The sequence below is a fragment of the Anopheles marshallii genome, chromosome 3, assembly GCF_943734725.1.
Source record: "Anopheles marshallii chromosome 3, idAnoMarsDA_429_01, whole genome shotgun sequence".
Lineage (NCBI taxonomy): Eukaryota > Metazoa > Arthropoda > Insecta > Diptera > Culicidae > Anopheles > Anopheles marshallii.
The window spans coordinates 29,427,768-29,499,856 of NC_071327.1; the positions used below are offsets into that span (position 1 = coordinate 29,427,768).

The 72,089-nt window shown below is 41.1% G+C and overlaps 3 protein-coding genes and 2 non-coding genes across 5 annotated transcripts; 3 read left to right on the top strand and 2 right to left on the bottom strand.

Moving 5' to 3' along the window:
* Positions 1-26,743: 26,743 nt before the first annotated feature.
* Positions 26,744-27,587, top strand: LOC128710890 (PRL-1 phosphatase). The gene is made up of 4 exons (XM_053805748.1): positions 26,744-26,866; positions 26,941-27,107; positions 27,211-27,342; positions 27,437-27,587. The coding sequence occupies exons 1-4, from the start codon at positions 26,744-26,746 to the stop codon at positions 27,546-27,548; spliced, it is 534 nt and encodes a 177-aa protein (XP_053661723.1). The 3' UTR covers positions 27,549-27,587.
* A 5,003-nt stretch (positions 27,588-32,590) lies between these two features.
* On the bottom strand, positions 32,591-33,580 carry LOC128714000 (dTTP/UTP pyrophosphatase). Its single transcript, XM_053808875.1, has 4 exons — positions 33,387-33,580; positions 33,029-33,273; positions 32,817-32,963; positions 32,591-32,735 (listed from the first exon to the last, which is right to left on the bottom strand). The coding sequence occupies exons 1-4, from the start codon at positions 33,474-33,476 to the stop codon at positions 32,591-32,593; spliced, it is 627 nt and encodes a 208-aa protein (XP_053664850.1). The 5' UTR covers positions 33,477-33,580.
* Positions 33,581-33,945: 365 nt separating this feature from the next.
* LOC128713707 (protein zwilch) lies at positions 33,946-36,119 on the top strand. Its single transcript, XM_053808570.1, has 5 exons — positions 33,946-34,080; positions 34,150-34,901; positions 34,971-35,137; positions 35,215-35,288; positions 35,355-36,119. The coding sequence occupies exons 1-5, from the start codon at positions 33,946-33,948 to the stop codon at positions 36,117-36,119; spliced, it is 1,893 nt and encodes a 630-aa protein (XP_053664545.1).
* A 4,949-nt stretch (positions 36,120-41,068) lies between these two features.
* Positions 41,069-41,191, bottom strand: LOC128716563 (U5 spliceosomal RNA). The gene has a single exon (XR_008410046.1). It is a non-coding gene; the product is annotated as a U5 spliceosomal RNA (small nuclear RNA).
* A 943-nt stretch (positions 41,192-42,134) lies between these two features.
* Positions 42,135-42,257, top strand: LOC128716564 (U5 spliceosomal RNA). Its single transcript, XR_008410047.1, has one exon. It is a non-coding gene; the product is annotated as a U5 spliceosomal RNA (small nuclear RNA).
* Positions 42,258-72,089: the final 29,832 nt, after the last annotated feature.

Sequence of the window (72,089 nt, forward strand, 5' to 3'; positions counted from 1 at the left end):
CTTAAATGTGTGTTTGAAAAAAGAAAATCGGTAGCAAAACCCACATTTTGCTATGGATTTTTTGCTTCAGTTCTTACGAAACAATCGATTAATTTGTGTAAAATGCCTCTGAAATAGCAGCGACCTCTATCGACGCATCTAAGACACAAACCAAAATTGTTTGTACTCTACTGTTGCAGCCTGTCGACCCTATAAGGTAAACGCTCTGACAACCAACGCCAGATGAGGAAAACCGCACCAACACACCGACCTTCGCTGCATAATACGAACGATCGCTCTACACACTCTCAGAAGAAGAAGTTTTTCCTCTTCGGGTGCGTGCGTCGCGACTGCAAAGAAAATCGTGTTCCAAATCTTTCCGTATCGGAGGGTGTGTGTCATCTCGTGTACCGTGCGCTCGCTTTTCCAAGCGTTTTTGTGAAAACAGGGGGTGAAAATAGCCATTTTCAAACCAACTTCACGAGTCAGTGCAACGCTTTTTGGAAGGGTCGAAATCCACCAAGTCCACGGGTGCACCAGCCAACGGGGCAACATCTTCGTGTTGGAATAGTATTCACGAAAGCAAAACTTCATCCGACCAGACACGGGTTTTTCCTCAACCCTCGGTCAGTTGAAGAGCAGCAGATAAGGAAATCGTGAGTGATAATTTCCAAATTCATAAGAAAGAGTGCTGGACCTAGTACTGCGACAGTTAACCGTTCGGAGAAAGTTCCGATACCATCATTGGCCACCATTGTCGACCATCGAGGAGGGTTGACAATTTTGGGCGTGTATAAATGTGTGTGCGTTGTGTGCCTGTGTATACGCGACACCATTTATCGTTTTTTTGCGGTTTGAGTTTTTTTTTTGTTGCTCCTATCTTGAAGCAGCGAGCTCCTAAAAGGAGCAGTGACAAAGCGAACTACCCATCAAATCGTTCACAAGTAGGCGACGGAAGCGATCACACACGGCGAGAGGTTTCAATTGAAAGCGTTGCGTTAGTGTGCGTAAAGTTGTCGAGTTTCTTCACTCGACCGTCTGCGCTGTTCCTGTGTGTGCGTGTGTATGCGTTGTTCCCTTTGTGTTACCGTCTAGCCGCACAACTTGGCTGCTTTTAGTAAAGTGATCCTCGTGCTCTCGTGTGGTTGTTTCTGGTGTGTAGCGTAGTAATAATTTTCCCGGATCCTTTCGATAGTGCGAAAACGGCAAACATCGTGGCAGTTTATGCAAATTTTCGATTACTTTTTTCTCGTTCGTTTCTAGGCAACCCTTATTCGGCGACATATATTCACGCGTGAAACCCTTCGAGGAAGAAGTGGAAGAAAAATCCAACCCAAAAAAGAAAAAGCTCATCTCGTCTGGGCCGCGTTGTGGGTGCTGTGAAGTTTAAGGTGAAAGTGTGTCTGTTTAGTGGTGCGACGGGCGCAAATTGCGAAACGCAGCAAAAGCGGCGATTTTACTGTCGTCGAGTGCCTCGTGGTGGCCGTGTGTGTGCAATTTGTGATTTAGCGGAGTGTTTTTCGTCGGCCATTGTGTTGTTACAGTGCGTACAGCCGTCACACCTCTGTTGTGGAACAGCGGAAGAAAAGTGGACGGGACAGGGCCTCTTCAACGCCGTGCGTAACCTGTCCGGATATTCGCAGTCCTGGTAGGCGTTTGCCACCACAGTAAAAGTAGTGATCACCACATTCGGGTGTATTTCGACATCAGCTCACGCGGTTCCATCCCGTTGCAATCGCTAATTCAATGTGTATGGCTTTAGTGGTGAGTAGCGTCCCAAAAACCGTACCATTCACATCATCATTCATCGTCCATATTTTTTTAGGATTCTCTTTTTTATTTCCTGGGTAGAATAGAGCGAACAAAAAAAAAAGATGGAGTACATTGTGTGAAACGCACATAGCAATGACGCTTGATAGTTTGCTTTGATCAAAAATCTTGTGAATTGTATCTTGCTACCAACACCAAAAAAAAAAAAAAAAACATCACACTTTGGACCAATTGCTGCGATAATGTTCTTAAAAACCCAAGAACAGTTCACTTCCATTCATTGGCATTGAAGAACATTTTGCACACTTCAAAAACACAAGCTAAGTTTATTGGTGGGTGTGTTGCTGGACCTGTGATAAGCGGAACACACGGTATGTCGCCGGAATTGTTGGGTGGGGAAAGAAGAACTAAGTGGTGGAGGTGGTTTGATTTGTCTTCTTCTTTTACTTCCATAATCAATGACAATCGACTGTGCCCCCGTTCCCGTACGTGGCGGGAACGTTGTGTTTGTGTTCGTGTCGGAGCTTAAAATCATGAGAATTGGTTTTAATTTCATTCCGCGCCTTCGTGGAGTCACATGCCGCCGTCGCATAGTTCGCTGTACTGGCAGCAAAACTTGGCAACCGTTTCAATGTTCGGCAAATTTCAAGGAATTATTGCTATGACAACATAAACTCTAATATAGTTTTAATGAACAGGATCATTCTGAAAGACTAAAGAGGATTTCACACAACTATTGGAAATTGAAAATAGTATAAAAATGTTTGTAAACCAGAATTTTACTTATTAAAATTATGCCTAAGACTGCTACAGGGGTGTTCTATGCGTCATAATACACGGAACCTGCATATTACGGGTGCCCTTTTTACAAGTTTTTTTTTTTGTATAACGAATTACATTTCACAAACATCCCAAAAATAGCAATTTTTTGAAATAGCAAAAATAGCACAATAATTTGGGCTCCTGTTACTCTTTTTTCTTTGTACTGCTCAATGCCAAAGTCGAAACATTACAGGAATTTTGGTCTGATATGAAGTGTTTAAAAGCAGTTTACCCCATCAGTTCAGGATCAAAGATTCGTAGTAAAAGGAAGACCCATTCAAGACCCCATCCGATTAAATCATTGGAACAGAATCTGCAATATCTTTCCGTTTTTTTGCCATCAATATTCCCCGTTTTGACGCTACTTGCCGTAAATCGATGTTGTTAAAATGTTTAATCTTGACTATTAATGTGTTGATATTATTTTACAAAAATATACACAAAAAGCTTGAAAATGATTAAACGAAAAACCCTGTAATAATAGCGCACACCAAACCGGCACGGTCTATTGCTTTTCCAAACCTCCATACTACACACCTGTATGAGTGCGCCAAACTGTATCCTTCTTGCGTGCGGCGTTGTGATGGGCCACAAAAACATTTTCAAACCCCATCAAACCAAGGCCGGTTAGCAACACCACGCGGTACTGTTGGTGGTCTTTCGGATTCTTCTGGGTTGGTCGGAGACTGAATAAATTTGTAATGAGCTTTGTGGGTGTGTCTCGTTTTCGTCTGGACTTTTTTGGATTGGCATTTCCTCTCGACAACGCGCTAGAACTCGTTCTGTTCGGAAACAATTGCTAGCTGCCAAACAAAATCCGTTCTCGGCGGAGTTCTTGTTGAGGCCGAGTGCGTGCGCGCATAATCCTTTCGCAAAACACGACCGTTGTTACAAACAAGTGACAGTATGACGCACCATTCTGTGGCTTGTGGCGGTTTCAATGTGATGAAAAAAGTTCCCATTTTTCGGGGAAAATTGCGTCAGATTTGATTATATGTCAATCGAGGGTGGAAAAAGTGGATCAATTTCCCGGCGCAACGCAAGTTCTGGGAAGTAATCGTAACCGGTTGGGATTATCGATCTTTCCTGCCGTATTAGAATGGGGGTGAAAGCCCTGAAAAAGGTTTTTTTTGGGGTTGCCTTGAGTGGAAACGTTGAGCGCGTGAGTCAATTTCCCTAATTCGTCGATTGTGGGATAAATGTAAGCCTTTTCGTAAGTTATTTTTGGAACTCATTTAGCGATGAAAAGCCAATGAACTATGTTTCTTTCTGTTTGAGGACCTTCCAAAATATGTTCCAATAAATATATGATTAGAAAGCAATGAAACTCTTTTCCCCTTCCTAGTAAAGCTAGCTCCCTTGGTAAAGTGTTACTTATCTGTTACACTACTAGCAAACTTTAAAGCTTTCTTTAAAAAAAAAACACTATCCCCAAGAACAAAGAGCTACCAACTCGTGAAGAGAAATGCGAAACTCGTCCCCGAGATCAAGATCAAGAAAAGCAGGGGCAGATTGGGAACACTCGTTTGCCTGGTGCTGGAGCTCTGGGAGGTGCAAAACTATCGTACCGTGTCCTACATTTGTGCAACAGAAACTTGCCTGCCATCGGCACTCTTACTACCATCTTTACCCCACCATCGATGCCGGGTGGTGTCCCGGTTTTTCGTTGCGGATAGGTCGAATTTCCAACATAACCTTCCTTCTTCGTGGTTGTTGGCACTTCTTTTCTTAAGAATCCACAGGAGAAAATCCACTTTTCTGATGGTTGATAGGGGTTTGTTTGCGGTACGGCCATAGGGGATGAAAGTTGCCGCGCGGAGAAGCTACTAGGACATGTTGAGGATTGTGGTTTCGTTGCTATGTATCCGCTTTTCAACGAGTTCCACTTTGTATTCCCATTCCGCAGGCATTGATTGATTGCTTAGCATTCGAAAAAATATCGGTTTTCCCCACCCGTCTTGTATTTCAGTTGGAAAAGAGGAAAATGAAGAATAATATTAAAAGCAGACATATTTATAACACATTTTATATTCACTATTCACACTGCAAGAATATAAAACGCTTGTGCAAAAGCAAAGTAACACTGCGGCAATGTTTTAAGCAGTGGTATTTATTGCTGTGCCGTGCAACAGTCGCTCGAGTGATAAACTATTATCACTGTTGTTTCCAACTTGGCAGAACATCGAATTGCTACAAAAATGCTACTTACATGCCATCGCCATTTGTTGGGAAAGTCACGAGTTTGTTTACATTGGATAAACAATCTGTCGCTGGATGGGGTGGGGTCGGGTCATGTCGTTCGGCCATCATAAAATATGATTGCAAGGGCACACGAATAGCATATCGCATAGTGAAAGAATGTGACCATAAATAACTCCATTGCTTGCTGATTTCGTAGATAATAACGAAATTTAAATGAGTTCTTCCACGGATCCTAATGGGTGAATTGGAGTTTGTTTAGTTTCATTGGTTCGATATTATAATAATTATTCCCAATTTTATATCTATATTATACTGGTTTTGCTTGTCTGTTTCTTCGTGCTTGTGGGAACAATTTCTGGTTCGCATATTTCTCTTCTCTACCGGAACCGAACCAGACAAAGCGTATCCCTTTGTAGGTTCCCGTTGGATAAGTTTCCCTGCCTTTTATTTATCTCACGTCGTTCCTTTTTGACTGCCATTGTACAGCGTTCGTTCGTCCTGCTCATCGGATTTCTCTTTTTGGCTTTTCTATTCTCCTTTTTCATCGACGGGGGGTGTTTTTTTTTGCTGTGAAGGTTACACAATTTTTTATCCGTCTAGACAAAATTTCCTCTTCCCCAAGGCTATTCTTCCCCAGGTACGGTCAGGTTTCGGAGGTCATTTGATGCTCCCCTTCGGCCACGCTTTTCTCTGAGTGAGCCCTTTCGAATTCAAAATTCGGAGTACATTCCCCCTTCTAAATTTCTGTGCGAATATGTCGGGCTGTGTCGAATGTATGGTACGCAGACAACATTTGTGCCCCTTTTTTTTCGTCAGTAAAACCAGCAAACTCCAGCAAGTTGGCGGACAGATCGGACGTGCGTTGCATCGACAACAGTGCGTTCCGCGAAAAATCGCACGTTGACGAGGGAAATTAATGTTTTTACGGAAGATATTCACAACATACAATACAAGAATTTATGATCAATCACTAAAATATGACATGTTTTCTAAAGTTACTTGGGTATATCCTAACTTTGTGGTATCATCTAGGGATACATAAAAAATTCTCTTAACTTCATAATTCCATGTCATAAATGCCATAAATCGGCAAATATTTGTAAAAATTATATAACCATTATAACCAATAGCCATTAGAATACCCGACGAAATAGTAAATTATCGGGATATTAATTTGTAATTTTATACAAAACGTTGCTAAAACTTCTTAACTTCGTGAATGGGCAATTTCTATCAAAAAATATAAAAAACCTACCCCGAGATGTCGTTTAATTATGGTTATGAACTGTATTGAAACTCCCGAAAACTTCATTTTATCAGGATTAATTTTCGGCTGTTTTATTCGTCCCTTCCAGACAGATTGTTTTCAGCTGTGCCCATTTTGTTTTCTGGAATTCTTTTCATTATACCAATGCACTGGACGCAATGAATAGAACCCTTGGATTCAAAACGGATACCACTTGTGGTGTTATGAATTCATTTAGGATCGCGTTCTTTACAATTTTCTAATCGTGTGCACAATCCACAAACCTGAAGTAGCGCACGGCAATCCCGATTTGTGTTAGCTATTTTGCATAGAGTATAAGAACCACCAAAGAACTCGCTTGGATCGGTTAGATTACCTTGTATAAAACGCAATAAAACTTACCCCTTTTATTTGATTGCTTAAAATGCGCACAAAGCAGCGAATCCGAACTCCCTTTTGCGAGGAGATTTCTTTTGGTTAATGGGTGGTGCATATACGCGAGGTCTCAGAGACGGCAAACTGTTTGCTGGCCTTGAACCAGGTTATTGCCCTCCTTTTATTCTGCCTCAAACATGTTATGCGTGCAAAACACAACGCTTCCCGTCGAGAGGCAAATGGGAATAATGTGTTGCGTTTTTTTTTTTTCGGCCGCTTCTTCGGATTGTTGATTGATAAAATTTGCAACCATACCTTCAACATTCAATCGAACCACCGTCACAACTTCCATTCCAATCCAGTTTCCAAGCGGAAGTTATATAGTTCACTTATAAGTTCCATTTTGTTATATTTGTTATACAAATCAATGCTTTGTTTTATAAAAATACCTCTAAATGACCGTACCAGAGGCAAAGTCACTTGAGATGAAAATGCATTAATGAAGTACTTATGCTCACCCGGAGTCGGTCGACTTAAAAGCAGCCTGCGGACGTACCGGGAAGTGAGAAGCATAATGTTTTCCGTTCCCCTTTTTCCCCTTACTCTGAAAGTCATTCACCTTTTCGGTCATGTGTTTCTGCAACGTATTCTGCTCCATTTTCCCGAGCACCGTGAAGTACTGTGCAGAATGGCCAAGGAAAGCGATGTGAGTGTACATGGGGACGCACATGGACTAAATAACCACCTATCTTCGCCGGAATGTGTATCACTTTTCTGTTACTCCTTTTGTATGCATCGTGTGGGTGCATCGTACTGCATATTTTATTTTGTTTGTCCGACTTATGTATCAATTCCAGGCGTCGTTTTCATTATAAACCATTATAAACCTTGAGTATTGTGTGTGAAGTCTTTTTCATAATGTCGATTTTAATGCTTATGTACCCTACAAATTGTTAAATTTCATGTGTCAACAATTTGTATTGTTAGTATTAAGTAAGGTTAACATTTAATTAATAAAAAAAATTGCAAAAATTGTTTTTTCCCAATTTTCCCAAAAGTTCACGTGCTATCTTAGAGGGCGTTGAACTTTCGTTCGGTCACGTTATATTGGTACAATGTGGACCCCTTTTCCACGGACAGTTCTGGTTGTACCCAAAAACGGATGACCAAGGCAAAAAAAACTATAGCTACTTTTGTGGAAATGCAAACCGTGGGAATGATGTAAAGAACGTGACAGAGTGAGAGACCAACTGCATAAATGCATCGAAATTATCTTCCAATTCACCTCAGAACGAACTCGTTCGTCATCCGTGCTTCACTGCGCTCATGCAATGCATCTGCAGCCGCCGTACCCTTGTTGACGCGGAGTTCATTTTGCACAGTTTTCGCATTTGTTCGTTCGTTGCCGCGTTCTCCCGCATACCGAGTGGAGTAGCATTTCCTCATTGACGGACAAAGGGTGTGTTTTGGCCCCTTCACTAGCAACAGGAGTGACGCACGAAACGAAACAGCTTACACACGGTGCGGTTTCCGCCGTTTCCTTTACTGCGCTTGGTTTTGGGGCTGTTGCTTGCGAAAAGTTCAACGATCGCACCGCGCACACCCCATCTGATCGGATCTGAGATGGTGCGATTCAAGGGAGGATTGGTGGTTGGGTTCTGGTGATCCTTTATGCTTCTGTTCTCTCTCCTCCCTGGCCAGGAAGGTACCATAATGCGGATGGTACAATGAACTTTCATGCAAAGTCAATACACTTTCGATCGCGTACACGATCAATTTGTGCTAAATACGAGATCTTTACAAGAGCAAGAAGAACAGTAAGCTTTTGCGTAGAAATGGAGATGAGATACTTTGAAGAGTTGACGATTTTGGAACCGTAGCGAAGTCAGTTATCCGGCATCATTCTACGGGAATCTGTTGGATTCTTGCCGGACAAACCGGTTATATTTTAGGCGACTTCAAGGGGACAATGACCACCTATCAGTACATTAACCCAGATACAGGGAATGTTTTAATATTCTGAGTCCTTCCGGATTCGTTCTTTTTGTTGGCTTTATAACCTGGATCTTCGAGACGTATATACTTACCAAGCTGCTCATATTCGTTTATATGTTTACTACCAAATTGTTAGAGTTTGAATAAATATCCCAACAACAAAAAAGTGGATAGATGTTGTTAAGATATTTTGTATTAGATGTATACATCATTGTAATTTAGTGTTTTCGTTCCTTTTTGGTTATCGAAACTGATTCCCAAAATGTCAGGAATTTACGAATGTATTACTTTTCGATTATCAATATGATGCAACCACAAAGATTAAGTAATAATCGTTTGATATTTTGGTGATGCAATTCATGGCTCTTGTAACATTACTAATAATGTTTGTTTACCTTTCCGTTTTATCTCGTTTTAGGTAAGTGTTGACCTGGGGTTTTGGATGATGAAACATTGCACAATGCTGGATCCGTCCAGAAACCACTAATGGAATCCATCACGCACTCATCGATGGTGATAATGTATGCAGCGTGCCAAGAAGGACCAAGCCATGTCATCTATCTTCGTGTGGCTTCCCGTTGCTTCAAGCGCACCATTAAAATAGGTCATTCCATCTCCAATGCCTAGCTGACGAAGGTTTTGTCCTTCCTTCACCGGCGAAAGGATCGTGAAAGGTCAAATGCGCACTCCTTAATGTGGTGGCCCTTTGGTGAGGTTGTAGTCGTGGTTCGCCAGTGAATTGATAAAAATATCATACAGGAAAAAAAAATCGATAATCGGCAGCCGTTTGCGCTGATGGTGTGTCCTTGCGGCCCGGGAGAACGCATAATAACTGTGTACATGGAAGAAAAAACAAGGGGAGATACAGAAAGGAAAACAAAACTAGACAAAATGTGAAGAAAAGCGCAACTGTGAGCCTTTCGTCGTTTTTAGACCATATTTGGTTTGAAAATGATTTCGCATGTCATTTGATATGCGCTGTTGTTACATCATTTGCTAGCTGCTATTCCATAACGTAGAAGGAAAGTACAAGTAATTGCTTCTTGCTGCATTTCTTTCTAACCTCTTAAGGGTTTTTTAAACTAATTGAAAATGTATCATGGAAAATGTATCATGATGGAATGATGGATAGCATGCTGTTTGCATTTGAACGATATTTTAATTACCAACGAATACAGATCATCACAGAACGATAGGTCCTTGTCACTTCCGAATATTTCCTAGAAGAGGAACCTTGCTAGATTGTTTCGGGACAGATAACATCGTATTGCTTTTCGTGTCTTTTTTTTCAACCATCAATACTGACGCACTTTTTTTTTATCTAATGGTCAGATAACAGCTAAAACGTCCCAGAATTATCGTTTATCATTTCCTATGCCGTGTCACGTTTTGGCGTCTGTTTGAAGGCAATGCAAACTTCTTCTCCATTGGTATTCGTTAACCTGACCTTTGTAATGGACGCAGTAACGTGACTTTCCGTTCGGGCCATGGTTATGATGGTCAACATAAAAAGTTATCGTGTTTATAAATACAAGAACCATTCATTCTCGATGGCAACAGACAGGAAACAGCTTTGCACGTGGCACCAGTTTTGTGTGATTGTTTGGCTAAAGTTGTGGACGCTTAGGGATTAGGTGCTCGAGTGAGAAACGATGGATATAGTTGACAAAAATGTGAAATCAGTATTGTTGGACATTTGAATAATTACTTTTAACCAATATTGTGAATTAGACCGAGCATTAAAAGACCTTAAAGTTAATGTAATTGGCAAACGTTTACATTATTTTATTAGTGTAGCAATTTCAATACAGTCGAACATAATTCTATGCCTTTATCTATTGAAGCTTTTCCCAGTCACTTTCTATCCAGCGTACATGTTTATCAATACTTTCAAATCGCGCTTATATAAATAGCAAATTTGCTCATTACGCTCGAGACGTAGAATATCGTAACCTAATTTTTCTTTCTCGCGTCAATGTTGTTTCCTGTTGAAATGTATTGGTTTCCTCTTCTTGGTTTGATTTTCCCTTATCCCTGGGAAAAAAAATGCGCTACAGCCGGTTTGCGTATGTCCTCTGATGTGTCCTTGGACGAGAAATCTCGTTCACAAACATATACACGAAATGATAAAATTAAATGTTGGCCCATTTTTGCGTGAAACAACAATATTTTGGTTTGTTTTGTTTTCTTTGGGGAAATTTGCTCCTAGACAGATCCGCAAGTTGGGTGATATCTGGTGAATGAATTTTTAGATTTTTCGCTCACTCTTTACACACTCAACGGCACAGACTGGGGACCAATAGCAGATATACCCTTTTAATTGGTTTAATGAACCATGAACCTAATGCGTTAGTAATATTTCTTGTACAATTGAAAACATGAGGTAATTTGTGTACTGTTTACGTATTACTCAGTCTAGAGGTAGTTGTATTACCTTACGGTAAAGATTGCATATTCAATGTCTTAACAAAAACAAATATTTACAGATCTCGTTACTGCAGAACACACTTGCCTGGTTATTTTATACCTTAGAGTGCAAATTGATGTCGTTTAGATTGCAAAAACCGTTTTAAATTCTATGTTTTCAGTCACCGGTAAACTAAACAAGTTCCTTGCGTTGCGTATACAGCGCCAGCAGTAAAAATTGTGCTGTTTTTCCCGTATCCAATTAGAGTTTGTATTTTAATGAAGCAAAACATTTGCTAGCACATGTTAACAACTGTGTTTATAGAGTGCAATATAAGTCAATGTTTTGTTTACGGAATTTCACAACATGTTACGCCAACAGCGTGTTCCGTTTAGCGTGTTATTGTTTGAGTAGTTTAGTTGAGTAACTATTTTGTCGAAAGATTAGTCATCAGGTTTTTATCATTGCTTTAAGATAACCATATGCGACAACTGACATAATGATCGTTTAATAACTTGAATGCACCTTTCAATGGTTGTGTCGCAGTACCCGGTGCTTATTTCGTCGTATGATCGACGATCTATATATACTGGCAGCACACGCCAATATTTGTACCGCTCGGATGGCGACCTCCAGGTGACGACGGTTAGCTGCTAATCTTGGCTTGGTCGCGCGTGTCCCGAACCCGCTTCGTAACTCAGAGACCGCGAACTACCTACAGTGTCCTACGCCCTGGGGCAAACGGTATGAGCCTCGTCCGTTGCACGAGCCGCACGAGCCCCGGGAGGAGTGTGATTTATTTTAAGGGTCGCTGTTAAGTTCCGCCAGGATCAGGAAAAGGTTAGAGTGTGCCGGTTCTATTTTTTCACTTCGTTGCTTCGGATCGATCGATTGGGTTACAGCTCGATGGACAGGTTGTGGTTTTTAGAGGAGCCGTTCAATGTCAATTGCTCGACAGACGGTACGGTGTGGAATTGCCATTCTTCCTGCTAGTACTGGTGGCGCATTTAGCCCTTATCCGTTTCTAATGACCATGAAATGGGTATTTATTGCCAATAAAATGTAATAATGCTTTGTGTTTACGTTTTTGGCACTTAAAAACATCATTCGTCTCAGATGGAGTTGTGAAGTACAAATGCAATTTCGACATTCAAAGCGAACAGATAATCTGGAATTATTATAATCTTGTTTTCTTTTATAAAGTTTAATTTCCGTTAAGGGTTTTTAATAATGTCCTTTTGTCCTATATCCCGTATTAGATGTGTTATACAATTTCCTAAAGAAATCGTTCGTTTGACAATGTCGGTAAACGAGGCAAGCCACATGACGAGACACCCGATTCGCTAATGCCGGTACTTCCGTCCATTCGTGTGCATATATCCTATGTGTAATGATCACGTTTATTCACCTGACGTTTGGTATTGCCCGGTGTATTTTTCTGTTTCGTCGTTATGCCCGTGCAGTGTAGACTTGCCACGCTAAAATGGAAGCTCGTGTCCGCGACCTTTACATTACACGAGCAAGGGCGGCATGGACAGTGGTTTTGGAAGTGCGGAGTGGTAGCACGTTGCAAACTGCAACTTTTTGCAGTTATTACGTCTCGCGGTGGGTGGTGGGTTTGTATCATGTTGGGAGGTTAGAAGTATCTGCTTAGGCCAACGTGCGATCCAGTGATTTAATATATGGAAATGTGCCTTTCAAAGACAACCCGCCTGATAAAAGTCGTCATGGTGGTAGGATGGAACTGCAGGCAGAAAATTAAACAGCTTCTAATTAATATGGATCAATTTGTTAAAATCAGTTCATGTTAAAAAAAAAACATTTGCGATCGTAACTGAAGCGTTATTTGCGGAACAAACGGTTTGAATAATTTGAAGGTTCAAAGTCCGTCCTAACGGTTAGCATGTAGGCTTTGGTAACCTAAGACACCAGTGCCGAGTCACGTTACTGTTGTTTTGGCTCGCAAGTCTGAGGCGTCCGGGGTTATATGCCGGGTGGTAATCCGATCGCACCCAGTTTACGATCATTTTCTGTCGTCTCTGCAAATATGCGTCACCTCTAGTCTGGGCGCACTGCGGCCAGCAAAAATTGCCATAGGAAGCATCATATTTTCAGTCTAGGATGAACTGCAATGGCAATGTGTAAATGCAAGCATATGTGCAGCAGGAAATGTGTTGTGTTTACGTTACTTTATTGGCAATTCGTAGTGTTGTCCTTCGCGATTACTCTGCTACAATGTGTCGTGCGCAAGCAATTGTTCCTCTGTTGCGTTTAATTTTAAACAATTATTGCTTGCGCCTTGTACGACCGTCCCGAATCTGCCCGTTTCTGGTTTGTTTCAATCGTCAAAATATTGCATGGTTTCGCGATAAAAAGGCACAAACATTCCTAACCGTTAACGATCTATCTCATCACCGTGTTCGGGTGGGTTTTGGGTTTGTTTACTTACATGTACAGCATGCCTGCAACCCTGGGTCATGTGATGATCAGAGACCGTATCGCCGTTTATCTGACTACACTGATTGCCACGCAAGCGTTCTTTACATTTCTGCAGTGGTGATATCTAACGTTGTGCTCGCATTCCTATATGTGACACTGCACGTTCGTTTGTTTTGTGTTGAAAGCGAAATCATAATAAAACGTTCGTCGCAATCAACGTGGGGGAGACTGATTGTTTGCATCTTACTTTAATAACACCGTTACACCGAGAGCAATCCTAACAAGCGCAAGAAAGTCACGCATGTCACGATACTGCACTAGCGGTTGGACTGCTAAATTGCAAAGAACCCTGATTGATCGTAGCATTTTTTAAAGTGATGTCGCGTCTTGGGATGTGTATGACCGGCATATCCTCTAATCAATCAGCAGTTGACGTTTAACCGCATCACAAAATGACTACGGGTTGGAACACGAGCGCAAATGGAGGAGAACAAGCTGCCAGTTGGCAAGAGGCTGCGATGACCGAGAGAGTAGTGATGAAACACCACAGGAAAGTTTATCCATTTTCTGATGCTGACCGGTCGTATTGAAATAGTTATTAGGTGACAGGTTTTTGGGAGATAAATTTAGATTAGACATCTTGTTTCATCCCGTTCAAATATTTTTTTTTGATGAACTGTACTTTTGTTTCTACAGAGTACTCCCTTCATATCTTTCCAAGAATTCGACCACCTAACACCACCACTTACGGACTTGAAGCTGGTGTTGTTGTTTCGACTTCTGCAGTACGTTTTTGGCTTAGGATCTTTTGGCAATACACGCCACACGTTAGCAAACCGGGTTTGATTTACAACCTCCGTCCAGAGCACCGAGAATGCAATAGCTGATGCTGCAAAAGACAAGCAGCAATCAACCGTTGATGTATTTTCCCGTCATTAGCGCGCGGGACATCCGTGCTCTTGTTATGGGGTGCTTTTACCGCGCTCTCTCCCTGATGGCGAGACCACCACCGGATAATTGACGAATGGAAGCAATCGAACCGATGGGACGACGACGCAAACACTCGGCCTCGGCGAATGTACCATACGGGGCGCCATATGGGAATTGGTTTTTGGGAATTTCTTCTCGCTTCGCCCAACGTGCATGTGATCATCCATCGAGTGCGCACGTCATGCAGGAATGTTCTCGATCGGAGGCGGACCATGTTCGAACTGAATAACACCGAACGTAGCAGCCCTCGGGGCTTTATCACTCGCAGTTGTCTATGTGAGGGGTATTTCACTGTCATAGTTTTTTTTTAAGTGCACATCCGCTATCTGCTTTGCAGCAGCAGCTTGAAGTGAGTAGGAAAATGGTTTTCTGTCACCGCATGCTGATAACGCTTGGTACAACACTCCACATTCCAGTACTATCGATTGGTGATTCGATTGTGGCGGTGTAAGGGACATTCAAGCAGGGAAAGTGGTTGTGATGTCGTGCCGGGTAACATTGCATTGCACTGAAACGTGATCGTTTGCTCTTACACTAGATGTTAGATAAAGGTGTTGACTGCATTTGAAGTTTTGCCAAGCAAAGAAAATGCATGTTCCTCTAGTTTAAAAGCAAAAAGAAACTGATCAAGGGCAATTTTATTCCAAAGTATTTGTATCATTCAATCTGATTGCAGTTGTGTTCAAAGTTATTGAGAATGTCAGCAGTAGATCGTCGAGATATATGCGAAAAGATGTTCAGTAAATGTGCCGCTAGGAACGTGCACGCCGCAGTTCCGTTCACGCTTGATGCGCGAATGCGACTAAGTGCTAATTGGCGTAACATCTCGACTTTATATTCGCGGCCGATTTGCGATAGACGTAGAGAAGAGCAAAAAGAAGAATATTTCAGACGTTTACACAAACATGCGCCTAACGTTTACCAACCCACGGCCTTAGCACGGTCCCTGGCACGTTGTACAAATACGGTCGCGCATACACGCGTTATTCATTTTCTACCGGACCCGCGTTTGTACAACGCGCGCTGTGCCTGTATGTGTTTCGCATTCGCAGCTGTGTGGCGCTCTTGACATCGGGAATCGTCTCGCGGGGTGTGTGCTGCTTAAATTATACCGGAAAGAGCACCCCGTGTATAATCGCACGCTGGTGGGGGATTTGACGTTAACTGTAGAAATAGCTCGCACACACAAGTGACCACCGTATTCAATGCGCGAGTACAGGTTCGGTTGTGTGGAGTGATTGTATGTGTGACTGTGTGTTGGAGCGGTACGGTCTGATCATTACTACAATCATTACGGAGGGATTCTCCCACGCGCCGGGGACTTGAACGAACAGGTTTCATCCACTGTATTGTCAGTCAACGCCGCAAGTTCAAAGTGGTTGAAGGCACCAAGCGACAACTTCTCGCGCTGGTTGATCAATCGGAGATTAGACAGAGCAGGAAGTGACGGCTGATAAAGCATCGCGTGTCTGTGCCGACCAGCAAAACATATTGTGCCTTGGCACTAAGAACATCACGCAGTGCCTGTCCAACTCGTGGACGCGTGGTACTTGCAGAGGTCGTGAAATTTTTGGTTAGATTAGACATTAGTGAGCAATAGGAAATCCCAATTCTTACTCTTGCAAGAGATTGGCGGGTCCGGCTTTAGAATTGTGTGTGGATTTGTGGACGTAGTGATTCAGTTTTTGGCGAATAATAATGTTGAACAAGACAAAGAATAAACGATTCAAAGTTGATCACCTCTTCTATATTCCGATGTGAACAAGCAGAAATATCTTGCGAGTGATATCATTCACGCGTTATTGCGAGAGAAATACAAAACAAACGGCAGATCTGTGAAGAAGGGCAGTGTTTTAGCCGCTGCCTATTACGTATCTTCTCATGAGTCGCATCCTCAACGCAGGTGAAAGAACACGGGCATAATTTGAACCGTGGGAGATAAACATTTGCCAACGCAAAAAGAGAAAAAAAAACCCCAAGTGAACATCAGTAGTGGGTAGCTCTGCTTCCTTTTTTTTACATGATTGACAGTAAGGGGCACTGTCCCAACGACACCAACATCATCATCACCATTGCCGGCGTCGCAGAACCGCGACCACAGCCAAAGTCAAACCGTTTGCACCCGGCGGTGCGAAGCATTATTACCGCACGGTTGCTCGGTGGAAGGTGGAAAGGTTATTGCTGCCCAAAGGTAGTAATTCCGTCCCGGGATCAGGACGCAGCCATTCGTCGGCGGACTGTCAGCGCACAGGAAGCATTCTTCAAGGAGAGCGTTACATGAGATCCTCAACGTGTGTGTGTGTGTTTCCGTGACTCTGGTCCTTTTTGTTGAGCCCTAAAGACTTGTTGAGTGTTGATCGTTACCCTGTGAGACTTGGACGGTTGGTGAGGTTTACGCAGAGGCAAGTGACAAAGTAGTCACCCGTACTGTGGTACCATTCGTCAACGTTGCGCGTAATTAATAGGCGCAAATGAGCGATCATTAAACGATCATTGCCGGGTGTGTGCGTGTTGTGTTTCACAGTAAGTCTTTAACGGATGTTCTATATCAAAGTTCACCCTGTTCTGTTGCCATCATTCTGTTTTTATTGCCTTTATCTCTCTCAACATCGCCACAATCGGTACTGCGAATCCTGCGCAGTGCGAATATTTACACAATCTCAATACTTAAAGTCTACTGCTCGCATCTTTTTTAACATCTGCGACAATGGCGCCTTGGGGTGGAAAGTGAGGGAGATTGTTGGAGCGTTACTCATCATCTTCTTCAAGGTTTGTTGTGTTTGCTTTCGAATTCTTTATCATCCCCACTGCGAACAACAAACAACTTTTGAGAGGGTGAGTTTTGTCATATTGCGGTTGAAATTAAGCGAGTTATCTTGTGCTTGATATATTCTTCACCTGTTGCACCTGACTTTGCGTCGCGCCACCTCGATGGCATCATCTATTAGCATAGCGAAGTGATTTGAGTTTTTTATCACACCATTTGGTGTGAAATCTATCATGTGATAATGTGATGTCTCGCCTCCGGGACTGCCTGATACGATAAGAGTACGTAAAACAGAGATAGTCCGAGAGGCCTGTAACGTTTTTCCAACAGGGCGATGAAATTTCAGTTGATTTATTCTCCAATTGTTTCTCCAACGCGGTATCGTTTCCAATGATCGCACCACCAGCATACGTACACGAACGCCAATAAAAAGATGTAAAAAAAAGCATCCGCGAAAATATCGCACTAACAATATCGTGGAAAGATCGCAAGAAAAAAACAAACAAACAAACGAGTCGGGGATTTTAACTTGTTCCCCCCGGCTGGATGTGGGTTGTGCGATCCTTCGTCTAATGTTTTTGTTTTGTCCGCTTTTTGCGTTTGCGAGCCAGTGTTTTCGCGATCTATTTTCATGTTCGCTACTCACCCACTCCGCGGACTCGCGTTTGACAGCTGGCTACAACGCACAAGCGCAAAGTACTGATCCGCCGACACGGTGATCGAGTGCGCGCGAGCCAGCCTCACGTATCACGTTTCGTGTGGCGAATGAGAACGAACGGGCAATCGTCGTCGCCGTATAGATCATCCGTGGTGTGTGGATCGTATCACACGTAAAGGTGACCTAGTAGTACAGCGCATCTCAGACCAGCACGGGTCCGAACCTGGTGGACGGGCGTTGGTTGAGGAAGTTAAAGGCAACAAATGTAATGGAAAACAACTCCCCTTTGCGGCGAATGCGGTATTGCAGCAGTTGCGCGGGCGGATCGGTCCCTGCTCGTTTCTGTGTGTATGCGCGTCAAATCTCGGTAGTACATTGACACTTAGATAGCGGCACACGCAGAAAACCGGGAACACCGGGAGAAAAAGTCGCCCTCCCCTGGTACGGTTGGCCGTCAAAGTGTTCGAGGAGTAGAGGGTTTTTTTGTTGCTGTTGCTTTGCTCAATATTCTTGATGGTCGTTTGTAACAGCTGAGGGCTATATTTATTTGCCAAAGCGAAACCATCCGTGACTCGATGTTTGATTTAGTGTATGTGCAGTGTGCGTTTTGTGTTCTACCCGTGGATTCTGAGCTGCGCAATAGTAGTAATTGATGCTTGAATGGTTTGAATTGCACCATTGAACGATTGGGAGCGCTGGCAAGCGCAATGAATGTAGATGAACAACTGTGATGGATTATAAACGGCAGTCACGATCATTTGTCTTTGAACCTAAAGATTCAAGGAGTGGTTACAGTTGTAACAAGTTATGTGCTTGTTTGAAATCAATCAACATTTTGATATTTTTTTCTTAATAATAAATAATCGCTCGTAATGTGGAAGCACATTTCTCAAATTGATTAATATAGCACTAACCAGTTTAAGGCACAATGTGGGTTTTTCATTCATAGATTTGGGGTTTGAAGTTGGTTAAAACATTGATACATTTTCTTGGTCTTAAGGCACAATAATTGTATGAAATTTTCATCAAATCACTAAAGAATCGTATATTAAGTTTGGAAGTTTTTGAAACTAAATCAATCATATTTTACGGTAAATGAAAAAGTTGTAGATGCAATACTGCTAATTAAGTTGGATATGCCTCCTTCTGCTCAAAACTATTAAAATTTAGGTATATTGCTCTGTATAGATATTACATCTGACCGTTTGTAATAAATCAAGCCGGTATACTAGACATATTTACATACCATTTGACTAGTTAATTGATGACTAATGCGTTATTACGTTTTTTTTCTAATAAACAAAAGTTATGGTGTATTTAAGTGATAATTGTTTCCCCCTTTAAATTAAAATTGCACAAACGGTTCAAAATCTTCCATGATTTTAATGCGTACGAACCAGGTTACATATTGCAGTTGCTTGTTGGACCGGTTATATAGCGCTAACGCTCAGCTTTTGATCTAATACACCAAATACTATAGTTCAAACCTCATCTTTGACCGTTCGATTTTACTGTAATATAATTGGGTTTTTCTATAGCAATACGACCTTAAACACACACCATATTCGAAATGCGGCATGGAAAAGCAACCAATATGCTTGTTTATGGAAGACTCGTGAAAAACGAATACTTAATTAAAAAGTTAAATTAGTTTGTAATTGGCGCTATTTTGTGGAAGCTAACACTACCAGGAATGAGAGAGGAGGAGGGGTGTTTCCGACCACGTAATGAGCAAACCACGCACTAACTTCAGTATGTGTGAGGGACGATCCGTTTCGCGGTGAATCACCACCATAATCGCTGTCGCCGTTTTGCTTTATGTGGGTTCATCTCGTTTTGCGATATCCCCTCACGCTTTGGACGATTTTTATGGTTCTTCCCATGTCGTCCCCCCTTTCGAGCGGCTTGACTTTGTAGCCCTGTACAGAAACACGACACTAACGTGTACACTCAACCAGGACAGATAGCGAGTGATGATGGCAGTTAACTTTATGGCCAGGGCAGATGCAAATACTACCTCCATTATCCTGTGCCCTGCTTTTGCACCACAAGTGATTATATGCATGACGGTGTGTCCCCCCCTGGCCGTCTCTATTTTCACGCCAACGCGACGTGCAACTGCAGATGAGAGCGAGCGATAAAGGGAGAGCGATGCAATTGGGAGTATTGGTACTATTGCTTCTACTACTACTAGCTCTGGTGAGATGGTTCCGATTTCGTGAGGGTTGCAGACGGGGGAAAAAAAAGAAAGTCGTTACTTGCGTGTGGATTTTCTTGCCGAGATTTTGCCAACGCAAAATCATCGTATGACGTCATGGTGGGGGTAAACATTGTTGCGCGGTGCCAATGTTGCATTTACTCTGGCTGGCGGATGGTAGAAGTGTTGCAAGCTTGGTTACATTGCATTTATCGGTGCTTTTTATTGGATTATCTGTTGAGATGTAACGGAAAGGATTGGATCGTTGTTTGAATCACGGTGGAATTGGGCGATGAAATAGCACAAAACTGTGGCACAACATTTACTTGGGACATGCGATTTGATTTTTTAATCTGATTTAGGGCTGCTACATTGCGTATTATGTAATGGAATGAAACTATGTGTGAGATGCAAAAAAAAATCAATCGAAATGACAAGCTGTTTATTGCGACATTAGGTGATGTGAAATCATTTTCCACTGCAGCTCGTAAGATTCCTTAGAATTCCTGGAAATTTATATAACAAAATTCCACCCACTACTCTCCTCTGTCCTTCCCTTACCTTCCAGCAAAAGCCAATTGATCGGTACGAACGGACACTCCTACGTCTATCCGGAGCTGGTAGGAATTCCTCCACTGCTGGGTACATTTGTAATTGACTTCCCGAGGGACAACAGCCCCCGTACTCACAATCCTTCCTTCCGCAGTGGAATTCGTGACATTGTCCAGTCAGTCGAGATAGTGGAAGGAGCAGCAGCGCAGCGCTTATTTGGCGTCAATAGGGCGTTTATTATAAAGGCGTTCGTTGCGTATGCACACTGTTCAACACGATTTGCGTCACCGGCGTCGACGGCGAGGGGGACAAAATGTATTCGTTCTTTCCATGCTCCAAAACCTTAAGCTTGCTCTCCCCGCCCATTCCTTCTTCGATTTGCTTTGGTGGTGCCTTTGGCGGTTCTCTTTATCGTTGTTTGAAATGCAAACTCTTGGCGAAAATTTTGGTCTTTACAGTACATAGCGACCAACCTCCCACCCCTGTATTTATTTCCTCTGATTTGTCTAATCATCGATTCTGTTAGTCAAATCGTTAGCAACAGGCGTTGTTACAAACGGCGATGTGTACTACGCACACGATCGCATACGTCAAATGATGTGTGCTGGAAGCGTCGTCGTGAGTGTATGATTAGAAATAACCTGCAAAACAACTTGTTCTACAGTTCCCCCTTGCCGTTACCTCCACCACCCAACAATTTCCTTTCATCTCTACCCTGTTGGCGTTTGTTCGATAATTAAAACGGGGCCACTGCGACGACAATGATCGTGTTTGTTTGTGACAATTACGTGCCACCAAGGGCAAACATACAACTAGGAGCCGAAGCAGGCGTTAGTTTTATCCCGCACTACTTACTTGCTTGGAATGCTAGTGTTGCAACTTAAGTGCACAGATTGTGTACAACTTCATCAGAAAACGGAAGTTGGAAGCAAATGGTACTACGCTAACTACGAAATAATCGTCCCCTGGTGAATTTTTGTGTACCTCGGGTATGTGATAATCTACATTCGGTAGGGTGCGGGGAGGAGGGTCCAGTTCTTGTTTTGGAAGAAATACACTCCGTCGCCTATATTGTATGTTCAAATGGTTTTGGGTTCCACATAGCATTTTCACGTAAGCTTATGTACGTAAATAGCAGCACGGGCGATGCGCTTGTGTATACGTGTACGGTGGGGAGGTTTTTGCGCAATCGCTAGTGCAATCCAATGCCGGGCACTTGGGAAGTAAACTGGAGGCGTTGGAGACGACAGTGAGATAAGATAGAATTTGTGGAAAAAAGGTAGACTTCGGCGAGGCAGCAGTACTTTCGATTGGAACTCAGGACCAGAACGTATAAATAGAATGTTATATTCTTGTACAACAACGCTAGAGATGCAATTGACAATCGCGATGAAAATTACTCCAAATAATTGTTCCTTGGTTAAACGAGGTTAAATTGTTCCTTGGTTAAACCAGTTAGAAGACATTCGAATGATGAGTCGACTCTTGCAATATTAATGAATATCTAAGAGATCGTAAATTACCGAAGATTCGGCGAATGTCTGAAGATCTCTGAATAGAAACCCTGAATATCTCTGAACTAAAACTCTGAGGATGTCTGAACTGAAACTCTCAAGATTTTTTTATGTATCTTATATCTATATCTCCAACTTCTAATGTTATGAATTTTTATTTAGAATTGGATTTTAAAACCATAACTCAAATTATTGTAGAAATATTGTTCCAAATTTTTTATGTAACTTAAATCACGATTAGGTTGAGGGGGTTGCGTCACAGTGGAATAATACAGCTAGAAATAATGACTTGTGAAATCTGGGACTAAATTGACTTGCAAAAATGTAGGTCGTTCGTATTTTCCTGACCACTGCTGTGCACTTAACTGCTGTTGTATGGCTACAGAATATACCCCCTCGAGGTGTTCTTTTATGTTTCCATTTTCATACATTTGTTTTGCTTGTGCAAATAGTGTTCTTGATTTTAAGCACCAATAAGAATAACAATATTACATGACAAATGGTTGGGCAAATGATTTTGGAGTTTTTTTTAAACGTTACTACCACCCGACCGTGCTTGGGGCATCAACAAAATACGTAAATGGTGCTTGTGAACGCATATGTGCAGTAAGTATTGCATCATTCGTTAAATTAGCTTTGACCGCAAGCTACAGTCTAGGCGCCAATGTCAAGTTCAGTGTTGGAAAATCTCGACCATATGGATAATGGTTTTGGATTTATTTGTATTAGTGTATATCTCCATAGTTGCTGCATAGTTGTAAAATAATATCTTCCATGTTCGAGTTTTGCTCCCGTAAGATTAAAACAATATGGGTCTGGTCGTCCTTCAAGTAGAATAACATAATCTACTAATGATCTCATGGGAAATTGGCCTGTCCTTGGTACAATTTCGGTCGCAAGGGAGACGGTATCAAGCATTGTATTGTGGGGTTTTTTGTTGCTTTACCTTGAGAAAAAATTGGAGAAATGCCAAACAAATGGTTGAGTTATGACATTGCATCAGTCATGTTTAAGTTTTCACATCTTGATGCAGGAAATACCAGTTTTTAATCCATTTCAAAGATTGTTTTGTAATTATTGGTATTTCACGATGTAAGGTTTGAAGACGTTTCCTAGAAATAGGATGCAATATCATTGCAATTCTGAATGTTTATTGGGTAATTTTGATTTTCTAGATCTACATTATGCATATACACTCGTCGTTTCAATCTCGTTGGTAGTAGAAGGTGTTACTAATGAAAGTTTCTTTCTGTTCTCTTTTCCTTCTCTCATCAGCTGGTGCGGCTAGTTCCAACCTCTATGGAGTTTCAGCTAGACAGCGCGGAATACTGCCAGGCACAACACAAATAAGCGGAAGGCGCGCTTTTTCCCTGCCAATCACCATCAACAAACACCATCGTCGCCCGTGTGGACCTCCCGGAAGGATACCGAATTGGAGAAAGTTGTAGCGTTGATTAGCGCGCGAGAGAGAAAAAGTGTGCTTGTGCGGGAGACAACGACACGCGTGCGAGTGGGGGCAGGAAGCGTGAAACAGTAGAGGACATCATCGAGCGAAAGCGAATGTTGGTGGTTGCTGCGTAAGGAAGGCGATTTCGCGCAACACCTAAGAAGCAGCGGCAGAGCAGAGCTTTTGAATGAGAAGCCCCGAGCTGGAGCGTACATTGGAGAAGAAAGTGCTGCACGTTAGCGAAGCATCGTTCGACAGGAAGCGCACAACGCGAGCGTGGTTTTGTTATTGCCATAGTCCAAGCAGAAGCATAATCAAGCGTACCCGAAATTAAGGTCCTTGTAGAAGAAGATCGGGTGGAATAGATAACGAAGCGAAGACGAAATAGCCCCCCCTTCCATAATCATCCTGAGCATCATAATCGAGAATCGAAGTGTGTGGATAACGTATCGACATCACCGAAACTGATATCCATCTCGCATCCATATCGAACCCTGCGCGAAGATCACCTGTAGCGTCTTTTGTACAAGCGAATTTCAGTTTTGCTTGTCAGTCAATTGTTTGCTTTTTTAATAATTGGTGAGCTTCAATAACCCCATCGTTTCCCTGTGGCGCTTCACTAGTTTGCGCGTGTGGCGTTACGTTTGCAATCGTTCTACAAGAACACGTTGCATACGGTTATCTTCTACAACTGCAAGCAAAACTCGGCGGCAGAAAACAACATGTAGGTATATGTTTAGTTTAAAGCACTATTAAACTGTAGTTTTGCACGAAAAAAAGATATCTAAAAGATCTATTAATTTCTGTTTCGTTTACAGATTGAGACTGATTGTAAAATAGATCTATTAAGAATAGTAACCAAGCAAGTATAACCATCGTCAATCCATTATCACCAGCCGCAAGGACAGGATACAGCCAGACGGAGGCCTCTTAGAGGGGGAGGTAAATTCTGCTGGCCTGGGGGTACACATTCTCCTGCGCTATACACAACGAGCGCTCCTTCCGTGTAGGCAGCATTCTTGCAACCAACTAAATCTAAATAAAAACATACACCAGCATCCCGACCAAGTGTGAATACAAAGCGAAAGATCCCAGAAACCTTTCTGCTGCTAGCCCTTATATCGTTCCCCCCGTTTCCAGAGAAAAGGGTAATCACAGTTCCACCGAATTTTGGCCGATTATTAAGAAGGCGGATATAGTCAAACGAAATAAACAACTGTAGCGTGGTTCGGAGCCGCCATCTAAGTCCCGCAGACAGCAGGGTTTCAGATGAATATAAGTAAGTTTTATAGTATCATGCTATATTTTGATTAATGTAATATAATGTAATGTTACGTTATGTTATGTAAAGTTCTGTAATTTTGGTAATATTAGAATACTTTGGCACCCTGGGCTAACGATTATCCATTTTATGTGAATGGGGCATTATTTTATACTTCTCATCCTTCTGTTGTTTATCGATGTAACAGTAGAACTTGTGGTTTGGTTTGAAATTTATTAGCAAATAATGTTTACTTTTTTGTATTATGGTACGAAGTTCAGTTATTTTAATAGTTATTTTTCAACCAACCTTGAAACCAACAACAACCAATGAACCAACTTTAAAGCTAAGAATCGTCCTTAGAGTAGATTTGTGTTATGCTAGCGAAGCCTTGAGTGGTTGTATATCCGTATCAGCAAGAGGCTTCTGGCATTGACAGCTGTACCAATAAAAAATACACGTTAGAGCGCTAAATGCATACACTGTTGCCTCCGGAACTATCTTACATTGAGTGTTCGGTTTTAATGGTTGAGTGCACTTAGGAAGCGTTGTTTGTTTTAACCCTTTGTTTTCGTTTCGCATTTTCGCTAAAACGTATTTTTGTTATAAGCTTTAAAATGTATATCACGTAACAAAGACATTTATTTATCATTATGATAAGGACATACAATAATTAATATGTATTGTACCTCTTCATTATACATTCCTCCATTCCATTATTTCATAGTTCCTAATATGTTTGGGATAGGCTGTATTCGTGTTAAAAAAACAATTTATTTATATTAATTGCTTCCGGTCATACATTTAACGAATTTATCGCTTAACTAGTTTAATGAAATGCTTCTAACGAAGTGTTTTACATTAAATAAATTTTCGTGTATGCTAATATATTGATTGATACTTATCTATTTTTTTTAATTTTCAGATGTTTCGAACGTAAAATACTTTTAGATACGTGTTTCAAGCTTTACTCTCAAGAAGATAGATTCATCTTTTTGATATCAACGGAAGATAACACCCCCCTCAGAGTGCATCTGTTATTCCATCATCTCTCAAGTCGATCAGGTGCTTTTGGTTTGCGACGCAGTGAACACTTCTAGCGAGCAAATCTGATCAGATAAAAGATAAACGCGTTCGTGTGTGTTCGTACGAACGACGAAGGAGTAAATTAAAACAATTTACCGGCCCTCATTCAGGCAACAGACTCCAGTGTCAGCTTCTACCTGAATCTGCAAAGGTGTTATCAGAGAAAATTAGTCGACGAAAAGATTCAACCTAGGTGTATTTGCTTTGCCATCAACGTCGCACTGAGAGGAGTGTTCATTCCAGTGCTGGAAGAAATATTATAAAAAGGAGGACTACTGTTTTGTGCATCAATTGTTTGTTGCCCACCTGACCTGAGTTATTCGTAGATTTCGCCGATGCTGAATTGCTATAAAAGAAAACAAGATTACTCGATTGTGCATTGAACACCCATTACTTACAACATTAACTGAAAGAGAAGAGAATACCCAGATCATTGCTGCTTGGAAGAAGGCCGTTCTGTGGCAAACAGTTGCATCAAAGGGATATACACGCAAGCTAAACGATTTACTGAAATCTTTGGAGGCTGGTAAAATTTGAGCAGTACCAATATCTCGTTGCAACGTCAACAAACTTGAGGAAGATAGATAGAACCGCGGAGAGAATTGTGATAAGAGAATTTTAAGTTTGCTCTAGTGGTTCTCATCTTTATTGCTTATTGAAGCGATTTTCGTGGCAAAATTTGGTTTCTTCCTCCGCCTTTTAAATATCTTATTTTGTAAATGTGAGGAAAATTGTATCTATTCGGCATTGATAATATTGTATTACCAGCGAATAATAAGTGTAATCGCATCGCGCGCGTGCTTGCTAGGAAGCGATCTACTGAGGAAAAATAGTGCGATTTGTTAACGTCGTTATTTTGTCTGTAAGACTTACGCGGTAACCATAGTCGTGTGATAAAAAGAAAGACTTGCGTGCAGAAGACGCGCTTAGTGTGCAAGTAAAGCTCGTAAAAGCTCAGCACAGAACGAACAGGACAGCAGGAAATCAAACACCGGGTAACTGGATTTGTTTTTAGTCGCGTGAAGGAGTGCTTTTTATGACAACCGTCATCATGCGTCAGAAGGACATCAGACCCGCACCGGCGCGGATCGAGTTCAAGGGAATGAAATTCCTCATTACCGATCGGCCATCGGACGCAAACATACATTCGTATATCGCTGTAAGTTGAGTCGAATGTTGTACCAACTATCTTCCATAATATATGACGATCGCTTATTCTTGTCTCGTCCACAGGAGCTGAAAAAAAATAACGTCTCGATTGTGGTGCGCGTATGCGAGCCAAGCTATAAGATCGAAGAGCTGGCAAACCATGGTATCATCGTGCGCGATTTGGCGTTTGAGGATGGTACCTTCCCGCCGAACGACATCGTAGTGGAATGGTTCGAGATTTTGAAGCAAAAGTAAGTGAATTATCGTTCGATCCAATGGTGGGCCGGTTTGTGGGCGACAAATCAGTCAACCGCAATAAGCGATTCCTCCAATAAATCGTAGCTTTCTGTACAGATTCCAGGAGGATCCGGAAGCGTGTGTGGCGGTACACTGTGTAGCAGGTCTAGGCCGTGCACCAGTGCTTGTGGCCCTTGCTTTGATTGAACTAGGACTTAAGTACGAGGCAGCTGTAGAATTGATTAGAGAGTAAGTATATAACGCTGTTTTCGCTGGTTTCCGTTTCTCAATTTCCTTTTCTTATTTTGTTATTTTCTCTCTTCTCTTCCATTTTTTGCTACAGTAAACGAAGAGGTGCTATTAATGCCAAACAACTATCATACCTAGAAAAGTATAGGCCCAAATCACGGTTAAAGCACAAAAATGGCCACAAGAACTCGTGCTGCGTGCAATAAAACTATCAAAATTCCCACCAGTTAAAGTGTTCATTTTAAGCAAGTGACATCCAGAGATAAAACAATACGATGAAACGATGATGGAAGGAAGCGAAAGAAGAAAAGGGACAAATGTAAATGTTGAAAACAAAAGATGCAGATCCTAAAAAATAGACGTAGGCTTTTTGTTCGCAATTCATACTAACGCAGGTTTTGGGTCGAATGTGAAGATTGGATCTAATGTTTACCTTCGGAACTGCCAGTGCATTAATGATAAATTCTATGTAACAAGAAAATGCATCAAAAGTAAAAACAACAACCAAGAAAGTAAGCAAGATAATTTAACTAGGATAAATGGAAAAGAAAACCGAATATATTATTTACAATCTATCAATGAAGTGCTGGTAACTATAGGTTTATTATGATTCTTAAATTAAATTCAATGTTTGAAGTTAGATGGTCATTCTGACCGTCGAGATTAGATTCCGTGAAATTCTTCATCGTTTATTGAAGTAGTAGCAGTTCAAAACTCAATTCTTCCTTTCAGTTTCACGATCTCGAGCGATGCATTGTAAACAGCCTGATGGATAATCCGGATCCGCAGAGCATGAGACCCACAGACCTAGCAAAGAAATGAGCTGGTACAGAAGGCATTTTAGGTTTTAGAAACGCTAATAATTGAAGCGCAAGCTGAGCTTTACTAGCAGTATATTATCCTTATTTTGCTGTACAACTTCGACAACTCATGCCACATTACACATTCTTAGACAGAGACATATTATGAACGTATCCGATGACGCCCCAGTGTGACCGTAGATCATTATTAATATATTGTAATAAATTAAATAATCGGAAGTGGGGACAGAGTTAGCGAATGCAGTAAAGTGGAACAGATGTTCTTTCTACCGTACGTTCTTTTGGAACACGTGTTAAAGAAGAGAGACGCGACATGGTCCGAAAAAGGACACATCTCTACGGTTTGATAGTTGTCCATACTGTAATGAGATGAACTTGACTTCATATGTTTAGTCGTTGCACGAGAGGACAAACTGATGGATCAAGTTTGTGGGGAATATCCTGCTTCATAGTCGTCGTGTAACACTAGCTAACACAAAGGGCTTGTCGTATCGTGTGAGAACCGTTGTATGATCGAAGGCGTTTACCCAATTCTTGTTTTGTATTTATGAACACTGCGACAAACTGTACTGCAATCAATAATATTGTACAAATCCCGGCTAAAATGCTTGTATATCGTTCAAACCAAAAAAAAAAAAACAAAAAACAATAGCGCAATGTCATGCATTGAAGACAAGGAGACGTACCAGGGCCTAATAATTGTATCCTAAAACATCGCGTTCGTCACAGGCGTTACACAATAGATATGGTATAAACTTTTTTTTTTTATTTGTTGGAGGCATGGTTCTGGCGACTGCCCAATGCTTATTTTTATAGTTTTACACTACACCAAATCAAACATCCTTACATATACGTACTGCTACAGACCAGCAGACGTTTACGAACAATAGCCAATTTAACAGTAATGTTATTCCTTAACGCGTACGTTTATAATAACTTACATGGATCGTGCAATATGGCTGTAGATTAACCGGAGGTCAATGATTTGTTTTTATTTGCAGTAGTCTTAAAAATTGTCGTACCACACCGTAACTTGTGCAGTGGCAAACACAACCATCTACTGCACCACGCGCAAAGAACTCTGCAACGCTGTGATCGTAGCGATATGATCCCATTTTGTTTAGTTAAGGTAAATCGACATATGTCTTCGAGGACTCCGGCTCCTACTCATTAGAATATTAGTTCAATTTTTGTTTTTCCGTAAAATACGTAAACTCTTCCTCCGGTGAAGGACCTTTAAAGGCAATAGCTATTATTTAAAGTCTAGACAGTTCCATTCGACACTTTATCCGCAATCATTGATGGCTGAAGGTTACAATGCGAACCATTGTTTTTATGCTGCTTATGTCGACCATTCCACCAGAGTTTTCGTTAGTTAACATTGTGGAAGAACCATATCAACCGCTACACTATCAATAATTTATTTGTTGTATAGTCACCAATATGCAAACGAAACAACTTTACTTATTTTTTACAATAATGTCTGAACGAAGATCCGTACGTTGCCACCGCCAAAACATAAACTTTAACCAACAGACCGAAACACCTTTGCTGCAATATTGCTGTAGCTATTTTATGTTAATTTCGCCTTCCCTAAAACGCCTGTGATGAACATCCGTGATACTTAAGCTTCTTCAGCATCTCGATCCCGATCGAGCGATCTCTTCCCCGCTTTATGTTCGAAAAAGCAGCTCCCTTCGATGATCGCTATACAAATATCTTTTTACAAATTGTGAACTAAAACATTAACATTTCTCGATGTTAATCATTCATCAATAGGTTCCAAAACAGAAGATACTTATATGTTACGACAAAAAGAGCGTGTTTTGCGTGCCCAAGCGGAATGAACAATCGACAAAGCTGCAAGTTCCATAGAATGTATTGTATACTTTAATTTACGTTATGCTCCACGCCTCACACGTTTCGGGCAGGCGTCGTTTGTTAGCGAAAATGGCGAGTGGTCACTGTCTTATTCGCTTTAATTAATGTCTTCGTTTATCGCTATGCTCTGCACTGTCATACCATGGATGAATGCGTGTATGTGGCCACTTTTTTCTGTGATACTATAAAACAAAAGAGAACGACTACTAACATGAGTGAGAAAAGGGGGAAATAAACAGGAGAGTGAGCGATCGTCGATACGAATGAAGTACCCGGATATGACTACATATTTTTTAACGATCGACAAAATGGTATTTAAGTTACACGCTATTAAATTTTTGGGTAATTACAACCACCTATGAGAAAAGAATGATTGGACGTCTGCTTGGGCACGTAAACGCGAAGGTTACAAAAAACCAGAAAAAACGGATATACATTTTCAAAATCATCGAATGGGGTAAAAGCAAAACAGTATCTTTTGTAGCTCGTTGTGTGCTGTTTCAATACGACAACACTTACTTTGAAGTTTAGTTTCCACTGAAGAACATTGAAAAATGGTGTGGGATTGATGAGAAGATAGACAGCACCGCAAATATACAGCATAAAATAACATAAAAACTCTATTAGCAAAATGAGATGAAGAGAATCGAACCTAGTAGAAAACATGGCGTAAAGAAAAGCATCTACTTATATGTATTGATAAAGCGTCGTAGTCTATATGACGACTTCTATACAGAAACAAGCTAATATTAAACCACGAAACTATACAAAACAAGCACTAAGAAAAGCCAGAAACGCAAATAAATACTATATATAAAATTACCTACGTGGTTCCGGCGGAAGGTTTGGGTCCGCGCGCCGGATGGTGAGAAGATCGTATTCATATTTTATACACCAGTAAACACAACAACAATGGAGGACAACAAAAAGAAAATCTAAATGCTGGAAAAATTCGAGGGTCAACTCAATCAACCGCAACCGATAAAATTATAGACAAAGCACAGTGGAAGAATAGTCGATGGAAATTTGTGACGGAAAGACACGCAAATCAGATATATTATTCACACTAGTTTTTACAAGAGCCTGTGCGGCGGGAGAAGCTTTCGTTGAACGGTGTGTATGTGTGTGGACACGGTCGAAGCAAAATGGCGCTAGCGGCTACTAATAATGATCACTTTAACTGTTGCGGTACTTGGATATATGTAATTTGTTTGTGTGTGTGTGTGTTTTTGTAAGTGTGCATCGATGCAACCATGTGTAGTAGTAGCAAGACACGGGCTCTGTTTGTGGCCACATGACAACAGATAGGGCGTCGAAATGAAAACCTATATAGGGAGGAAAATCGAGCATGTTGGATTGATGAAACAACAACCCAATGTGCGTGCAGATTATCGATCATTATTAGCATCGTCCGCAACTAACACGTACACGAACACAATTGCACACACGAGGCAGGAACATAGTAATTGTGCATATGAAGGCCATATCTCTTCTATACCCCCTTTTAGAGCACGAGGAAATTCGGCACCGAAGCGTGGTTGCATTGTATGTGTAGCACCGCGTCACCCTGCTCTTCGCCGAGAAAAGTGCTTTATTACTCTTTTTTATGGCGGCAGGATGGGAAATTAAAATTTAAAACGAACGAACGTTCCATGGAAGAAACAAAAAGGAAAAACAAGATGTGTGCGAGTCATGCTATAAAACATCGTAAACTTAAACAAAATTGACGATAGTCAACATAAAAAAGAAGCAAAAGTGAAGTAACTGCAAACAAGAAAATCTTAACTGTGAGAAAAAGAGAGAGGACAAAAAACAAGGAATAAAAAGAAAATTTAACCGAAAACACAACACATTAGATCATCAAAAAAAACTTGACAAAAGCAGAACATGGTAAAGAAACTTGCTACAGACAAAAAAAAACAATATTATACTGAATAGATATTGTAATTTTATGGAATGATTTATATCAATGAACATGAGGACTTTTTTGTTTCGTTTTTGGCGCCAGTTATGCATGATGACACGTTTGACCATACGGTACGGATTTCCTACATTTGCGGTGGTGTGCGAAGCGCGAGTGCATAAGTATTGAATAGACCATCCATACGGGATAGATAAAAAGTACCTTAAGGCTGAAGGCTCTGACCATGAAAGAGCCCGCCTGTAGAGTATCAGTTGACAACAACGTTCTACGGGGAGTTAAAGTATAGGTAACAGCCTTGATGTGACCGTAACTTTTGGTCCGCAAGGTACATTGTTAAGGGGCATCGTTCTTACTATAGACTCCACTAGCTCCTACGCCCCAGAAGAGTCAACCATGAACCGAAAATCTGCATATATCGGACTTTGATACGCCCGGTAGTTCGCAAGGCATATCAATGAGGAGAGCAATCCTGGTTAAAGTTTGCTGGAAACGGATTGAATGACCTCCCCCTTTCAGCAAGAAACTCAAAATCAAAAATGATCATTGGATCAGCAATGATGTTGAATCAATTTTGTATGTTAATTTGTATTCAAATAGAGTTAACGTTTTTCAATTAACACTTTCATTCAACGTGATAGTCGAATAATTTACACAATTCAACAGAAAGTCGATACATCGGTAGGCCAACGACAGTAAAATAATCCCCTTCGATCCTTTCTACGAAGTTACCACCTAATCCTTGAATACCGTATCCTCCTGCTTTATCTCTGCAAAGAAAAAAAGCCATTCCATTCGTATTTTTAATAAATGGGACCCCGAAAAGAGAATACCAATATTATACAACTTACAGAGGTTCACCTGTGTCGACATATGCTTTAATCTGGGCATCTGTAGCTTTCCCAAACTGTACCTTGCAGGATTCAGTAAACTTTACCTCCTTTCCATGGTACTTTATTACCACTCCAGTGTACACGATGTGACTATGTCCAATAAGTCTGAGCAAAAATAAATACATTATATTCATGCCAACTGCGATTGCTTACCGTTATCTGTAGCATACTTTTGCAACACTTCAAATGCATGATCCGGTGTTTTCGGTTTTCCATACATCTTTCCATCCATCGTGACCATGGTGTCGGCCCCGATCACAACATCCGCTTTCGTTGCATCATCCTTCGAAAGGCGCTCGTACACTTCACGCACTTTCCCGAGTGCCGTCATGGCTACATAATCGCTGAAGGAATACTGGGTCGGGTCTAGGTTTTCCTCGAACGTAGATGGACAAAGCTGAACGTTGGATATCCCCTGAAAGATATTTCAAAGTAGCGGTCAGATCATATTGATATTTTCATCATGGGTTTTGCTGCGTGCTTTCTGTTATCAGAAATATGATCTCAGGCTGTCAGTATTGATGTTACCAGATTTTGTATCAATTCCTGTCGTCGCGGGGATCCACTGGCCAGTACAACCCGTTTTGTTCCGATTTGATGAAGTATTGGTTGCAGCATGTTGCTTATGCTAGTTGTTAGGAACTAATTCCTGTACGCTGCACGTGGTAGGAATCGTTTCGAAGTGCAAGCAAAATTTGTGGTATTCCGCCTTGCTTGTTGATAAACAAAATCTGACAGTTTGCGAATGCGCCGCAACTTGACAGATAAACGATAAACGAACATGTTGTGATTTTAATTGCTGGTCATTCATGAAAATGCAGAAATGTTGAAAAAATATCCGAAATATCTCAGTCAAATTGTCCCGTTATGGAGTGATATTGTGTTTCATTAGCCAATTTCGCGTTATTTTCGACTCCCACAGAAAAGCCTTTTCGTGCTGTCAAATTTTCCTGTTCGAAATTGATACTTGGGAACGAAACAAATTCTGCGCGCTTGCATTTTTGACGTTTAGTTCGATTTGAATGAAACCGAAGTTGCTGTGCGCGTTTTGTTTGTTTGTAAAAAGTTCTGTGTTTTGTACAATAAAATGAGTGATCTGGCAAATGTTTATCAGCTGTTTCGGAACAAGTTTGAGGAAAATGACTTCCAGTATTACTGTCCACCATCGTATATACACTCGCTAACGCAAAACAGTGATAAGATTATTTTCGCATTTCGGAAGGTATGCATACGCTGTTTGAGATTGTTAAAAGGCTGCCATTTGTACTACAATATGTTAACATCATTGCAGAATCAAAACTTTACGGCAGATACGAACTGGACTGGCTTAAAGACTTCGCCGAAAAGTAATACATCAAAAAACCTAGACCTTACTGGGTCTCCGTTGAAGGACATTAGCTATGAAGAGTACGACTCGATGAATTTTTCAAAAGAATACGATGCAAATACGGTGCAGAATCTTTGGAAACCCGAGGAGGAATCCTACGGACCACTGGTAATTGAAAAGGCTCGCTCACTTCTGCAAAACTTTATCAATCTCGATTGTCGAATCGGGCGTGGCAGCATCTGGACGCTCTGCGACGGTACCGACACCGACCAGACGGTGCTTCTTCAGCTGTCGATCAATTCAGCATCGAACGATCAGCGTCAGTTTACGCGTGGTGTTGTACGCTTTACTGGTTTGCAAGCGAGCAATAGCATTTCTTTGGCCCAGCTCATCGGTATCCATCGGCAGCGTGCCGGCGATGGGATGAAGTTCAACCCGAAGATTCAAGTCCAGCAATGGTGCAAACTGTGCCCACAGATTACGGTTCGCTTAAGCTGGCACACAATGGGCGAATGTGCCACCTTTAGTGTTGAGCGTAATGCGCGCGTTCGGCTGAGCCAGGAGTTTACGATCAATAATGGTGCGTTTAGTCGTAGTTCCATGGCGGAGTACTTCTGGCAGCAACTGCAACGGTTAGCGTTGATGAGGGAAAAAATTATGGACATTCGTGCCAACCGTGAGTCTGGCTATGCACGTAACGATTTCATTGGAGAAGGGTTAGTAGATTAGGCTGCGTAGCGATTAAGGAAGATAGCCATAATGTAGCTTTCGGGTTTCGATTCTAGCGAAATGGATCTGGAGTACGTGAAGCAAAAGGTGAACAATATTCTGTCATCTTTTTTGGCGGTAGAGCCAACCGATTTTAAACCATCCTCTATAGCTGACATGATACAGCAAGTGCAGAAACACGATCCTACGGACGTGATGGAACGGTTGTACGATGCCTTAACACGTATGTTTGAAGTAGCAGTAACCACCTTTACGTTGGTGAAGCCAATTTAATCGCAAAGAATCTGTTTTTTTTTTCAGTATGCACAAACTATGACGATCTTAGGGCAGCTATTGATTATATCTTTCATCTGTCGACGCATTCTAACATTGTGGTAAAACTTCCCCGCCTAGAACATTCGATTGTATACAGTTCTTGTAGCCTTTTTTCCATATTTCAGAACGTTCCAACAAATGGGTCCCGGTTTGCGCAGCTCATTCTAGCAATGATTCAGGACCGTCTTGCCATTCCATCGTTGACCGGATCGGAACCGTACGAGCTGCTACTGGAGTGTGGCCTCAACAAGCTTATGAACGACTATCGGACGATCTTTAGCGAGAGTGGCGTGTACGAGCTGGAGTTTGAGAAACTGTTTCAGCCACAGGTTAGCAACCCACGCAAATCTCGGTACGCGACCGGATCGGGACCACAGCACGATCTGCACCATCATACCACCAAACACAGCGCACTCATGTTTCAAGCTACCGCCGAAGATCGTGGCCGCGAAAAATCGATCCTGGTGAGCAACTTCGACGAGGATGAAGTAAAGATCCGTATTAACCGTCTGGCACAGGTGCATCTACTGTTGGAGCATTTGCTACTGCTCGAAGATGCCGTAAGCATTCCGTCCATTTACGGGCGTGTTTGTGAGCTGTACCTTAGCCAGCAGCCGTACAGCTACGGTGAGGTGTACAACCGCAAAACCGATCTGCTCGAGTTCGATATGGATGAGTTTATGTTGCTGCGCAAAGTGGAACAGCTGCAACCGTGCGCAAGGCGGGTGACAATGTCGTCGGGCAATTTGTTGCAGAAACTGGATACCGTTTTCTATCAGAACGTTAAACCGCTGTTGCCGGAGCGGCTTTATCCACAGTTCGATAGTAAGGAGATTGACAATAAGCACGTGTTCTGTTGCTACGAGTATGATCGAATTGAGCGTCTATGAAGAGCATCCGCGTCAGGTATGAGACTTTGTGCTAGTTCAAAGAAAAAAGGCAAATGATAGTGGCCACACAGGGCGAACAAAGCCAACTTATCGTTATTTTATGTATGTTCGAAAGCTTTTATTAAATAATGCTCATTTTTTTATCATCCCGTGCAAGTAAGGTATTGTTTGCTTATTTCCCCCCATTCGCTTTGCATTTTAAAACATTCACCGATGACAAGTCGTCGTCCTAAAACAGTGTAGCTTTCATGTCTTGTGTTGTGTATAAAATCTTGTTTCGCTCGAACTTTTTAAATCCCACTATCGAACGATTTCGTACAAAAATTATCATTTACTGCCATTTCAGGTTGAATTATTTTTAACTAGATTGGTTTTTAAATGACTTTTCTATCTGTGGCTCGATCGAATCTTCATCTGTTTCATGATCATTGATCACGTTGAGCGTGATGTGCAACGTTTTTAATGAAATCTAAACAATAAACCCATTTTTATACGACAATACATTTCATAATTAAAATCGAATGAAAGAAATCGTCTCCCAGTCATTCAAACAAGCCGTTTTTGAAGCCGTAATACATATTATTTAAACTGAGTAATGTGATGTGTATTAATGTTAAGTACATTTATATTTTCAATTGATTGTTTCTTACTGAGTTTGTTTTCATTATTAAATTACACGCATCTGTTAACGAACTTTTTATTACCAATGGGAGATCTCCACACGAAGATCCTGCAACATGTTAGTTCAGTGCATAGATTAAGGCTCATCTATTCTATTTGGTGGGACCTACTCCATATATTATATTATGAGTCGGTATAATCAAATGCCATTGGAACAACTACAACAGTTCAATATCTTAAGCTAGTGCTTCATTTTAGACAAATATCAACCCCAGAAATCTTGCTCCACTTCACTGTGTTTAAAAGAAAAAGCTCCCTTGGGACTCTCTCGTCTGATTACATATTTTATAATAAAGAAGACTTACTCTACTACAATATTTGCCAATGATTAAAATCAACCTTCATCCCATGTGCTGAAAAAAAAAACAAAACGATATGCAAAACCGGGTGGTAATTGTAGTTCTACCCAGTTCCGACCGGCTGATGTTTGTCCTTTTCTTCGCTTTCACCCAATGCTAAAGACGGAGGGTACAAGCAGTCCTTCGAGCAGCGACAATTGAATGGCTGAAGGGCATTTTGCAACACCCGAACAGCGAGCGGAACTTTCGCGCATGTGAAGTTATGCTCGACCGGAAACATCCGGTAAGCATAATGTGGCCGCAATTAAATGTAGCAACGACACACGGTACCATGACGGCTGGACAACGCGGTACCACCGCAGCTGCCGCTCGATTAGAGGGTGTACTCACATTCAAATTACATCGCGCAACAGATCGTGCAGGTGTGTGTGTGTGTGGGCAGTCGTGGATAGCGTTTCGGTATGCAACGCGTGGGTCACAAGGAGACGGATTTTCATTCATAAAAGTTTACAACCTTCGCCGAGCTGTGACAGGTGTGTGTAGCACATGTAGCAGTCTGGTCGTACGGCTGTGTGGCCTCCTTCGCGGCCGAAACCGGTTGATAGCGTCATGCCCTCATGCGGCAGGTTTCGCGATCAATGATCGCGTGGTTATCGAACGCGGCACGTGAGCATGTGCTGTGGTGCATTGATTGAGGCCTTTCCATTGGCCAGATTGTGTCAATGAACGAACGGAATGGGTGGCGGTTGTTTTAGAGCATGAATTAGGTGCGTGATCTGAAGGTTTTGTGTGGGATCTGCATTGTATGTAGCATTTGTTGGAACTGATGTTAAGAAAATATTGAAATTAGAAGACTGATTCAGATTTAAGCCCCATGAAGCATGCCTGAAAAATAAATATTTACATTGAATCACATTATTTTTCTGTTCTGAAAATACTTTCCTATCGTTTTGGTTTTGCTGTAAACATCGATTTGATACGAATGTTTCTTCGAATTGGATTTTTAAGTTTGCTAAAGTGACTTGCAAAACCCAGCGCGTGCCGATTGTTATGTGTCACGAAACTGTCACCAAAGATTCCCTGTAATTCATTCCGCTGCTGGAGCTGCACCTTAACTTTGTATCCCCGCTGGACCGGTTGTGGCCGGACCTATGCTCCCCACCGCAACGGAATCTGGTTCCAACGTGGCACGTACTTATCCACCTGTGCTGTCGGAACCGTCGGGTAAAACCCAACGCGCATCACGATCGGAATGCAGTGGTATCTCCAGTAGCAGTAGCGCGATTCCAGGGCCAGCCAATGGATTGCTGTTGCCATCTGGTAGCCCATTAGCAGGAGACCGTTGAATAAATACATACGGATACGAGGAATTGAGTATGCGTTTTTTTTTATGTCATGTTTCGCGCACGCGTCACCCATTGCCACGGTGATTTGTGGTCCAATTGTGGCGGAATCGCGAGGACGTTCTCAATGGTGAAGTACCCAAGCGTTTATCCATGAAGAAGTTGGGGCTAAAAAAAGGGAAGAAGAGCATTGTTTTATCGAAAGACAGCTACTTAGTAGAGGCAGAGAGGAAAAAATATTAAGTTCAATATCTAAACCGTTCAGGTTCTGGGGTTCTTCTGTGGAAGTCATGTAGTTAGCTGCCTCCAAATTGTTAATTCAAGAATGCTTCTCTGTATTACAAGCTGTTGAGGTTGATTGAAGTACTGTTCGATTTCTTTGGAGATAAAGAAAATTAGCAAATAATAGTGATTTTTTATAGCTTAGCAGTAATGTGAGAACTTCATCCCCTGTTAATTCTTATCTCGGACACGTGGAGATCCTCTTGATGTGCTTTATTGCGTCAGAGAATAATCGTCACTGGGCACTTAGAGTGTTTTTGTTCTTCATGGCCCAATGATGATCTCCTGCATCATGACCATGTCTGTGTTCTACATCATTATCATCTAGAGCGTCTTCTAGATCATGATCAGGATTTTTGTTAGAAATTCTGGTTCTATTCTTCAATTCATTTTATATCCAGTTTCGATTTAGTGTTTCCATCGAAATCTTTGAAGACTATCCCTAGTGGTGGATTCTCTTTTGAGATCTGCAGTGATTGCATCACCATATCAAATTTCTCTTTTTTGGAGCCAATAGTTAATCGTGACTTTGTAACGGCTTCGTCAAATTTTATTTGTTATGAAGAAACAGTCCAGATGAGATAAAGCATCACTCATATCACCTTACTATCTGGTCGCCTCTTGTACGAACCAAACTCCTTCAGCGTACTGAATAATCGAATAATGAACACATTTAGATATTCAATCTTTTTCAGTTGACTTTTTCCATCGCGAGTCCTGCGTGATGGTATACTTTAAGAACTTTAATTTTAAAGAATGCTTAACGTGAGAAAAATTAAGAATTTTTCATTAAATTATTTGTCTATCTCACTTTGACAATGTCAGATGAGTTCTATTCAAACATGCCTAGGTGCCTCGATCGATCATTGAACGACTCAACCACACTCGACCGTCATACTCATACTCCACCGACCCTGTTTGGGTGTAGTTTTTGGTGAAAAATTGTCCCACTGGCCGACTATTTTCCATCCGCCAAAACTCGCCACGAGCGACACATTTTCCATCGCGCGATCGCGATCTACCACGGTCCACTTCACTGGTTCGATACGTGCCGTTTTCGGTTCCCCTTTTCTGTCGCCGACAAAACGATCAAGTGCACGCCGGCACTCACTTTCTCTCGGGGGGCAGCTACAAATTGTCCAAAGATGGGATGGCGTGGCCTTGGTTTGGTGGGTCGTATTCGATACGCTGGCTGGCGAAAAACCGTTGGCGGCATAATTTAACGGTGATCGACACCATATTCGCCATTGCAGTGCGGTGTGATGCTAACTCCTGCTTTTGTTTTACCTCTGGTGGGTTTCTCCGATTTGTATGTTGGTTTTATGTCGTTTGCTTTGGGCGCTTATGCAATGCCGACGATAGCCTTTCACTTCGGTTACGGTTCGAAACGCGTGGAAGTGTTTCCACGACGCACTGAAGTTTGGGTTTGTCTAGTGTCCCGGAAAATGTGTGTCCCATTGCTTCGTAGCGGATAATCCGCCGATCAATCTATATGGCTTCGATTGGGGTGAGAAAGAGCGGTTCGAGATTAATGGTACGGTAGTTAAACTCTTTATCATACCGCCCGGCCTTGATGATTTGCACCCTTTGAACGAGTGGTCGAAACCATAGGTGGGAAGCGTCCGAGGGCCTGTTGCCTAATGAGGCAGCTCGCGGAAGCTGATAAAATAGGTTTACACTGATGTATTTTCAACTGTTTTTGTCGCCTCTTTCCGGGATTCCGAATAGACAAGTGAAGCGAACTTCACGTGTCTCCTCTCTTACTCTTTTCATCATGGGAAGATTCTTCGGGTGGGAATCGTAGTCCTCGTCAAGCTGTTTACAGTGGGCCAGGGGACTACAAACCAGACAAACCACCTTGGTTCGTCCTGATCCGTTGGTGATTGTAAAACATCTTAGTTTTCTTTAGAAGTTTGAAGACAATTTAAAATACTGTTTCATTGTAATGGAAGCATTCTGCACTTTGAAGTAGAGCTGGGAAATTTACTGCTTTTCAAGGGTGTAAATCCGAGTGACAGAGTTAGAATGAAGAGTTAAATGTTAACGTTTTTGAATGTTTTAATTCTTTGACAATGAGTTAAATCGCAAAGAATTATAAGTACTCTTCTTGGAGATTAGTATTAACGGAATCTCTAGAATGATTTTATTCTGAATTATTGTGCATATTATTACTTCGAAGCATGGCAACTATCTGTTCCCCTCTAAAAATTCGGTCCAACTACCTGGTAGGTTTCGATTTAATGTATTAATTAATTGCTATTTTTATTATATCTGACAATTTGTATTTTGCTTCAGCTAACAGTAGTTGCACGCTAGATTGTTTTCTTTTATAAAGATTGTGGCTCGATCCCAGACGGGATCGAGACGAACAAAAATTCACTTTAGACTCATTAGAGTACCCCTCTCCACGGAAATCTTTAGTAAAAGGCGAAAGATTTATTCGACAACTGAAGAGAGATCAGAGTACCTTCCGACGACCAACATCGAACCACCGGATAGCCGACGTACGTGTTGCTCTAGCGATGCGTACAGCTTTCAGTTATCCTTCCTGGGGTAACCCTCTGTACACAGTCATACTCATGCACAGCTTCCAGGAGAGAAATATCAGAGGTACAAATGCGAATCTAAAAATAGGGAATAAGGAACAGAGAGGGCAAACTGTTTTCAACTGCAGGATGCAATGTGTTTGTCGCTATGGCAACTCTCCTATCGCTTGGCTCTCTTCCAAGCGAACAGTAGATTTTGGTCTAACCAAATATGAATTTGGATTTGAAAACTAAATACATTTAACGTTTTGATAAATTTAATAATGGAAAAGGATGTTTTTTTTTTAAATAAACATTGCAATTAAGAATAATTGTTTTTTAGTACCATATTAACACGACGCTGTGAAAAAAATATTAAACGCTTTTGTAAAATAAATGATTATGTGTATAAATATTAGTAAGATACTTCGCTATCAAGCCAGACTCTTATTTTCTTCCCAAAGATTGAATAGTTTCAAAGCGCAAACAGTAATGCGAGCTCCTTGAAATGTAACACAAGCTTCACTTCTAGTTCAAATCCTAACTTAGGGTTTTTTTTTTGTTTTTGTAAATAATATCAATTTTTTTTTTAGAATAACACATAATAATTATTTATTCTTCCTTAAAATAGAGCAAAATTCCTGTATTTCAAGTATTTGCAATGTTTCTCCTGGCAATGAACACCCTTGTGTTACGGGTATAATCCTTACTCAGTGCCTGTGGTGTTCTGTTCGTTTTACCTTCTCCATTTGCTTTGCAGCGGTATGGAAGGAAGCATAACGAAACAGAACGAACAAACTGAAAAAGTTAGCAGTTCTGGCATTGTGCATCGCTAGAGCAGCACGTACGTTGGCCACCCGGTGGTTCGATGTTGGACGTCGGAAGGTACTCTGATCTCTCTTCAGTTGTCGAATAAATCTTTCGCCTTTTACTAAAGATTTCCGTGGAGAGGGGTACTCTAATGAGTCTAAAGTGAATTTTTGTTCGTCTCGATCCCGTCTGGGATCGAGCCATAAGCTGCAATAAAAATATCGAAATAAAACGGGAGCAGTTAAATTCTACTCTGTAAATTAAGAATTGATTAGTCGTGTTCCGTTTATAAATTTGTTTAACAATACTCCAAAAATTAAATAAAAATGGTCGCCGGGTTTTAAAGTGAAGAGCTCCCATCTAGATACAAACCATGACACCAACATGCACTCAACCAGTAGGTAAACTCGTTAATCCCAGTTCCGGATTCACCCCGCGTGAGCCCTGTACGTTCGTACGCATCGTCCACACACCCTGCCAAATCAGATCGGGGTGCCTAATCGAATCGAAGCGGAAAATCTCACGGTTTTAAAGCCCGTTTGTTCATCAACACATCACGATCGATAGCCAACGCTCAGCATCGAACGATTCCGCTTTATCAATGAAACGATGGTTTTGGAAGGAAATAAGGGACGGCCTCCGCTAGATGGACCGGAACTCCCTTTGCCTGGAAGACGCGACCTTCATTAGATCTTCCCAAAAATTTGCTTGAAAGAGAAGGGCAAGATCGCAGAGAGCGGATATGGACTGGGGTTCCGACGTGGGGCGAAGATCCAACAAATCACGACCAGAGCATGCGTGCAAATATTTGGGTCGCATCCCGGACCGAGACCGCCGGATCATCCGGCAGAAGACAAAGTGGCCGGGTCGGCAAAACCCGAACAGAAAACCAAACCATAAAAAAGGTGAACAATTCTGCGCTGATGAGCAGCGAACGGGCAGAAACAAAGACTGCAGATCGGCCTCACTCTCGCCACTCCCCGGCCGTGTCGTCACCCTGTTGGTGGCAGGAAGTGACGACCCGTGTGATGATGGAGAGGCAGTGGGTAGGATGGAATTTGATTGGCCGGGGCAGGAGGGAAGGTTTGGTGCATCGAATCCACGTCTCGGACATGTCGCAAAAATGGTGTCCCGCTATGGATGACAATTAATTTGAAGCAGAGAAGGTTGGCAGGTTGGGCGCCACAGCGCAAGGCAAGGCAGAAAGGCAAAAAAATACGATGGGACATGCAAGAAATATCATTGATATCTGCTTCCGGTCTTGAGTGCCGGGCGATGGTAGTGGGTCATGAATGTGCGTGAGCATCTCTGAGGTGCGTTTGGTTAATGTGTGTGCATCACCATTGGCTAGGTTCGTTGGAATGTTTCTAGTGATTCTAAACGCGAGGGATTTTATTGAGTGTGCTTGTATTGGTTTCGTTTATAATCGATTTATAATTAATATATTGGGGCGGTCCGGTGGCATGATGGTAGCGGCGCCGGTCTTCGCACGAACGGACCGGACCAAAATCCCATCCGGACCAATCCCCCGTAGCAAGGATTGACTATCCGGCTACGTGGTAAAATAAGTCGATACGGCCAGGCCGTTCTAACGAAAAAAAAAAAAAAATAATAATTAATATATCATTAAATTGATAAAAAAACGTTACATTGATCGATAGTTATGAAATCGGGTGGTCAAATTGTTGTAAAACTGGTTGAACAATTTAATATTTGATTATTTATAATCTTAAATTATTGTTTTAGATCAAGGTAAAGTAAAATTAGCTCATTTTGGTTTGTTTTTTATCTCGTAAAATATTTAATAAATTTAATATGAAACCCAATAGCAGCAAAGCTTATCAAATGAAATGAAAAACTAAATTCAATGTAAATATCTGTTACTTTGTGTCAGGGTTATGTTATTTCATGATCATGATGCAAGATTTCTAATGATTGTTGTTAACTTTTCATATCAATACTTTCATTTTTTTTAAAGACGTGATACGTAAATTGACACTTTCTGGACATTTTCATCCTTCTTCATATTCCTTTTTTACAAAATGAGAAACATCGAATAGGGTTTTGATTGATGTTTAAACAATATTTGATGTTTTTTGTATTTTATTTATTATAGTTTTGTTTTGTCAGACGTTTTCTTTAAACAGAAAATATTTTTGTTCAAGTTATGTTTTAGTAAGTGTATTTTCTGGCTTTACGATAATCTTTTTTTGTCACAATATCTTTTATTGTAGTGTTTTCATTTAATACACTTTCTATATCTGCTTTTTGGCTACAATATTGTTTTTTTCATGTTTGTATATTTGATTTTCATATTTTTCACATGTTGTTTTTCATCAAAATATATTTTATATACTTCAAACATTATCAATAACATCTTTTTGTGATTTAATTTTGTTTTATGTATTATTTTTTTGTTGACATATTTTGTTTTTGCTTTGTGTTATGTTATGTACTTCAATTTTCGCTACACCATTTTGCTAACCTCGAACAATTCACAATGAAACAATGGCAAAAATGCTCTCCTCGTTCTAGGTCTTTATAATGACTACTAACTCTGCCCATTATGCCCAAAAAGCAAGCGATAGCGAAACAAACGCCATCAAAACCAATGACACGATAATTGATTCCTTTCTTCAGCGAATTCCATTTTCCATCGTTAACTGTCGTCGCGCCAAGCGTCCGGTTTGGTGGTTAGTAAATTGGAATTTCTCACACTCGCCGAATACTACGGGGCCAGCCAACAGCGAGGCTCACCGGTGGCTCGTTGTGTGTGGTACGGTACGCGGGCCATTCGAATCGGGGGGTGTTTAATTTTTCAAAAACCCAATTAAACTGGCCGGCTCGGTGCGTGATAACGGGCCCCGTTATCATCAGTGTCCTGTTCAATTTCGTTCTAGTAGAAGTTTTTGGACACTGGGGACACAAATGTTGAGGAACATTAAGCGAGGCAGCATGGGAGGGACAAGCACGCGTGTGTGTACTTAGTTGATTTGCTTCACTGAGTAGTATTGATTTATGCTTTGGAACAATTTACCTTTAAAGAAAGGAACAACAGTGGTACAATGCATTGACTGAGTGAATCTCATGATAGATGATTAAATGTACAATTGACATTTTTTATGGTAAGTATGTCAATGTAAATGAAATTTTGGTTTAAATTACTATAATTCTTTAACAATTGAAGGAATTACAATATTTATGTTGTAATATTAATCCTGGCGCATTGATTTCCGGTAGCTGTTGAACGACCGACCTCCTGGCCAGCTCGCATTCTATTCCCTCTCCTGCACGGTGACCCAATTACGAGCATGACTAGGGACAAATTATTATGTCAGCCAATAGCCAAAGGCACGTGCCTATTAAAGCTCGGTCAAACGCAACCATCATCATATTTCCGTTTGTTCGTACATGCTGTAGACTGTTGGGGTTTTGGCTACAATCGTGCCCGAATGCCCTTCACTGCTTTCCTTACTTTTGTTTTGGCTGTGCGTACGCCGATCTTTTTGGCTCGTTTTGTTCTTGTCTACACTACTTTCAACATGACCCAAGTGGAGTACTGTACCATGGCGCGTCCGTGGGTGGATGGAGTGCCACCGTCAGTTGAAATTTGTTGCTGAAAAAGACGCATTCTTTCCTTCCCTTTTGCGTGGTTGTGAGATTTATACCTAGGCGTGGGGCAATTCGATGCCACCCGAAAAAAAAGAAGCTTCGCTCCGTTCAAGCGGTGGCGTTGGTGGTAAAAGTTTTTTTTTGTTTTTGTGCCAATCAAATTTTATTGCCCTGTCCCAGCCCAGTGCCGGCCATTTGTTTCGCTTGTTTCCGCGCACGGAGTTTCGAACGTTGCCAAACACCGAGTGGTAAGATAGCAAATGGAGCAGAATAAGCGACGACCATTTAAAGATTATGTACTCCCGATCGATCGGTTCGATTGATCGAACCGTCCCGAAAATGGTTCGGTCGGGAAGGGAAAACTGGGTCAAATGGGATGTTTTCCGGTGGTTGCGCTGGTTTTTATTGTTGTCCCTTTTTTATTGTGGTTGATGACGATTGGAAGGCATTTAAGAGCAAACACCACACCTTCACCTAATGTTAGTTTTCCGCTCTGCGTAACAATGTCATTATGGTGGGAATTGTTTTCATTTGTGTGGTTAGTAAGGGCCATCCAGTGAAGAAAGGTTTAAAGATCGTAAAACTTGTAGATCGTAGATCGTGATCGCCCAGTGCCCTTGTGACTTAGGACTATCATCTAGAATTCTAAGTATTTTTATTCCTTTAGGTAACTAACACAGAAAGTATTTCGTGCAGTAATTGTGGAACGACACATTAGACTCTCAGGAAAAAGTCTAACTTTTGTAAGTAGAGCTTTTTGTTGGATAGAAATCCAGATGCTGAAAAACCTTTTTCATTCGAGGATTTCTGAGCTTGTGATGTCCTCATGACGTGAAATCTAACTTAACTAGGGTATTTCAAGTAAGGATATCTTTAAGGCATTTTTAGGCAGTTTTTAATATGTTAAACAGCAACAACATATCAACATGTGGCATAAATCCCATAAAACTACCTTAGAGATTATAAGACAAGGCCCCAATGAAACATACTTTATTATTGTCATGAGCATCAATTATCCTCCTTAATGCTTTATCAACCCCGATTGTACTGCAAAACCGTTCGCACTTTGATAACTGTCGAACTGTTTTATTGACCAGAAACATGATACCATAACTCATGCTATCTACATGGTAATTTGCTCCATCGCTAACATCATTAACATTGCAACGTTCTGTTCCTTTGTTATTTTGTTTTGCTTAGACTTTTCCGAATGTTCTGCAGAGCGCAAAATACAACAGCATTCCCGGCTATTGGTTAATCAGAGCGTGACAATGTTGACCAGTCCCTTCGACACTGTGTGTCATATATCCAGCTGTAAGCTAAAGTTTATCAAACGAGACGAGCTGCACCGATGTACCGATCTTCAGTAATTATTGGGTTTCCACTAAATGAGCGAACTCGACATTGTCCGTTACATCACGCCGTGTGTGCTCGTTGTCGTGCGTACTTGCGGCGGCCTTCCATCGCAATGTTTCGTTCCATTCATTTCATCGTATCCTCCCCTGGGACTGCCTAAGAAGAGCAACTAAACGGTTGGGCGACACAACACGACGCGTTGATGATGGCGATGATGCCCATTGTCCAGACCATGCAATGCTCGAACCAATGTTCTGGGCGCCATTCACATGCCATTTCCGATCAGTCTAGCCGGAGGATAGTTTCGTTCGCACATCCGGTCCGGATGCATTCTGGTTTTGGAGCAAGTTTTTGCCCGTGATTCTTACGCTGGTTTCCGGTTCTGTACAGTGCCGTGCGAGAATTCGTACTACGTAAGGTGTAACGCGACAAAACGAGCGAATCGGTATGATTGGAACTATGATTACAGGATGCAAGAGTACTGTTGAAACCCGTTGCTCGCTAAGGGTAACACACGAGAGGGTGCATGAGCGCAGGGAAGGTGTTGCAAAGATTGTTATTTTCACAAGCTTGGTTGTTTTGAAATATGGTTGGCTTTAGTTTGTAGATTTTGATAATGCTTACGCTTTGAGAAGACTTCAAAGTACCTTTTTTGGTCATTCGCTAAAGTGATGAACAGTTCAATCCACAAATATAGGTATTGAAGCTAACATAAAAAAGCTGAAAGTTAAAGAACCTAAATACGAATACAAAACAATCAAAAGTAATTTAGTCCAAACTAACAAAAACGTAAAATAGTAAAGAAAAATTTCGAAACAATTGAACAATTGAATTCAATTGAAGAATGAAGAAACCCAATGAAATTGGTTAAATTAATAAAAAAATAATAATAAAATAATAATAATAAAGTAAAATAATTGAAAGTTATGGAGATTAACCGTTTCAACTAAAGTAAAAATATAAAATAAAATAAGTAAGTGAAAACAAAGAAACAAAACAAGAATTAATTCATAGTAGCTTAAAACGGGACAAAGTTAGAGCATTTTTTGTACGGAAGGAAATGAAATGAATTGAAAATAGTAGGATTGAAAAAAAAATATTACGTTAAGCTTAATTATGTATGACGTATGAATGACATATAAGTTTGTTCTACAATCGTTGTCTGTATTGTCCCTGACCTTACCAATTCTCGGAGGCTTTCTTCTATGCTTTCAATGTCCGAAAGTCGAATAGCCAGTTTTTCGTATTGAGAGGCATGATTTGATTGGAATTTTAAACCAGGACCGGGCGTGTTGTTAGTTGACATCGGGTAAAAGAAATAACTTTTACGGCTCATGCCAGTGATCCCGCGATCTGTTCTTCCGGACAGAACAAGGAATTCTGTCTCTCTGCGAAAGTAAGTCAATATCCCATCCATCATTGGAAAAATTGATAGGAAAAATCACGTTTCGCCGGTTATGGTGGACCAACGGATGGAAGTTCTACTGTCATCAAAAAACCATGTCCATGCCGTAAGTTTCGAGTTGATCCGAAGTACAGTTCAAGTTAAACGATCGATGCGTTTTAAGCTTCATACCAATAAACAAACCTAAACTTGCTTCATTGTGCTCGGTTTTTGTTGATGTTATAGGCAAACATGAAAAGGGAATGCACTTGTTAAAGAGTAATGGTCGCGCATAGAGTACCTTTCGAGGAGAGAAAACCCCCAACTCACGCTAGCCCCAGCACGGTACAATGCGCTGTGGAGTGATTTGACATTTGGATTGAATTTTATCACCAAAACGTCAACTCGCTTCGTACGCCCTGCTACAATTGGCATTGCACAAAAACACACTGCACTGAATCGGTTTGCAATCGAGCCAGTCGCGAGTATCGACCGTGAATCGAGTGTCCAGTTTCCCGCGTAATTGTATTTCCCTAGATTAATAGCTCTCGTCCTCTCAATTCGCTTCACTTCGATGCACATTTGGGATAGCGCAAAAAAAAAACGGGAACGAAATAAAAAATAAGCCGAAAAAGAACTATTAACCCATTCGGATACATTTTTGCACCGATTTGGAGTTGATTTTATTACCTTCGCCCAAAATGGGGGAAAAATACCGCCCGGTGAGTGCCGTTTTAAATTGATTCCAATTGATTTAGCTTGGAGGACGGAATTTCCCCGATGGGTAAGGGTACCAAAACACGATCTAGGATTCAATTAAATCTGCATACAAATACTTTCCACCCCTGCGTCAGAACGACGCTCTTCCCGGTGCGCATCGGCAGCAAATTGAAATATCATTCGAAGCGCATCACATTGATACGTTCGTGTGAGTTGTTTTTGTTTCAACACGAGTATGATTTTTTGTTGGTGCTTCAGTGTCTTTCTCCCTGTTTCGACATTTGTAACAATGATTTCCTTTCTTTTTGTTGTTTCTTTCGCTAAATTGTACATGCAATTATAGTGTTGCTTTTATTTGCCCACAGGTAAAAGCTGGACGAGCTTTAAAACAAAATTTAATCCTTCTGCGCGCGTAAAGGGAGTTTGAGCGGATTTTTTTTAGATTTATAATTTTTCACCGGTACGCAAATTTAAATTTTATTTCCATTTCGGAAAAATGAGATTATTTTCGATGCTTTGTAACCACAATTTACATAGAAATTGCATATTTTATAATGTTGCATGCAATTTACATTCGATTGCGTTGTGATTCTAATGAAGTTATTTTTTCTTTAAAGCGTAAACGTGTTTAAAGTTTTTGAAGTATCGAACTTTTCGCTACAATTGGTGTTCAACTTAAGAACCACAGAAAGAGCATACAGCTTCATAGTAGAAATATACATATTTTTCATTTCTCCTTTGTTTTTAATTTGGTGGAATGTGATGGTAAATAAAACTAGTAACAGCTTTCGGAGTAGTAGTAGTTGTAGTAGTAGCAGTAGTAGTTGCAGAATGAAAGTAGAGGCAATAGTACCAATTGATTTTAAGTAAAGATGAAAATATGCAAACGAAAAGAATACCATAGCTAATTAAGTAAATAGCTACTGAAGCTAATGAATTAAAATTAAATTGATATATTAAAAATATTTTAAACATAGTTGAAAATTAATTTGTATATTCATTGGTCGAATAAATTAATGTCTGCCCAGAAATGGAATTCTTCCTTAAATATTACAAACAGCTTGCAGAAGTGTTGTTATTCATCTGAGGCATTGTTGTGATCGTTTGACTTTGGCATCATTCTAGTAATAGTGAGAAATGCTCAAATGTTTCCATGGAAAGCCTGGATGGTTGGGATATGTTATCTTTAATAACCTAATTTTCACACCTCAAAATCTTTTCTAATCGATTTGTTACGCTTAAGATACAATTTGGTGATCTGCTCCTCGCTTCTACGGTTAATTTTCTTCCATCCATCTAGAAGTTTCTCACAATGTGTTGGTTGTGAGAGGTAATATCTACCCGTTAATCGGACTTCGGAAGCTTCAAAATTACTGTAAAGAACAGCATCAATCAAAAAAGAGATTCCCGGTTCTAGCGCGAGCGAGAAATCCAGGTCAACTCGGAAAGATGAAGTGAAAAGCGTATCGGAAAAGCCCCCATTCTGGCAGGTTGAAAAAGCCACCAAACAGAAAGAAAAGCGAAAGAAATTTCCCAAAAGCCCACGGTCGTTGATGCCGTGATCTACCGTGAACACCTGTCCAGCATTTTGAAAATATGCTACCGTGGTTGAGTTGCCGGCATTGGACGATAGAGGAAAACCGCATTCGAAACCGCGCAGACCCCACTTTCACGGGGGCTTTATGTGCAACTGGAAAAGGAGCAAAGGTTTCGACGGCTAAACGGTTCACGACCTTAACCGACCGAAACATCTGGTCGGAGCAAATCAATAAGTGTGCGTTTGTGTGTGTATGAGAGATTTGAGATCGAACCGTCAAATATCAGATGAGAGGGCAAAGCATAGAAAACCATATCCCTAATCGAACGGTTTTTTTTTGGGGCTATCGAGGTTCAAGATGCGCCATGGAAGATGGTACCGTTGTTGTATTTTCGTAATCTTCCGTAACCTTTAAATGGTTTGGAGGCTTTCTTTGAACAAACCGTGCGCATTAGCATTGAATCGATCGGTGAGGTAGTTCGGTCGTGCAGGAGCATCATCATTCCCACACAAAAGCACAGCGGGGAGGGTGATGGAGCTGGAGTTCAGAGAGCTTGGACTGCATCCGGTGCGATATCGATGATTGAATTATCGTACTCGATGTTGGTCAGTGAACGGAAGTTCATTCAGGGAGTTGATTATTATTCGATTAACCGTTGTACGCAGCTTCCATGATCGTTAGGTTAGTTGAATGCAATAAATAGGTTAGATTTTATCACCTTGTAAGCTTTTAGTTAATTTTGAGTAAATGATTGCTAAATTTTACTCACCTGCACATTAATTTTTAAGAAATTATTCTTTAAAACTCCTGATGGTAAAATTCATCCTTAAATTTCCAAAACAAATCCGTTAATAACTTCGTATCGTGTCAGATATTCACACCTGTCACGTGCTGTTACGAACATTTAGCGACGCTTACTAATAATACGCTCAGTTAGCAGGAGTGACTCGCCTGTTTTGTGCCAAACATTACCAAAAACACACATCAAACACGCACCTATGACGCAAAGCTACATTTAATTTCCATGCTCGAAAAACATGACATTTGCAGCATGTTCAACATGCCTTCTTGTTCGTAGCTGCTGTGGGGCCGGTTGTGAAGGATATTGTGCCGATGTGGCAGGCTGCATGCTAGGGATCCGCTCGCCTAACCGCACGAAAGTGGCACGGAAAGGTACCAAGGTACCCGATATGCATATCCGTTTGACAAGGTCGCGGTTTTCTTTTTGTCACCCACCGTCCCACACCCCCAAGCGATTGGCATGTGGACGCGATTTCACGATCGCGATCGATGGTTCGGAAGTGTGGCGTTGTACGAATATGAACCTTTGGCGAGCACGGGAAAGCATAAAAGTATGCCGCCGATTTTGCAATAATCGCACCGCTACGCCATCGATACGGCGATGAAATCAATATTCAACGCCGGCAACGGTTTGCGTTCCGAGTGATGACGGTCCGAGTGATTTTGTGTATAATTCGTCTACGTTTCGGTAAAAAGACAGGGTGTATTCGTGGAAACTGCCCTTCCCCAATGGTGGACCGATTCGCGGCACGTCGATCAAAAACCACAGCGTCACAAAGATGCCACCCAACCATTCCGCGGATGTCAACTGACGCATTCGGCTCTGCCGACAGGTGAAGAACGCTAGCCGCCCACGGGCACGGTTGGTTGACAAATTGAATTACTGAACGGGGTGCCACGGTGTGGTGGGAAATTACGTTAATTCGAAATCTGTTATCAAATTACACTACGCCCCGGGTTTGTATCTACCAACGCCCCACCTGGTAAAGAAAGTGCTACAACAATCGCCCAATCAAAACCGCCAGTTTCATTCCAACGTTTGTTGGCCTTGAAGGAAGTCTTGAGGGCTTCCTTCTGGGAACGGGACAGCACGGTTGATGAGCAGTAGTTTTCCAAGAAAGGAAAATTTGATTAATGTGACCTAATAATTGTACTCCTGGCTCGTGTAATCAGGAAGAACACCATCGCCATTGACAAAAGTTTCGCGCGTTTGAGGGTTGATGAAGTGACGCGAATGTTTACGATAAATAATCGCTATTATCACGATTAATCACGACAAGTTACGTTAATTAGCGGGTGATCTTTTGTTAATTTCATCAATGTTCTATAATGAAGTGTGCGTGTTTGGAAGCATTAATTTGGACACAAATTTTAATGTTTTGTAGCCGGTTTTTTTCCTTACGCAGTTTTAGTCTTTCAATTTTGTAAGATTGATTGTTAAAGGTTTTACATTTGTGTGCCAATTTATGTGTCACATAAATGATTCTTAACGGCAAAGTTAATGAACTATAGCAAGGGTAACAGATAAGTGGTAATGAAGGTGTTCGATTCTTCAACTTAATTTTTGGCTTGTACTAATTACTCATTGGATTCATTAGAAAATGTACAAAATATTACCGTTAGATGGAGCTATTTTTAAGACGATTGCATTTGTTAGATTTATGTTTCTACAAGATCAAGAAAGAGATATACAACAATGTTAATTTGATACAACGTCTCTGTATTATGCTATATCGGGAACAGGCAAAGAATTGTATAAGGCTCTGTTAAAGATATGTAACAGGGTGTTCGGTTAGTTCGAATGGGAAATTTGGATCCAGTTCTGGATTCTGAACTACAATGTAATTGTAATTGGTTTATTGATCAACGGACCGCAGGACCCTCACGATAACACAACAGATATACTTGAAACTTTACATCTTTACATCTCTGAAGACGACGCACGAAGTATATTTATGTGGTTGACAAATACTGAGCTCGACATGCCAGGTTCGAACACGATGCACACCTCATTGAAGTTCGAGCACATGAGCAGGAACGGATCGGACGATCCAAACACAGTTCGTCGATCATCCACCGCGAACAAGGACCGCAAACGTAGAGCACTTGCCGGAACGTAAACGTTGATGGCTGAGAGTTGTGCAGGTGACTCTATGTGACCATTTAAAAGCCTTGCCACGAACAATCGCCTGGCGTTAAATACCCTTTCCTCGAGAGGCGTTAGTCCTAACAGCAAACATCTCCCATTATCCAGGTGTTAATGGATGGACTCAAGTCGTGCTAGTCGTGCCGAGGGGCGGTAGGCCATCAAATGACCGAGCGGATAAGAGTGCAGTACAGCGTCTTAGCGCAGAGAGGATCACGGAGTTCACGGGTGAGATTGACAATCAAGCCGACAAGACGATTGCCCCTGGCGACAACGTGCTCAAGATGATCCTTAAAGGATAGTCTAGAGTCCAATAGGAATTTGAGATCCTTAACGCACTGCAAGCATTCGAGTGATTGGCCGCTGATTTTGTATGTAGTAATCGCTGGGGCTCGCGATCGGCTGATTATGCTGCACTTTAAAGGACAGAGAGCCAAATAATTTCGTTTGCACCACGAATTAAACTCGAGCGAATCTTATAATATGGCATGATCGGCAGGCCTTTAGGCTTTTAGCAGCTTTGAGTAGGTTAATAGTGAACAATGTATGTAAAACTGTAATGCATCAAACGGTCAATTGAAAAATAAACCGAGGTGTTAAGCTGTAACAAGAAGCAGTAAGCCTACTAGGAAACGAAAATAGCATTGAGTAATTGATGATTCGACTTCTACGAATACCGTCCACTGAGCGCCTTCATAAATGAACAAGTTTTAACACACGTCCAACACGATTGAAAATGCCATGTGAGAATAAATTAAAATCGTCATGACGCTTTAGGGTTTTTTTCTCATTTACGTAAAATGATGTAAGCCCTAAACACCCTAACACTCGTCTGCTTCGACGCCTCCAGGTAGCCTTACCTTAATACTGCCTTATTTCTTTGTCGAATCATCCCCTAGCAGATGAAGTTTATGCCTCATTTGCAACCGGTTTCGATCGTCTCGCTATCGGATCGCTTCCACCCCCCTGTTGGAAGTTCTACATTCTTGCCCATATCAACGCCACGTTGGGTAGTTCGGGTAGTTTTAGCTTGTGGCTAAAATCGTCCCGCTGCCCAAGCGCCAGCATGGTACTTCACGGATATGCGAATGTGTTTGCTGCCTTGTGTTTGATAAAACCTTAGCGATTGGGGAATTCTGCTGGAAGCTTATTTCCTAGAATTTGCTGGCGTCAGTAAGCGCGTGATCACAAACGGCTGGTGGTGATAACATTATTTTACAGCTACTTTATAACAGACATTGTATCACCGACTGTATGTTGGTTTTTGCATTTTTTTATCTCAAAAATAAGAAAAGTTTGTAGCATTATCAACTTTAACAACATTTATCCAGCAATGCACATTATTTGAAGTTATTCTATATTTTAATTTATAAACTTCGGAAAGAAAACATTGCAAAGTCATCATTAAAATAACGACTTCCTTTTTGACGTTTCCTTCTCCTACAACCTTGAAAGTTTCGCTGTTTTGATAATCCGCTATTTTCACCAAGTCGATAGTCTCAATTGTCTTAACTTCACGCTATTTATGTTATAATCGTTTAACACGCACTTCAAATAACATTAGTCTTTTCTAGCTCATTACTGGTTGTTTGCTAATCATTCATATAGTTTTTGTTTGTTTCGTATTCATATAGTGTTAGTACTCCATTTCCTGCGTGTGATAATGATCATGCAACTCGCCGATCGCCAAAACATCGTTACCAACTGTCGTTACCACGATCTTCAGACTCGCGTCACGCGTGCGTCGCATAGACATTTGGTCTGAAATGAAATATGTAATTGGAGTTTTTGTGCGTTATCAGTGTAAACAAAGTTAGGTTTCTAATTGACCTCTGCGATTTCGAACTCGCCGAGCGGAGGGTTATCTGTAACTAGGTGGAGATTGTTTACCGATGAAAATGTCCGAGGCCATCCGAGTTGGACCGTATGCTCGCTATATGAATCGTTCGATTCATCACACTGAAAGGGTTGTCTACAACTGTCTCTTACTGGAAGTGGTTTCCATTTCATTAGTTTCCATCCAGTTTTTATTAGCCTTCGGAATGATTATTTATTTTTCCACAGCGCTACAACGCTCGTAAAATTCGATTCCAAACTGTTTACCAAGCATTCAGCAACGCATAATCAGATAATTGGGTCTAGTTTACATCTGCAACCGGGTCCATATCGCATATTGGGTGGTTGGTGTTGGTAACACGAAAGGAAAACATCCAGCTGAACCCATCCCTTACACAATGCTTGTTCAGCACTGTGAGGAACTGGTCGAAATATTCACACACGCGCTTCTACAAATTGAAAAAAGTAATAATAAAGGAATAGTTTTCTCTCAAAAAAAAAAACAAAAACAAATTGAGACAAACTTCACTGCGCCTCGATTACTCAATCAGCTCGACGGGCTCGATTTGGGGTTCAACCTGCAGGCCCCACTGCATGATCACCCCAAAATGGTTGTGTCATGAACGGAAGCCTACATCGCTTGCTGGCACCCGAACGTTTACTTTGTTGCGTTTTCATATGTTTTTTGTTGTGGAAGCCAATCATTTTCCGGCCACTGAATATCGGTGCAGGACACTCCGGGGTGTGGAAAAGCATGGAGCGGAAGCACGAACGCACGAGTCTCGAAATTAAATGAAAACGCACCACGAACATCGATCGACAACGGTTTGTGTTACGTCTGTTATCATTGGAAATGTGCGTTCCGTTCACTTCCGTGCATGTTTTCGACAAACCATTTCGTGTGCCGCTGGGGAGAGAATGCATTTTCCAACCTCTTAATTTCGTTGCAAGGTGATAAATACCGTCCGGAATGTTAACCCCAAGGAGGAGGGCGGAGGAAGGGGACATGATGGCGGTGAAATGATAATGAGCAAATGATAATAATTTTTTAGCCCTCCCGCCTGGAAAATGTGAAAGCCTGTGTGCCTTACGCTGTGTGTGCACCTTGGCATTTGGCCCGAGCGGTTTATGAATTTGTGTGTTTAAAGCGAAGGAAAGTGAAAAGATATGCAACATTTCGTTCAGCTACGAATGAAAAAACACAAACGCTTCTATGATGATGCACGCTGAACTGCGTCTTTTTGTGGAGCCTTTTCTCATAAATTGTTTGCTCTTCATTGTTAATTTTCTTGTGGGCGACATGAGTTATTTGCAACCGGTTGCATAATCGTGTGGGAAGTGGCGATCGTTTGGTGTTTTTTTTTATATATCTCATTAACGCAATTTATTCTTTTACTATTTCATAAACCAATGGAAAAGGGGAAATTCTATTAGCATGCGAAATATTAACATGAAAGCAGAACAATGTGTGTAAAAAAAGCAAATCAAATATATTTAAACCTCTTTGAAAACGAATGTGTTGTCAACTCTTTGTTTTATATGGCGTTTAAGTCTTTCGCTTCGTCGGTTTTGACAAATAGGGTAATAATTAAACCCACATTTTGAACGTGAAATAGCTTTAATCATGAGATTGTTTTTATTAATTTTCATATCAAGTCTCACATAAAAGAGTAAATAAATAAACTTTTGGATTAAATACATTTTGCGCACACATTTTCCAACCTGTTGCCAACCACTGCTATTCATTCAATGATCTCATTGTTTTCCTTTGGTAACGTTCTTTCTATGCAAAAAAGCGTTTGAAAGATAAATGTCCAAATAAAAAACTAAAACCCACAAATAAAGGAATGTTAATGTTGCTGCGGGTTCAATGTTTGACTTTTGTATGCCAAACAGTGGTGCATAACCTTCTCGTGTCGAAAGCGTGCACAGCAAAAATTTGTAAATAATAGACCGACGATCGGTTCGCCAGCTGACCACCGTAAAGCTTAACTACAAATTAATGTAAAGTTTGTATAATTGTACAATTGTATGGTATGCTACAAAAAAGAAACGAGATGAATGTTATCTCTTGCTTTTATTTTACTTTCCTTTTTTTTAGATAACATTAGAAAGTAGTTTAGTTTAAAACACAACAAATAAATAATTTTGCTTATATTTATACCTGTGAAGGTATAGATAACAGAGATGAAATTGATTATAATTAGGTTATAATAAATGGTTAGCTTCATACTAACCCCAATAATCTAAGAAATATCCTGAGGCTTTATGTTGAAAAACATTGATTTTATTTCATATTAGTTGTTCTTTAGCTAAATCTTACCCTGATTTTGAACTTTCTCTTATCATTTTTAATTTTTTAACGACATATCAGTAGGCTATGCTCTTAAAATACGCTATTTACTAGGATTAACCAAATCACTAGCTGAGACAGTTGGAGGCAAGCAATTTTCAAATATTTCCCACCACTCGAAATGGTTCCACTTTCGATCGCATGCCCTTCGATCGGAACTCATCATCATCGAACAGAAAAAAAAGACACGGACCCAAATAAGGGTCCCCCTCAGTGTCTGTCCCATGTCCCTAATCTGCATAATGAGGTACCATTTAGCGGCTATTAAGCGATTAAACCTAATGTGGCATCGGTGGCATTCCTTAAGGGAAGAAATTAAAGGGAACGTAAAACGCAGCGGAAAAGCATTCACATTGGCGCCACAATGGAGCAAGGGATCACCCTGTTTTCTAAAAATAATAAAAAAAAATCAATCCCTTCGCGAATTGATGGGCAGGTGTTTGGGGCAGTGTACAATTGTCTACCGCATAGGTAGCTGGACGTAGTCTCCACCACGGGGAATTGAGCGCGAGACGCGGGTTATGCAAGTGCTACCCAGTGCCGTTCGTTCAACCGATCAACGCGACCGTCGCGAGTGTTCGAATAGCCGCACACATTTCCGGTCAATAAACGCAACCAACGGCGACAGTCATTGCCTTCGGCGACTGGCAAACAGCACCAGCAGCAGCTGATTTGTTGATCTTCGATAAGGCATTTGGTGGCTTGGGGTGCTGTTGGATAAATATTTAAATAATTCGGACGCTTTGAACGAGACCGATGCGTCGGGAAGCGATTTTGACTGCGTTGTCGGTCAATAAGGATGGCTATTTTTTTTTACACGGGAAGTAACAGACGACAAAGAGTGGAAAATAATCAATAAAGTTGTATGGCTGAAAAATGTCGGAGAAACGTTTAGAGAGAATATATGTTGTAAAGCGAGTGCTTTAGGTTTTAATGTTTAAACTACATGAAGTACACAAAGTTTCTTGCAACTATCGGGACATTCTTGGAAATCAAGAATAGAAGAGTTAGAAGAGTTGTACGAAAGACAACTCTTTCGACGATCACGCAGATGTGAGTCCATATTTTGTTGTAGATCACCTAACCATACGCTGTCTCCAATGATCGCCAATGAACCATTCCTTTCAAACATCCCATTCCGCGCACCAACTCGCGGTCAACCTCCAAAACAATGAGTTGCATTGTGCCAGGTTTGTTTACATCCGTGATTTTATGCTCGTTTTCCTTCTGCTTCTCACAATCCAAGCGAACTGTAGCGGTTGTCAAACTGTGGACAAACGCGTCCGTTGTCACCGGCACACGGAAAATGGAACAAATAAAATCCCCTCCAAACATCTCAACGATGGAGGTATGGTTTGGCATATGAAAGATAATAAAAGCAACAAAATAGCACGAAAAGTGGAAAAATGTTCCCCACAGTTTGCCAGCAGATAAACAAACGGACGAAATGACGAAGATTACCGGTGGCCGATAAGCGAGGAATGGACGATTCGGTCACGGCAATGCACATGAAGGATTCCCTGTGGCTTTTGGCGTGCGGTAGAAACTGGTTCTGCTGAGAGGGGGGGGGGGATAGTTTCTTTTTTTCCCTATATTGGAAGCAAAACGGTCGGTCGATTTGATAACAAACCATGCCGGGAATCGAATTTATGCTGCGAGCGACACGATCCGATTTTGGGGAAGGTAACATTTGCCCCACGGGCATGATGAATATCTCAATCAAGGTCCAGCTGGTTTTAGGGGGATTTTTTTTTTCTGGGGAAAAGAAAAGACGTTCAGGTATTGATTTCCGAACCGTTTTGAGTCGTGGGAAATGGAAGACTATTGACTTTTGGGCATGCGGTTTCCCGTTTGGAATTGTGATGGGCAAAGATACAAATGCGTCTTAAAGATATGGAATAAGAAATTATGTTTTGGTTTAAAAAACTTCAAGTTATATAACTTTTATAATCAAGTGCTAGGACCTCAAAATTATAAGTTCTCCTTTGTTTTTCGGTCAACCATTAGCCAGGTGAGTGTTCGTTTACTGCAAGCATCGCCATAAATCAAAGCATACGCCGTTGCGATTGCGGTTGTACTTAGCAGCAAATAGTATTTTTTTCATACCTGAATGCGTTTTAAGTCATAATTTTTAAAAGCTCCCTTTCTGTACGATGTAAAGCGCTCAAAAAACAAAGGTTCGTAAAGGGTCCTTTTGGGAGATGTAAAAGTGAAGGCGAGATAAAAGAAGTGGCGAATAATAACCCAAAAACCGAAGAAACATCAGCGCATCCCTTTGAAAACAACCCAAACTTTGGCTGCAGGTGAAAATGGACCAAAATAGCTAAATTAATTGGTCTTCACGCTCATTAGTTCACCAACACCACAAAACCAAAGCAAAAGGAAAGGAACAACAGGATGGATCGCGCCGTAAAAAAAACGCTTGCGCCGGGAACAGACGTTTGTCTGGTGTTTGATTTACAGTGTTGCTTTTAAATTTCCTTTGCCCAAATCGGTTTTTGGCCATCTCATGAAATTAGGTCAGTGATCATCTCCGTCCGGAATCGAACGGTTTTAATGCTGCCTTTCATATGCTACCGGAAAAAATATTACGTTGACAACGCAAACGCAACGCGAAACAAACCAAATTCCGCCAACCGAAGATTGCACAACTCTTGTGTGCTTTATGTTTAACATCGATTTGGAAAAGCGCTTCTCTCGCCAGGACAGGATGTGTCTTTGGATGATCGTTAGGCAGAGCGCTCCGGTGCGAAAGTACGATGTGGTGTGCCAAGGGGAACATATTGATGGGTTTGTTTGGGTTTACTTTTATTTTTTTTTCCTCCATTAAATGGTTTAAACAGTCTAGCCACAGGTGCTTTTAATTTATGGAGAGCTTTAAACTAATTTTCTTACCCTCCAGCATCCAACAGGGTGTGGAATGGTTAGTAGCCATGTTCAGAAGAATGTAAGACTGGTAGCAATAAATCGTAATGCTGTAATGTGTTTGGGAAAGGCATGGAACAAGGAGGAATGCATTATACCATGCGGCTACATCCCAATTAGAAATTTATGTAATTAAAATGCATAACTTCCTGGAACAGAAGGAAAAAAAACGTGGAAATACTTTCCTTGGGGTAAAAAATACTCAAATTTTCTCAAAAAGTAAATCATTTATAAATTATGGGATAACATAATTCATAATTTTTAAGTTCAAGTTGAAGAAAGCCATTTCTGGATTCGGTTCAAGTTGTATCAGAATGTGGCGGCGAAGGTCTGGAAATTTTTAATCTGATAGAGATCTTCTAGATCACTATTCTGGCTATTCTATTCTTCTTTGTTGTCCATCATCTTTTTATGTTAAACTATCATTCTAATTAAGGGGCGGCTTGGTGGTTCATTGATAACGGTCTCATACAAACGGACCGGTTAAAAATCCCATCCGGACCAATCCCCCCGTACGCAGTACCAACTCTCTAGCTAAGGACAAACAAATTCAAAGAAAATAAAAAATTGCAGGCCTTTAACCCCCCTGAGGTTGTTGAAGAATCATTGTAATTGTGAGAAAAAGTCTCATAATTGAAATAATAACAGTCAGTTTTAGTATGGTTCTACTATGACTGCCATATACTTGACGACCTTCATGTCGCATAGCCTTAAAAACTTCACGGGCTATGGTCGTCCGGTGTCATTCTTATGACGTGACCAGGTCGCAGCCATTGCCTACTTGACCATCCGCTTATGAAGAATGTCTATAATTGCATTATACGTCATTTGAATTAATAGATCTATAACTGTCCTTAACCCATACCCTATCAATCAAAATCCAAGCAGGCTGCTCTGCCAGGCAGGCTGTTGAAAGATATAAAGTGGAATTCGTTTTTACCAGTCAAAAAAGGGTTATGAAGTTGTATCGATTCAAAAAAAAACAACAAAGAGCTCAACCCACTTGGCTCTAAACAGCATTTTTGGCAACATAACAATGGAGGGCTGTTGCGATTAAACAAAACAAACCAGCTACTGTGAATGACCTGCTCGAAACGAATACACCCTAACATGTTGTAGAAGACAAAAGCCGTACGAAAAAAAAGGTGAGAATGAACCGTATACAGCCGCTGAAAAGGATCAATGTAAGTGGGATTTTGCACGCTGTTTGTTTTTCTTGGCTTGGCTACCGTCTTCATCTCCCATCTGGTTGATCTCTGGTGAGCATTCGATCGAGCCAGATTGCGCCGCAAGGCAGCAGCAACATCATCGTCCCAGAAGGAAAACTATCAATTTTACGGTCATTATTGATTGCGACTATTGTTGTACGGTGTCGAGTGCCCAAAATCTCCATCGCGGTGGCTCCGTGCTGCATAATCTGCCACCCTTTCGCAGCATCATGTGCGGGTGCGGGTGATGTACGCGAGTTTCCCGTCCGGCGCAGTGCAGATTCGGCGCTGCATAACATCAAGGTAGAGGAAGACGTCGAAACACGTCCGCTGCATCGGAGTGCAATCAACGGGAACGGACTGACAATAGTGCCGGTCGGGAAACGCTAACCCGCCGTATCTCCGAAGCGTAATGGGATTGCGATGGCTGTAGGATGGATGGGGTTGGGTTGGGTGGGTTTGTAAGTATCACGTTTGTTGTCGGTGCGTTTGCGTCTAAATGTTGCCAAACCAAGGTCACCGTTGGACCGGAACGGCACGACGTTGAATGGCGAATCGTTTGCGATTTTTAAGCACAGCTTTGTGGCGGAGAACGGTCAGAAGAGCGAAAACAATGTTTAATGTCTAGCTTTGTCTTGTTGGTGGTATTGAATGGAGGGACCCGATTAATCGTACATCATACCTAACGTCGATTGTGTCCAAACCATGTTTTGTTCATGTATCGATGATAATGTTTTTTACTGTATAGCCACGGGGCCACGAGCGATGAGGATTCCCTCAAAACTCTAAACATTGAGTGACTTGAGTTTTGAGGGAAACCTGGCTCATCTACAAAAGTCTCAAAAAATTTTGAGACTTTTTTGACAGATTCGGCCAGTCATCAGCTCAAAATGTAAACAAAACCTGTTGTATCTGCCGATGGTATGGCGAAAGAATAATGGTTTATTTTTTTATACAAGTACACTTTTTGCGTACTATTATGAATGTAACTACATTCTGAAAGTGTTTTATGCGTAATTATGATTGTACAAGCACAATGTTTTGGCGTACGGTATGAAGCCACGGGGCCACGAGCGATGAGGATTCCCTCAAAACTCTAAACATTGAGTGACTTGAGTTTTGAGGGAAACCTGGCTCATCTACAAAAGTCTCAAAAATTTTTGAGACTTTTTTGACAGATTCGGCCAGTCAGCAGCTCAAAATGTAAACAAAACCTGTTGTATCTGCCGATGGTATGGCGAAAGAATAATGGTTTATTTTTTTATACGAGTACACTTTTTGCGTACTATTATGAATGTAACTACATTCTGCATAATTACGCATTGTTTTATGCGTAATTATGATCGTACAAGCACAATGTTTTGGCGTACGGTATGATGTTTTTATGTCTCCGCAACGTACTTTTTGGAACAATGTGTGACAAAAGTTGTGGACATGTTTCATAATTGAATTTATACTTTTCAATTGCAATATGATTTATCGATTAATCTCCTGTAATTAAGAAAATGATGACTTAGTTTTTAATTAACAAACCACAATTTTTTTGACCATATTTTCCATAAAATTGAAACAAAAATACAGTAGAAACAAGAAATAAAAATACATGAAAAACATTTTACTCGTCACACACTGTGTGTTGTCAACGTCAAATCCAGTAGGGTCGTCACTGAACTGAAATTGAGGGAAACCTCAAGAGGCAACGGAGACTTTGGTTTTGAGTGACTTTTTCAGGTAAATGAGTGACTGAGGAGGTTTGAGACGCAGTCTCAACGCTCGTGGCCCCGCAGCTTATTGGCTTGTTTCACGGTTTCGGACAAAACATTTCGTAAGGCAATTTTCTCATTAGCTTTTGATTTAGATCAATTTATTGGGTTTTTTTAATTACGGCTCTATGCATTACATCAATACCTTTTGTAATGGTTTATCATTTTATCAAATATCATCATTACTTGATGAGGTTTGATCTGTCAATGATATTTTGGCAGATATTTCTGAAAATTTTGTTCATCAGGATTCAATTGCATTTGAGGTGAATGAGCAACCAAATTTTTTGGGCATGATTCAAACTACAGGTCAATAAAGTCAAAGAAATGGTAGGCCAAGACTTGAGGTTGCAAACAAAAGGACCAGAAGTATGCTCCAATCATTTGATAGAACATTCTAGAGCCGTTGGGTAAAACTGTGGTCCAGGGTCCTGACTGGTATCTGAAATAGTCCTTCAATTCGCGAAGAATCTGATTGTTCATCACTAAATGCAACGTTAAACTCCGGACATCGAGGACAGTTGGTGATTCCTGAGGTATCACCAGATCATAGAAGTCGCCTTCACCTGTAGATGTCTGTCAATTATTGACCAACGACCGCCGTCTGAAATTGTAAAATTGGGCACCTCAGACGGACTAGAACCAAAATTCGAAGGGTTCTACTAAATAGAACCTATGTTAGGGATTTCAATCGACATCTTTTAACTAACAGCCATAAAAACAGATAAGCATATCAGTTCTTACCTATTTAATAAAACCTTCAAGCTTGTCGTGTGTTTCATAAGCTAACGTGTGTGTTTCACACAGAGGTCGGTTTAATTGAACGCAACTGTTGCAACAAAATGAACAACATTTCCTGTCCAGTCGAGTACGTGAGCCATTTCACAGGCCTTTCAACGACAAATCAATCACCAAGAAATGCGGGCTTGAGTCATGAAGTCATTCGAGTAATTTAACAATTTCGCACGAGCGGAGCGAGCCGGCTAAGCTAAGTAAGCTTCAGATAAGCCATTGCTGCTTGACTTGCTTCCCATAAATCATCGTTTGGCAATGTCGGTTGGCGTTGAAATGGCTCCATCGCGTTGAGTAAGGCGGTGTACGATGGCCACACAGTCACACGTACCCACGCGCAGATCGAGACGGAAATGTTCGGCCGTTTGATTGTTTTATGGCTGTTTACGATCGGTGGCCAGCGTGGACAGTAGCGCACGTTCCACGGGCTGTCGCTTCCGCTTCGGTACCTTACCAGACCCGTACAGGTTTGGCCCTTTTATGGTTTGCGGGTGGCCACCATTGTAGGCCGAGGAATGCCGTTTTAATGAAAACTAACAGCCCGTACCCGATGGCTCCATTGGCAACGCATCTCGAACTGGCGATCACTTTTAACCAGCGTAGGGGATATAAAGATCGTTCCCGGGAAGGGCTTTTTCGAGGGGAAACCTTCTCTGATCTGAGTGATGATCGCCTACCATTAGCGGCGACTTGTGAATGATGTCGATAATTGAATGCTGATCTGAAGGTGAAGGTGTCCTGCTGTCTGTTTACCAACGTCAGCCCATTTCGGGCACGCGTGTAGGTAAGCACCATTTTTTTTCGTGCCTCTTCATCCCACACCGGGAGCCTATACACACACGGACTCGCGCACACTAGGCTTATGCTTTTGATGTCTGGATCACTGACGATGGCGGCGCCTCTTTAGAGTGCTACGTTTCAGTCGCGTCGATCAAATAGTCGACATTTGATAGATTTCCGCCAAATGAATACATCCCGCATAAATCGCACAAGATGACGGAGGTCGGGCACTTCAAACAATGTACGTGTGTGTATCTATTTGCCTTGACATTAAGCACATACACCAACATGCTTTGAGACATCTGGTCTGCTTCGGTACACAGCATAAGGCGAAAGTGAATTAAAAATATGTCAGAAAAAAGCTCCCAGTAATTCCAGCACAAGAGCTCATTAATATTAATCTATCCACTTCATGCACAAATTTTTACCGTGGATGGAATGCGTTTGAATGTAACATTTTGTAGCCCATACGGGGGAACATTAGTTCTGCGAAGCAATCGAAATAAATCCATAAGAAATAAAGAAATCTGCTTGCTTTCGTTAAGTATCAGACCAAAGCAGGAACAAAAAAAACACCTTCCCAAAAAACCGTTGCCAATGGAATAGTAATGAACAGTTTCTCAGACTTCACTTGCGTCCTCTTTCTTCAAAATATTGCTGTAAAATATTCATGCGATTTTGATAAGTCTTTTTTTTATTTTTAGACAAAACATTGCATGAGAAACGAAATATTCATTAGCTTATTGCATTCATAATGTACAATTCTCATGACATCTAGTTCGACTTCAAGAGTGAACTATGAATCAACAGGTATGGGAACATTATGTTTTCCATTTCAATTGATTGGATTTGGATTGGATAATTAAAGTAAATTTTTGGTAACAAAGAAAGTGTGGACATTAATTTACCTAAATTTTAACCTTACGACCTAGCTTCTTCTTATCCAATTGGCTTAATCAAGACTTATAACAACAAATTAATGGCGCAATATGCTATTCTTGCTCGGCCTTGTTGAGATTGGATCCGCGTCTTTCGTTAAATTATACTCAGTATCGAAGCACGAGACCATTACGACTTCCTCTATATCTTAATAATTCAATGAAAGTTTGTAGACGATCCTTCGAGAAAAAGATATTCAATTAAGTATTAATGTAAAAGAAAAGTAATAATCAACTACCAGAAGTAAATAGTTGATCATACAAAACTTTTTACTTCCATGAATCATCAACAAGCTAGTTCGTTTTTACTCTCGGAACTATTCTTCAATACCTCACGTAGCTAATAATGTATCTCAAAAAGATGTTCAATACTTTACTACCATTGAGCATGAATATATAAGTTTTTTCATAAAGCCAAGAAGTTACGAATACTTTTTACACGTCCGAGGTATGCATTCTTGCATCAAACGCATATTGCAAAAGTTTCCAAACGCTTGCTAGAAGTTACAACTCGCTTGTTCACAGCTGCACACTGTATTACATTCTCGGGTACCAGCCAAGATGTCTCATCCCTCTAGGCCATCTTGCCACGTGTTCGATCTTCACCACCCGGAAGCATCATGGCAACATGTACATATTTGAATGAGGAGATTGAATCATATATTTTCCTGGTTGGAGTGGGGCTTGGTTGCATCAACACCGCATCCCCAACTCAACCCGGTACCAATAGGCAAGATTCCCATTTCCGGGACGGTGGGCAATTTCGAAAACAATGGGTTTCATTGGAAAAGCGAATGGTTGTTTGGATTGGGTTGTGAATTTATGATAAGCACTTCGGTTTGGACGAGGTTGTTACTCGGTACACAAGCTAATCAAACATTTACCCAATGTCTTTCGAGAGTGATTAGTCGGAATGCCAGTAGTTGTCAATCATGATTTACGAACCCACGTTGGCTGCAGTCGGGTGCATTATCTTCAGCATGGTCGTGGACGGCAATTGAAGCTTGATTTGTGTTGTTAGTGCTATCATGTTGAGTAATGGTTCATTCACTATCATGAGAAGTTGCGAGTGAACAAATAAATCTGACGTAAATGGGACACTGTATACTGCTGAAATATTTCAACTCAACATGACAACGATCACCAAACGCCGATCGCTATTATCACGTCTCGTGGCGAAACTCGCCACGCTCTCGCATCCCACGTGGTGGTGTGGCCGATTTTTGCAAGCACTGTGCGAACTGCAGTGGTGAACGGTTTTTGGAACATGAATCTTAAAAATGGTAAATGCGACCGTCTGTTGTTTACCTTTTGTGCCAGACCGCAGACAACTTTACGGCACGATACGGCCGTTTATTTTCCAGCCAAGCGGTGCCGGTGTCTGTTGGCGTAATGTTTTTTCCTGCTTTTCCCGCGATTGCATACAACCAAACGCTGACAACCACCAGCAGTAGGTGGATGTGCAAGCGACCGTACACGTTGAGGGCTCGCACACGATCGTCACACAGGGCTGTTGCTGTTGTTTGTCCTGTTTTCACGCCCACATGACGAATGTTTGATGCGCGACAGTAAAGTGTTAAATCTTTCTCCCGGCAAATGCAAGCCATTTCGTCGGGGGACACTGGAAAAGGCGTTTTTGAGGCAGCAGTTGCATGAGTGCCATCGTGGAAAGATACAAGCAACCATATTACATGATGGATGCGACCATATGGAGAGCAACGGATGCGCGAAGTTTATGCAGTTTGACTCTTTCTTTACTTTTTACTGCCCTACAGCGCCCGTTGGGATTTTCGTTACGGGGTGAAACAATGTGTGAAAACCAGTGCAACACATATGATGTAGAACGAAAAGCGTTGAAGCTATTTCACGTCATCGTTACTGTGAAGTTAACTTTTTTTTGTTTTGCACCACCCTTAAATGAATAGCGTGTTGCACAGATTGTGCAACGTGTTTAAAACTTCGGATTGTGAGAGTTTGATTTATTATTTTCTCATTACATTTGATTTGAGGGTTATTACAGTAATCTTAATTAAATTGATGGATTGATGGTGGCAGTTACATGAATTGCCAGACGAATAGACCTTCACAGATTGTCGGAAAATACCTAAGGTTTTCACAGAAAATTGAAAAATCTAAAGAACGTAGAGAAATTTTAATAATATAATCCAAGTTCTTATGAACCATTAGTATCAATATACCCATATGTATAGGGGGCGAGAATTTACCAATTTTTTGGCTTTAGTTTTTATATATAAATAGAATCTAAATAAATCTCTCAATATTTTTTACAGTTGTAAGCACTTTAATATATTTTATTGACACATTATTCTAGCAGCTTATCTTAATGTTAATTAGGTAGGAAGTACAATTTTACTAGTACTATTTTGTTTTAATCTCACTTCCATACCTAACGTAGAGGACAAAATGTCTCTCAAAGTACTGTATCAAATCCGCATATTATCAACGGTACTTGTACCATCATTCTGTACCACTTGTACCTACTTGGTTTGAAAAATCATGATGAGCCATCGATATCTGAACCTACAATCAATGCGTATTTTGGTGTGCCGACGTATATCGACATTACGTAGCGTTAAAAATAACCTTCCCCGAGCCTATCCGACACTGCTGCTGCACCGAACCTATCATTTGTTTCAAAGTCTCTCACATGGCAATTTACCACTCGTTAGCACAATTTGACGGATCTGCGTGGTGTGTGAGTGAGCGAGTGTTTTTTTTTGTCTTCTTGTGTTATTACAGTCCCGTTTACACTGATCGGCTCAAAAAACACCCCAAAACCCCCTTGTTCTGGTGGGCGAAGATAGGTTGATTAGGACTGGTCGAAGTAGGTTAGTACCGGAGTATCACCACAACGAAATGATGGGTGATAGTGCGAAACAGCAACAAACATAGCATAAGACATGCGAGAGGATAGGCGAAAAAAAACGGAACAACGCAAGTTTACATCATTTTTTTCAGCTAAAAACGTGTTCCATTACGAATGAAGTGAGTTTTTACACTGCATTTGTGCCCACGCGTAAAGATGGTGTTTTACACGCCATTTGTCAGATGTAATTTTAGTGGTTGCGGTTGCGCAAGCATTCGACCGTGCCGGGTGTTCGCTTTGTTGCTGAGCTGGTTGGGTTTTAGTTGATGGTTTCGGTACACATTTTTGGGTCTTAATATTGAGAGGACCGCAGAATTCCATTTTAGGATGCGAAAAGTGTTAAGTATTGCAATGCTGCTTCAAGTTCCTGATGTATATTATTGATAGAAGAGAAAATGTTGCATGTCTTTAATGCACATTTAAACGGTCCTGTGGTGTACTCTCCACTATTTAACACCACCATCGCATTCTATAATAATTCATCAGTTACAAATGAATGCTTTACACCAACTTTGCCACCTGTAATATTATTCACTTAATTGGAATGGACAAGCCACAAATCAACGTTCGTTCTACGCAATTTCATCCTTGGTCGAGTAGATCAAACAAAACGTACCACACAATAATTCCGCCCCTTATTACACTAGATCAAAGGATTTATTACCACAACGGAACAGAGGCATTGTGCATGTACGTAATATTTTATTAACCAATTAAAATTACTCACATACAAAAACAATTGGTTGATATGGCAAGGCAGCCATGAACTCAGACCTGGATCGTTCCACTTCAATGTCGCAACATTATCCTTTAAGGTCGTGCCGTAGTCCAAACTAACCACGGTCTGGACTGTTTCCGTGTGCAATTTGATTTATTTTTGGATGGAAAATTAGGTTGTTAGGTGCTATTTTGCGTGTTCGACGTCTCAACTCAAGCATCCGCATGTCTGTCTGACTGACTTTATTTTGACCATAGCGTGCAGACGGCACCGAACGAACCAAACATGGATTTTTGACCTTTACACTTCGATGCGACTTGTTGATGTAGTTTACGGTTGTTGCCTGTGACGCGTGTCCATACGCATGATAACGCACAATGTTGAGGCGCTTCTCGGACATCATGGTTGGGACTAGTGTGTGTTGGGAAGTGCTTATCGCTTGATTAGTAGACATTCGTTAGGTGAAACAGTAATTGTGAAGTGTGGCGCCAATAATAACACCCAAGTGCTATTTCCAGATCTTTCCGAAACGTTTTAAATTTAGTAGAATACATATTTACCTTCAACCCAATTCCCAACTCCAAACCCATATTGAGCTCAGCGAAAACACATTACAAAGCTCACGCGATAAGCTCGCGAAACACGGCAGAGTGCATATCTATTAATAAGCTAGTGCTTCACCACTCCGATCACCATCCATCACCACTTTAAGCTCGACACAAATGCCCAACCGGGAAGGAGGCAATAAATTTCCATTTGTATTAATTGGATTACGCGTGCGAGATGAATCGGAATGAGAATCGGTGGAAAAAAAACGTTTTGCTTCCACTGCACGTGGCTATTGGGACTGCGGGCGTTTCGGACACCAGCCGGACCCGGTCGGTCGTTTGCTCGTGCTCGAACATGCAATTATCGTCGTAGCGTCCGTGTGTTCGATTACTTGACGTACGATGGAGTACCATGGCATATCCGAATTACTTGATTGATTGGGAGCGAAGGTAGAGAGTCGAAAAAATTCCGTTCGAATGTCTTTTTTTCCGTGCTTTTGGGCGTACCGATAGAAGAACTGATGTAGAAAGTGAAGCGATGGATAACAAACCACCATGCTTGACCGGTGAGCGATAGAAATAGGTTTTTTTTGGTGAGTGTTGTTGATCATGGTTTGAAGTGTTTGTAATAAGGTACTATGAACTAGTTCTATTTTTCGATCGCGCAGTGTTCTACATTTCGTTTCGGACGATAATGATGGGTTTTGTGCAAAATGGGCCCCGATTGTCTAGCAACCGAGAGTGGCGGTGCGTAGCACGTCATGGGCGGAAAGCAAAACAACATTTCAAATTAGATTGGAATGAAACATAGAAAAATAGGTCCGGCTTAATATGTCCTGCCATGCAAACGCATTTCTTTGAAGGATACACCTGACGAAGGACGAGAAAAAAACAAACTGTTGGTCGAATAGAAAGGTTGGGGCGGTTACGTTTATATGGCTATTCGTCATCCTGGAGAAGGCAAAGTCCTGTCGATAATTACGGTCCCGATACGATAAAACATATGTTTTGTGAGCGATCCTAAACTGCAGATAACGCGCACAGAAAGGTTGCGTAGTTTGCTGGATAATAGTGGTAATTTCAGGGAAGCGATCATTACCATACTGGCACAGAAGCCGATCAGTCAGGGTAACGGCCAGTGGACGCTAATGTGAGAAAATAAATACAAACTAAGTAGAAATAAAATACAATTTTACGCTAGGGTGAGAAAACCTTGAGCAAAATGTTGAATTTGCTACCATTTTGAATGAGTTGTGAACGACATTCACATGATCTTGTTAGTTAAAGCGATAAATAAATGCTAACGAGCCAGGATAGAAAAGTATCTTCCATAGAATTGTGATGATGGTATGTTAAAGTAATATTTAAGATAAATTTTTTTTTTTAACTTTCTGATATTGGCGAGTGGGATGGGGATCTTTTGAGAAGGAGGAGTTTTCAATTCCTCAAACTGTAATGGTCAAATAATCCCAGCAGTTTAACGACTAAGTTCGTAGTTTGATAAATAATTCCACATGTTATTCGTTTGACTGTCCTTGTCTTGTGATATTGTAGGAATTTTCCATGCCAATTTTCACAAAAACTCTTCACGGGAAATTGTTGTATTCGATTACTCTAAAGGTTTACTTAAAGTCTTGGGTATCACGTTCTTCTAATACTTTCGCTTTGACCTCTGCATTATAGGACAGATCGACACCAAGGATTTAGTTTTCATTTTTAATATTT

Bases quoted from the DNA above. Each gene is read 5' to 3' on its own strand.
- LOC128710890 (XM_053805748.1), top strand. From the start codon at position 26,744: ATGACAACCGTCATCATGCGTCAGAAGGACATCAGACCCGCACCGGCG. The intron at 26,867-26,940 runs GTAAGTTGAGTC...TCTCGTCCACAG, and splicing joins ACATACATTCGTATATCGCT to GAGCTGAAAAAAAATAACGT. The intron at 27,343-27,436 runs GTAAGTATATAA...TTTTTGCTACAG, and splicing joins GCTGTAGAATTGATTAGAGA to TAAACGAAGAGGTGCTATTA.
- LOC128714000 (XM_053808875.1), bottom strand. From the start codon at position 33,476: ATGCTGCAACCAATACTTCATCAAATCGGAACAAAACGGGTTGTACTG. The intron at 32,964-33,028 runs GTATGCTACAGA...ATTTTTGCTCAG, and splicing joins GCATTTGAAGTGTTGCAAAA to ACTTATTGGACATAGTCACA. The intron at 32,736-32,816 runs GTAAGTTGTATA...TTTTCTTTGCAG, and splicing joins GTCGACACAGGTGAACCTCT to AGATAAAGCAGGAGGATACG.
- LOC128713707 (XM_053808570.1), top strand. From the start codon at position 33,946: ATGAGTGATCTGGCAAATGTTTATCAGCTGTTTCGGAACAAGTTTGAG. The intron at 35,138-35,214 runs GTATGTTTGAAG...TTTTTTTTTCAG, and splicing joins GTTGTACGATGCCTTAACAC to TATGCACAAACTATGACGAT. The intron at 35,289-35,354 runs GTAAAACTTCCC...TCCATATTTCAG, and splicing joins CGACGCATTCTAACATTGTG to AACGTTCCAACAAATGGGTC.